This window comes from Marmota flaviventris, chromosome 9 (genome assembly GCF_047511675.1).
Source record: "Marmota flaviventris isolate mMarFla1 chromosome 9, mMarFla1.hap1, whole genome shotgun sequence".
Taxonomy (NCBI): domain Eukaryota; kingdom Metazoa; phylum Chordata; class Mammalia; order Rodentia; family Sciuridae; genus Marmota; species Marmota flaviventris.
Window position 1 is genome coordinate 12,084,737 of NC_092506.1, and position 60,948 is coordinate 12,145,684.

Genomic DNA, 60,948 nt, shown 5'->3' on the forward strand with positions numbered 1-60,948 from the left:
AGTGAAATAAGCCAGACTCAAAAATTCAAGGGTCAACTATTTTCTCTCATATGTGGATGCTAGAAGGAAAAAAAGAAGGGATCTCACAAAAATTGATTGGAGATCAATAGAGTAGAATGAGGGACCATGAGGTAGGAAAGAGGAGAGGAAAAGGGGAAGAATTGGGTAATGAAATTAACCAAATTATACTATATGCATGTATGAATATATCACAATTAATTCCACTTTCATAGATGACTCTAATACAACAATTTAAAACCAAATAAGTAAATAAAAGGAAAGCAGCAGAGCAGAGGAAGGAGGAGGAAAAGGAAGGAGATGTACTGGAGATTGCAATGGAGAAAACTATGCTATAGGCCTTTATGAATATGTCAAAATGAACTCCACTCTTATGTATAACTGTAATGCACTAATATATAAAAAATTATTTGTCTTAGTTTCTCTGCCTTTCCATATACATTTTAAATAATCTTATTTATAATTCTACAAAAGATATTACTGGGATTTTGATAGGAATTTTGCCAAATATATATATGTTCATTTGGGGAGAATAAACATCTTAATATGTTGAATTCTGTAATCTACAATCATGTCTTTCAATTCTTTCATCAGTATTTGGTTTGTTGGATTTTTAAGTATTTTAATTTTTTGAGTATAGTATTGCATCTTAAATTTTGGGTTCCATATGTTCATTGCAATTATACAGACACACAATTTATTGTTATATTGATCTCATATCCTGTGACTTTGCTCAACTCGCTTCATAGTTTGAGGAGGCCCTCCCCCACTTTTAATTTTTTTGATTGTTGGGAATTTTCCTGAATCTTTAACCCTGTTGATTTGACTCCTAATATGAGTGGACAATGCTAAATCTCCCAGAAATAAGGGGATACCTGCTCGAGTGGATAGGGTTGACCAGGCGAACAGTGGCGGGTCTAGGGAAAACAGGGCTCTCATGACCATCATCCAGAGAGTTCAGTGGCCTGCAGTTTATTCTAAATGCAGTTCCCACAATTTGACCATAGCATTTAGGATTCTGCCATCAGTTTAGGGTTGAAATAATTTACAGTTGCAAAAGGAGATCTTCTACCCATTTCCAGACTCAGGGCATATTTTCTGAGGTTAGAGGCAGATTGGAATGGCGTGGGGTCATTTAAACATGGCTAATACGTCCCAAATTTCTGCTCTAACTTTCATCTAACATAGCACTTGTGTGTCAGGCTGCATGTGGAAAACAGAGATAGTACATAACCACCGTAGGGACACTTTCGTGAACTTTCCTACATTTGGGGAATTCATAGAAGTGGTTAAAGCTTCTTCCATTTTATGTTTAGAAATGATAACATCACAGTCACTTTTTCACTCAAGTGGCATTGATATCTTACCCCCAGTATTCTCATTTCCTCTTTTACCAACAGACGACTTCGAGGCATTTTTTCACTATGATACAACAGAGAAACGAAAAGGTAAATGTTTCTTTTCTGAGGAAAATATGGAGACAAGTTAATATTATTTTCTTGGGTAAGATACACAAGAGATTTGAGAGGAAATATAATCCGATAGCTACTCATTTTCACTACTTTGTAGTCATACGAAAGGTATTTTTCATCACATCACCAATATTATTATTTTGACAAAATCCAATACTTATCTTTCAAAGATTCTTGCTCACTTATCAAATTCGACCATGCAGTCTTAGCAAATACTATATTGTGGCTGCCCAGATCACATCGACCCCTCTAGAAATTACCCATATCCCCACATTTACAGGATCAGAAAAACTGGACTTTGGGTCACTCTGGTTTGTTCTATTACTCAGTGTTGTTGCTTTTTAAGTTGAAGTCTAGTTCAGGAATGCCTGGCTGGAAGAATCCATATTGCACGCCTACACCAGCTTCAGAAGAGGCTGGAAAACAAAGTGCCACATACTGTACTTTTGAAAGGTGGGCTTTATAGGTTAGGGACCAATAAAAGAATATAGGGAAGACGTTCAATTGGAAAAATTATGACCCACATATTTCCATCTTTAACCTTTGTCATTCTCTATAACTCACACCAGTCCTTCCTCGCTTCCATACTTACTATGGGCTGGGGATGTAGCTCAGAGGGAGAGGGTTTCCTAGTATACCCAAGAACTTGGGTTTAATCCCCAACACCACCAGGCTAAGGAAGGGAAGGAGTTATGGAGGGAGGAAGGTTGAGAGAGAGGGGGGCAGGCAGGGAGGGAGAAGGAGAGGAATTATTTCTTGATCCTAACTGACTGAGACAAAAGTGACGATCTAATTCAAGATGGGCCAGGATATACTTTTTCCCAGATTTTTGGGTGGCGGGGTTGGTTAAATGTAAGAATTAGAAGCAGTGGTAAGGCCACGCTCTTTTGGGAGTGAGAATAATAAAGAGGAAAAGCAGAGATGGCAAAGGAGCAGAATTCCTTATGTCTCTGTGACTCTCAATTTTTTAGTTCCCATTTATTTTGGAAACCTGACTTCTTGCTCTTATACTAGGTAAACATACCTGTTCACATGTTATAATAAATAAATCTTAATTTTGATAAACTGAGCAATAATTTGATTTTTTTTAACCAGAGGGTTGTTTGTTTGTATGCTTTATTTCTTTTTTGTTTTTTAATGGCCTTCTCCCCTAGCTTCTCTCACATGGGTTTTAGGGTCCACTCGCCTCCATCTCCAACGTCTGGTGGCTATGTGTTTTTTCTTCAGCACTTATTTATAGCCATATCTAAAGACCTGTCTTCAAATTCTTCATTTACAAACTTTCCTTCTACTTATATAATCCATGAAGTCTCAAGGTTAAGTTGTCCTTGGGATGGCCTACTGGCACTTGAAAATGAGAAAACAGAAAAGTGTAGGGGAAAAAGTCAAACTGAGCACAAATCTTACCAGTTTTTAGGTGACCTTGTCTATTCATTTACTCTTTTCAAAGGTTCTTTTCTCAGCAGAAAACAAAGTCACAAACAAAAACACCCATAGGATTGTACTGAGGAGCAAACAACAGAAACCGGTGTACAACTGAAATCCAAGAACTCGTGTAGACAAAGCCTGCCTTCAGTGTGGTTCGAGCTGGATCCCTACTCTGACTTGATCGCAGGGTTACAGGGGCGGGATCCTGCAGGAGCCGCTTTTACTTCCAGATATTCCATCTCAGGCAGTCCTGGAAGCAGCACCTGCGCGGTGGGCGCTGCTTCCTCCCGGGGCTCATGAACCTTCTTGAAGGTTCTGACGCCACGGTTGTGGCCAGGAGCGCAGTTGGGAGGGTCGCTGCGCGAGAGACCCGCGCGCACGCAGCGGCAGGGGTTTGAGACTGGGGGCTCTGTATCTTCACCAGGACGTGTTTCTAACAGCTATTCTAACTGGGGTGACATGGTATCTCATTTGGATTTGGATTCTCCTACTTTAAAAATTGATTTTATTGCTATTGTTAGATTGTGTAGATCCCTTCTATATTCCAGATGTTAATCTTATGTTGGATGAATAGTTTGCAAATACTTTCTCCCGTCTTACAGGTGGTCTCGTCACTCTGCTGGTTGTTTCCTGTGCTGAGTATATTTTTGGTATCGTTGCCTGTATTTTGGGGATCTTATTTAAAAAAAAATATTGCATATACTAATGTCTCAAAGTGTTGCTCCTGTGTTTTCTGCTAGTAGTTTCACGTCTTGTGGTTAGATCTTTGATTCATTTTGAGTTGATTTTTTTTGTACCCGGTGAGAGATGGAGTCACTTTATTTTATGCATATAGATATTCAATTTTCCCAGCACCATTCATGGAAGAGGTTGTCCTTTATCTAATGTAGTTTTGGGTGTTAAAGTTCAGTTGGGTAATGTGTGCATTTATTTCAGGGTTCTCATTCTGTTCCATTGGTGTCAACTGTTATAGTAGCATGGTTTTTTTTTGTACTTACTATAGCTTCATGGTATGTTTTGAGAGCAAGTATTTTGATTCCTCCAATTTTGTTCAAGATGGCTTTGGCTATTTGGAGTCTTTGGTAGTTCCATATAAGTTTTACTATTTTGATTTTTATTTCTATAAAGGATGTAGTTGGAATTTTGATGGAAATTGCATTGAATCTGGAAATCACTTTGGGGAGTATGGACTTGTTAGCAATGACAAGACAACAAGCATTGACAAGACAACAATATTTTGTCCGATTTGTCTGTGTGTCATTATTTTAGTAACTTTAGCTTTGTAGTAACTTTGGAATTCAGGAATTTTTGTGTGTTGATCTTGCAGAATTATTTTATTAGCTTTAGTAGCTAGCTTTCTTGTGGTTTCTTTTGGATTTTCTATTTAGAGAGAGTTTACCCCTTCCTTTCCAATTTAGATACTTTTTTCTTTTTAAGTCTAATAACTCTTGTTAAAACTTGGAGTATGATGTTGAATATCACAGATGAAAGGGCCATCCTTGTTATGTTCTGATATTTATGTCATTAATTTCAGCTCAATCATTATTATTTCTTTCCTTCCACTAGTTTTGGGATGGTTTTGCTCATTTTCCCTGATTTCTTTCATGACCATTCATCATTCAGAATTGCGAGGATGTGGGCAAAAATGTACACTCATATATTGTTGGTAGGACTGCAAATTAGTACAACCATTCTGAAAAGCAGCATGGAGATTCCTCAAAAAACTAGGAAACCATATCCAGCTGTACCTCTTGTTGGTATTTATCCAAAAGAACTAAAATCAGCATAATATAGTGATACAGGCACATCAGTGTTTATAGCAGCACCATTCATAAATACCAAGTTATGGAACCATCCCAGGTACACATTAACAGATGAATGGATTAAGAAAATATGGTATATACACAAAATGGAGTTTTACTCAACAATAAAGAAAAATGAAATTATGACATTTGCTGGTAAATGGATGGAACTGTAGAACATAATGCCATGTGAAATGAGCCCGATTCAGAAAATCAAGAGTCCAGTGTTTTCTCTCATGTGCAGAAGCTAAAGCAAAATAAGGGGAAAAAGTGCAGAGGGGGTTATCACCAAAAATAGAAGGGATATATTGGAGCAAAGGAAGGGGACCAAAGAGGAAGGGAGGAAGAACGGGAAAAGGGAGGAACCATGGAATGAAATTGACCAAATTATGCTACGTACATATGTCAAAATACCACAGTGAATTTCACCTTTATGTATATCTTTATGTGTATAAAGCACTTTTTATAAAATAATAAATATATGGAAGGAAGCAGAGGAAGAGGATGGGGGAGGGAAGAAGGAAGGTAAAGAGAAAATACTAGGGACTGAAATGGAGCAAATTATATTTCATGCATCTGTGGTTATGCCAATATGAATCCCAATATTATGTGTAATTAAATGCACTAATAACATTTTTCTAAAAGCATATTTTTAAACTCCATGTGTTTGTATAGTTTCTGTAGTTTTTTTTTCTGTTTATGTCTAATTTATTCTGTAATGATCTAATAAGACACAAGAAATTATTTCAATTTTTTTTTGTATTTCTATGACTTGTTTGCAGCCTAATGTATGATGTATTTTGGAGGAAGTTCAGTAGGTAGCTGAAAAGTGTATGAAATTGCTATTGGGTTAAATATTCTTCAGATGCCTGTTAAATCCATTTGATCTAAAAATTATTTTAACTCTATAATATCTTTGTTGATTGTTTTTCTTGTTAGTATGACTTATTCATTAGTGAGAATGGTACACTGAAATCACCCACTCCTATGGTATTGGGGTCTATGTGTTCCTGTAAGTCAAGTATTGTTCATTTTATGAAATTGGATGCACTGGCATTTGGAGCATAAATATTTACCATCATGATATTTTCTTTAAAAAATTATTAGTTCTTTGTAGTTATGTCATTATGTAGTTATGTCATTTTGACATAAAAGCATGGAATAGAATTTGCTCTAATTCAGTCCAGAGCACTTCCCCTTTTCCTCTCTTTCTCTCTCTCTCTCACATTCCCTTACCTCTAATCTACTGACCTTTCTGCTATTTATTATTTATCTTTAAATTAGTGCCTTGTGGATATATGTAAAAGTGAGATTTACTGTGGTATATTCACATATGTACATAGGAAAGTTAGGTCAGATTTATTCCATACAATCATTACATATGCTTCTTGGATTGTTCCCTTAACCAATACCTAATGATCTTTGTCTCTTATGATAAATTTTGGCTTGAAGTCAGTTTTGTCATATATTAATATAGATACTCTTGCTCTGGATTTCATTTGCATAGAATATAATTTTCCATTCCTTCACTTTCAGTTTGTGTATGTCTTTGCCAATGAGGTGTTTTTCTTAAAGACAACATATATTTGGAACTTGTTTTATAATATAGTTTGTCAGTCAATGTCTTTTAATTGGAGAATTAGAACCATTTACATTCAGTGTTATTATAGAGAGGTATGTATTAATTCCTGTCATTTTCATTTTATCTTTAATATTTCATTCTTAATTCTCATTTACTTATCTATTCTTCTAATGAGATTTATTATTTCATGTGTGCTCTTGATTGTGTTTATCTTCTGTGTGTAGAATTCCTTTGAGTATCTTCTGTAATGCTGGCTTCTTGGTCTTGAAGTCCTTTTGTTTTATCTTAGAAGGTTTTTATTTCTGCTTCACTGTGTATAGAAATCTAGGGTTGCAATTATTTTCTCTCAGGGGTACACTTTAAGTTGTTTCAAGTCTGCCTGGACTGAGAAATATTCTGTTGTTGCAAATGGTTTGCTTTAAATGAGTATTAAGTTGTTTCTCTTTATGTTGTCCCAGGGTTCTTGTGTATTCTGATTCTTTTTTTTTTCTTTTAATTGTGACCATGTGTTCAGGTTCCACAACCTTGTCTTCAGTCCTGAAATTCTGTCTTCTTCACTTAGTCTATTGGTGAGACTTTCAACTGAGTTCTTTATTTGATTTATTGTGTTTTTCATTTCTGTTTGGTTCTTTTTCAGAATTTCTATAGAATTTTTCATTCATATCCTGTATTGTCTTCCTTTTTAATTCTTATTTTTAAAAAAACTGTTTTTAGATGTAGATGGATACAATACCTTTATTTTATTTATCTTTATGTGGTGCTGAGGATTGAACCCAGTGCCTCACTTGTGCTAGGCAAGCACGCTACCACTGAGCTACAACCCCAATCTCTTGTCTTCCTTAATTCATTCAGTTATTTGTATGAATTCCTTGATCATTTTGTCTCTCAATTTTCTGAATACTTTGTCCAAATTTTTTCTACTTTGTTATCTATGGATTCAGTTATTGGGGAGTTACAAACTTTTGGAGGCATTGCGTTGACCTGTTTTCTCATGTTTCTTGTCATTCTCTGTTGAGGTTTGCATATCTGTTGGGATGGCTTTCTTTTTCACTATTGTGTGTGGGGGGGTCTTTTAGTGAGATATTGTATCTTTACAATATGCATTGGGCTGTGGGTATACCTCAGTGTCAAAGCACCCACTTAGCATAATGTAAGCACTAAGTTCATCTCCCAGCATCACTGTGAAAGGAGAGAATAACCACCACCAGCAATGGTATTTTAAGATTCAACTATATGTCAAAATATAATAAAAACTTATACTTGATCTCTGCAACTCCATAACCAAAGAGAAAAGAGGATGAATAATATAGATTAAGTTGAAAAATTAGGCATTAATGATAATGTACTTAATAATGAAATATATAGATGGAAAGGAAAAGAAAGAAGAGGGAGGGAAGACAGAAGAAATGAGATAGAATGGAATATACATGAGAAAGGCAAAAAGAGATATTGAGAAAAATTCAATTAATTGAAAAAATACATATAATTAGAGGACAGGAAGAAAATGAAGAAAACAAAATAACTTATAAAAGCATAAGCAAAAAGTAATAACAACAACAACAATGAAAATCCTCATCTTGCTGAGATGATAAAAATGGACACACTTCTGGAGCTTCAGATTTAACATACACCAGATATGGTAAATTTGTGGGGTGTAATTGCAGATCAGTTTGTTTCTTCTCAGTTCTAGTCCACGCAGGCCAAACCTGATAGTGAAGTTTACAGGCTCAGCTCTACCCCTTCTTGCCCAAGGAATACTGTGGGAACATCCATTGCAGAGCCAATTTAACCTCAGTATTTCTGAATTTTGTGCCTGGGGATATGGGTGTGGATATGGTAGGGGCCACTGGCTTAGCCCTCTTGCCTACAGGGTCTGGGGACGGATTCAGTTTTTATGATTTCTTGCCCTATACCCCAAGAGTCAATCCATGTGTTGAGCACCTATGTGGCAGGAGACTGGAGTGGGATGGGGAAGTATTCATGTTGCAGTGGTACTGAATCCTCCAAACACCTCTGAGCATGAGTCAGGTAGTCAGGCCCGCTTTGTCCATGGTAGGATGATGTGCTGCAGGAGTTGGGTTTCCACTAAATCCAGGATCAGCACTCTGGTACCCAGGCCACATCCAAATCCTGCTGCTCTCAGACCTTGTTCTAAACCTTAGATTGCCAATTTCCAAGGACCTGTTGTCATGCCTGCTGTAGCCCAGAGCTCCTCACAGGTTCATTCTACAGTCTCACTCCTGAGCCCTGGCTAAATTTTGGTCCAGGCATCTGGCGTCCAGTAAAAAAAGAGAGATTTCTGATCTCCTGCATAGAAAGTGTAGGAAAATGCAGAGTGCTAGTAGTCTCTTCTTTCACACCTTATCACCATGCAATATTAATTCTCTGCTTGGACTACTTATTTGCCTAATAGTAGAGTCTGTTTTTCTTGAATTCAATAGGATTCCCTTTTTTTTGAACATCTAGAGAGGAATTTCCCTTCCCTCTCCAAGTAGTCACATGCCTGGCACTATATAGTCTATTTCTTTTTCTCTTTTATTATTCTAAAAAGCAAACAAAAAATATTTCTGGAGTCAGACTCAATGCTTTCCCAATACTCCCTTATCTCATGTGCAGTCACACAACTGTTGGTGTCAATTCCAATCCCATTATTGTCATCAAAAACTAGAGAACTGACATCTTTCAACACTGATCCTTTTAAATAAAGAAACATAGAATATCTCTTCATTTATTTGGATCTTCTTTGTTTACACTCAGTTCAATATTATGGGTTATTTTTTCCAGAAGTCTTACATATACTTGCCACATTTATTTCTCTCTTGTTAGCAGCATAGGGTTAGCAATCCATTGTGATATATTTGGCTTATATTCTGATGCCATATTATTTATTATTTGTTTCCCATTTTTCTTCATTTGAATTAAACAGATATTTAAAAATTTATAATTATGAATTATAATTCTAGGTATATTTTTGAGCTCATGAAACATTATCACTTTTAAAATTGTTCATAGCTGTTTATCTCTATTCATTGTATTTACTTCCCAGTGAGAAATTCATTGAAAACTGACAGGATCATGAGTGAGCTTAGCTGACAAGAGACAGACTATAAGCCAAGTACCTTCCTTCCCTTCTTCTCTTGGCCAGACAAAAGGGATTCTAACTGACAGTAGTAGATAACAGTTGTGAAACACCTTGAGAGGGCAGAAAACAAACAAAAACAACATCACATTTAAAAGAGAGTTACGTGTACTAAATGGCATGATTAATATTGTTGAACCAAGTTTTCTGAAGTCATGTTCCATAATGGAAAAGAGGATAACTGAGTTCAGAACAGATTCCTGGGAACTTCCTATTAGGTAAAGGCAGTTTGCTTTGAAAAGCAAGTGAACAGATGACCCAAACAATGACAAGCAGATGAAGCGGGAATGAGAGGGGAAGAAAGACAGCAGAAACTTTCAGGGCAGAAAGGAACTTTAATGAGAAGAGGAGAAGTCAAGGAACAATGAAGGATCTCTGAATTGGTGGCATTTTGATTCATACTTGTTAAGTAGAAGCTAGTTCAGGTAGAAGAACTCAAGAATATGAAATGTGCTTTTTACTCTTACAAACATAAATTAGTTTTCCTGTGAATTATACATCATACTTTAAGTGTTTATAGACTGCACTCTGGAAATAAACTTTTCAATGCTCTTTTACAAAATCTGTGTAAGGGAAAATTGAGAGCTATTTTGAGTACCTGGATAACAAACCCTCTCTTGTAATAATCTCATGTTTATATACGGAATTGCTTTCTCCATGGAGCCTAGAAAAATTTATGTAGATAAATTTCTTGAATGCTAAGGTGAAAAGTCCAACTTGTTTTGTATTTTCTTTTGCACAGAAATCTGTGGGCTTTGTACCAGGTTTGTTCTACAGAAACATCATTATTACCCATATCAGATATCAACACCAGTAAAAATCTCACATTTCTAAGGTTTTCAAACAGAGCTCTCTTCTGTTTCAGTTGAAATATCTTCAGGATTCAGAGACTGGAAAAAAAAATTAACCAATTACAAGTCATATCAAGTTTCTTAAAATCGTATAAGAAATAGATAATTCTTCAAAACACAATGCTGCTATTTATGGAATAAGATCTTAAAGTGTCTTTTGTCTTATTTCTGTCTCATTATTCTCTCAATCCACATTCTAAATTCCTATTGAATTGTTTGTAATTTTTGGTATACGTCCTGAGTTTTTCAATTAAAATATTCATGGTCAGTTAGCAGGACCTCCAAATTCACCTGAACTTCTCATGATACTTCCCAATTACTAGCCATTCCTTCCCTCCTAGGTAAATGTCATTTTGACTTTTAGGTAATCAATCCCTCATCCCATTTTTTTTTTCCTTTCTAGTTTCACCAAGAGCTTGTATCCCTACTTAAGCAATATAGCTTTAGTTTTCCTGGTTTCAAATTTCATATAAATGGAATACAAAAAAGATGAATTCTTTTAATTCATCTTTGCCTGATAGTAGAGTCTGTCTTTTAATTGTCACAGAGAATTATAATAGAGTAATTTGCCCCAGTTTATTCAGCACTCACTCGTTTTTGTTGTTTCCATTTTGGAAAAAAAAATACTGTTTTGTCTATTCTTGGAAATGTATCTTAATACATATGTGCAAACTCTGGGTGTATACCAAGGAATTAGATTACTGATCATATGATTAAGCACATATTAACTTTTCATAGGTAATGTCTAAAAGGTTTTTAAAATTTGTTGTGAAAATTTATACTCTAATCAGAAGTATGATATTTCTTTCATCTATAGTCTTTAATATTACTTAGAATTGTCAATATTTGGACACTTAGTTATTCTGTTAGGTGTTTAATAAAGTCTCATTTAGTTTTCTTTTTTTAAAAAATGTATTTGTTCTTTTTAGATATACATGACAACACAGTGTATTTTGACTTATATACTATATATGGAATATAACTTTCCATTCTTGTGATTGTACAGGATGTGGAGTTACACTAGTCATGTATTCATACATGAACATAGGAAACTTATGGCCGATTCACTACTGTTTTTCCTATTCCCATTCCCCATCCCTTGCCTTCATTCCCTTTGCCTAATCCAATGAACTTTTATTCTCCACGCCCCACTGGTTATATGTTAGCATCCACATATCAGAGAGAACATTTAGCCTTTAGTTTTTTTTTTAATTGACTTATTTCACTTAGCATGATAATCTCCAGTTCCATCCATTTACTGGCAATACCATGATTTCATTCTTCTTTGTAGCACAGTAATATTCCCTTTTGTATATATACCACAGTTTCTTTATCCATTCATCTCTTGAAGGACATCTTGGTTGGTTCCATAGCTTAGCTATTGTGAACTGAGCTGCTATAAATATTGATGTGACCATACCACTATAGTATGCTGGCAGTTTGCCAAGGAGTGGGATAATTAGGTCAAATGGTGGTTTCATTCCAAGTATTCTAAGGAATCTCCATACAGATTTCCAGAGTGGTTGCACCAATTTGTAGCCCTGTCAGCTATGTATGAGTGTACCTTTTTCCTTACATCCTCACCAACATTTAATGCTACTTGTATTCTTGACAATTGCCATTCTGTCTGGAGTGAGATGAAATTTCAGTGTAGTTTTATTTTTTTCTGATTGCTAGTAATGTTGAACACTTTTTCTTATATTTTCTTATATGATCATATTTCATTTCTGGGAAATACCAGTACAGTTTCTTTGCCCAATTATTGATTGGGTTATTTTGTTGTTGTTGTTGTTAAGTTTTTTGAGTTCTTTATATAACCTGGAGATTAATGCTCTGAGGTTCAGGTGGCAAAGATTTTTTCCCATTCTGTAAGTTCTTTCCTCATGTTCCGATTATTTACTTTGTTGTGAAGAAGCTTTGTCGTTTGATACCATCCCATTTACTCATTTATTTTACTTCTTGTGCCTTAGGAATCTAGTTGAGGAATTCTTTTGCTAAGCAGACATAATGGAGATTTGGGCCTACTTTTTCTTCTAGTAGGCACAGTTTCTCTGGTCTAATGCCTAGGTCCTTGATCCACTTTGAGGTTTGTGCAGGGTGGGTGATAGGGGTTCAATTTCAATATACTACATGTGGATTTCCAGTTTTCCCTACACCATTTGTTCAAGAGGCTATTTTTTCCTCCAATGTATGTTTCCAGCACCTTGGTAAAGTACGAGATAACTGTACTTATGTGGGTTTGTCTCTGTGTCTTCTATTCTGTACCCATTGGTAATTATGTCTGTTTTGGTGCAAATACCATGCCATTTTTGTTACTATGGCTCTGTAATATAATTTAATATCTATATTGTAATGCCTCCTGCTTCTCCTTTCTCACTAAGGATTGCTTGGCTATTCTGGGCCTTTTATTTTTCCAAATGAATTTAATAACTGCTCTTTCTATTTCTATGAAGAGCATCATTGGAATTTTAATAGGAATTATATTAAATCTGTATAGCACTTTTGGTAGTATGGCCGTTTTGACAATATTAATTTTGGCTACCCAAGAACATGAACGATCTTTTCATTTTCTAAGGTCTTCTTTAATTTCTTTATTTAGTGTTCTGTAGTTTTCATTGTAGAGATCTTTCACTTCTTTTGTTAGATGGATTCCTAAGTATTTTATTTTATTTTTTGAGGTGAATGGGATAGTTTCCTGATTTGTCTTTTAGCTGATTCATCATTGATATATAGGAATGCAATTGATGTGTGGGTGTTGGTTTTATATCCTGCTGCTTTGCTGAACTCATTTATGAGTTCAAGAAGCTTTCTGGTGGAGTTTTTTTAGTTCTAAATATAGAATCCTGTAGTCAGCAAATAGGGGTAGTTTGAGCTCTTTTTTTCCTATTCATATCCCTTTAATTTCTTTCTTTTGTGTAATTGCTAAAACTACACTGAGATCCCATCTCACTCCTGTCAGAATGGCAAGAATACAAGTAACATTCAATGTTGGCTAGGATGTGGGGGACTAGGTACACCCATACATTGCTGGTGAATGGGATAGTTTTCCTAATTTATCTTTTAGTTGATTTATCACTGATGTATAGGAATGCAATTCATTTATAGATGTTAACTTTACATCCTGTTTTCCCCACTGAATTCATTTATGAGATACAGAAGTTTTCTGGTGGAGTTTTTTGGGTCTTCTAAATATAGAAACCATTGCCAGCAAAGAGAGTTTGAGTTCTTCTTTTCCTATTCTTGTACCTTTAATTTCTTTCATCTAATTGCTCTGCTTAGAGTTTCAAGGACTATAATGAATAATAGTGGTGAAAGAAGGAATCCTTGTCTTTGAATGTTTAGAGGGAATGCTTTCAGTTTTTCTCAATTTAGAATGATGTTGGCCTTGGGTTTAACACATTTAGCTTTTACAATGTTGAAGTATATTTCTACCATTCCTAGTTATGCTTGTGTTTTGAAAAAGAATGGATGCTATATTTTGTCAAATGCCTTTTCTGCATCTATTGAGATAACCATGTAATTCTTGTCTTTATATCTGTTTGATGTGATGAATTACATTTATTGATTTACATATGTTGAACCAACCAGTACTTGATCATGGTGCACTATCTTTTTAATATGTTTTTGTAGGCAATTTGCCAGAATTTTATTAAGAATTTTTGCATCTATGTTCATCAGGGATATTGGTCTGAAGTTTCCTTTCTTTGATGGGTCTTTGTCTGGTTTCATAGAATGAGTTTGGAAGGATTCCTTCCTTTTCTATTTCATGAAATAATTTGAGAGGTATTGGTGTAAGCTCTTCTTTGAAGGTCTTGTAGAACTCAGTTGAGAAGCTATCTGGTCCTATGCCTTTCTTTGTTGGTAGGCTTTTGATGACATCTTCAATTTCTTTGCTTAAAATTGATCCATTTAAGTATTCCTCCTGATTCAATTTGGATAGGACACATGTCTCTGGAAATTTGCTGATGCCTTCAAGATTTTCTATTTTATTAGAATATAAATTTTCAAAAGAGTATCTTATTATTGTTGGTATTTCAGTAGTGTCTGTCATAATCTTTTCTTTTTCATCACAAATTTTGCTGGGTATAGTATTCTTGGCTAGCATCCATTTTCTTTTACAGCTTGGTATACATTATTTCAAGACCCCCTAGCTTTGAGGTCTGAGTAGAGAAATCAGCTGAAATCCAGTTTGGTTTCCTTCTAAATGTGACCTATTGTTTCTCTGGCATCCTTTAATATTCTATCCTTATTCTGTATGTTAGGTATTTTAATGTGGATTGGTGTAGGTCTGTTGTAATTTTGTATATTTTGGGTCCTGTAAGCCTCCTGTATTTGATTTTTCATTTGTTTCTTTAGGTATTATTATTATTTTTTAAATTTTTTATTGTTGGTTATTCAAAACATTACATAGTTCTTGATATATCATATTTCACCCTTTGATTCAAGTAGGTTATGAGCTCCCATTTTTACCCCATATACAGATTGCAGAATCACATCAGTTACACATCCATTGATTTACATATTGCCATACTAGTGTCTGTTGTGTTCTGCTGCCTTTCCTATCCTCTATAGGTATTATTTTATTGAAAAATTGTGCATTCCTTTGGTTTGTATCTCCAAGTCTTCATCTATCCAGATAAGATCTTTTCAGGTTATCCCATATTTCTTGGAAATTCTGTTCATGGTGTCTTAACATCTTTTCTCCATGGTCCCCTTTATTTTCAAGATTATATATTTTGTCTTAATTGCCTGAAATTCCATTTTCCAAGTGGTCTAGTCTATAGGGGATGCTACAGAATTTTTATTGTGGTTTATTGATAACTTTATTTCAAGATTTCTGCTTTATGTTTTTTTTTTCACAATCTCTATTGAAGCAATCTTTCACTCCTGTATTTTCTCCCTGATTTCATTCTTTACATCATCCTTTACCTTATGATCTACACTCCTTCTCTGACAGTATGGATCTGAGTCAGTAGAGTTTCTACCCCATGAACTTATAGAGTCCCTGAAGGTTTCCAGTTCTTCACTGTTTAGGAAGGAGAAAAATAATAACAACAACAAATGCAAACATATACAGCATTTAATCAAATAGTTTCTGTTATTATGTATACAATATTAATTATCACAGTAAACAAATGATATGACCAGTTATTGCCTACAATAAAAATAGTAGCTTTACAAAAGGGTTTACACTTTCAAATGGTTGACAGGGAGAGAACAGAAGTGGTATAAGATGAGATGATTTTGAGGGAGGAGGAGCAAAGATAGAAGTAAAAAGTTAAAGGAAAAGTGAAAGGGAGAAAATAGAGATTGGCTGTTAGAAAAGAAAGAGAATGAAGGGAAACATTTTAGTGAGAGAAAAAATATATATTAAGTAATAATTAAAAAATTAAAAATAAAAATAAAAGAATAAAAAGCAAAACTGAAATATACTAATCAAACATACTAATCCTCAAATACTGATCCATGAAAAATAACTGGCTTCAAAAATGATAGAAATGAGAAAAAAAACAAATATGAATATGTATTAATTTCTATGAACCATTAAGTTCACAAATGAATAAAGAAAATAAAAATGTCTGATGAAAAGTTAGAGTTATTTCTATTGGAGTTCAAAAGATTCTCAGCTTCCCTTCCCAGTAGTGTTAGCTGGGGTCATCTGGAATGTGATTCTTGCTCCACCCTCAGGGTGGGCTCACTAGAGTGAGAGAGGTAATCGTGCTTCTCCAGGATCTAGCAATTGCTGGTCCACACTGGAGACTGCTCCTCAAGGATCTCCGCTGGATTCCTCTCGGGTGGTGGAGGAGCCAATTATTAGTTCACTATATCACCTGCAGATTCCACATTTCCTGGTCTCTGGTTCAGTCTCCAATCTCAGTCTCTCTACCTGCCATTTCGAATTCTCAGCCATTTTGTCTTTCCCAGGTGATTTTGCAAGCAGCTGATTGAGATCTAGGTGGGTTTCTACAACCAGTAGATCCCTGTGTAAACCTCTCTTCACATTTTATTTTCTCCTGGTCACTCTACGTAATGCTGTATTGGTTTTTCAGGCCTGTATTTTGGGCCAAACTCAGGTTTTCCAGGAATCAGCTCCCCAGCTGCTGCCACCCCCATCAGGACTGCAAAATGGTTCCTTCCATCTGTCCCAGCTGGGAGAGATGTGGCTTCTTTCCTGCACAAGAATATTGTGCAGCACACCTTTCATGGTAGTCAGACAGTATTTTTGATCTCTAAGCTCTCTGTACCCACACATGCCTCAGGCATCCTAAAAATGTGGGTTCCTTTAATTCTCTTTTCCCTCCACTTTGCTCATGGAAGGACTGTTCTAGCCAGTGCCTCCAGCCACAGGAGTGGCTGTGGCACTTGGGATTTCTTCCTTATTTTATATATCCAACCTCCTGAGTCCCCAATATGCTTTGAATATCCAGTATTAAATTCTAGTAAAGTACTTCCTGCCTTTTTTTCTCCACCCACCTTGCTGAGAAGCTGTCTATATGCTTCCTTAGTTTCATGCCATGGTGAAGCCAGGAAAGTGACCTTCTCTATTCTGACATCTACTCTCATTTAGTTTTCATTATAATGTTATTGTTTAAGTGGTTGGACATATGTCTTACATCTTACTTTTTTCTATAGATCTCATTTTGTTTTCCTCCTTTCCCTATTTTAAAAATACTTTATTAAAGTATTTTAAATACTTTAATACCTTTTATTTTAAACTACTTTTGAGTTTTGTTAGTTGCTAATATGCATCTTAATTTACAACAATCTATTTCGGATGAATGCCAATCCCAGTAAGATATAGCAACATGTTCTCATAGAGTTCTATTATCCTCCTCTTTCATTACGCTATTATCATAATATGTTACATCCACATACATTACATATTTAACAATATTATGGTACAATTATTGTTTTTATAAGGTTATCTTTAAAATTTTATACCTGGGCTGGAGATGTGGCTCAAGCAGTAGTGCTCTTGCCTGGCATGCACAGGGCGCTGGGTTTGATCCTCAGCACCACATAAAATAAAAATGTTGTGTCCACTGAAAACTAAAAAATAAATATTAAATTCTCTCTCTCTCTCTCTCCATAAAAAAATAAAATAAAATTTTATACCTATTGATCATGGGTGGTAAACTATGACATATAAATTAAATCTGGCCCACTGCCTATTTTGGGGAACAAAACTTTATTGAAAAAAATGCATAGCCATTTATTTATTATCCACATATGTATTTTCATGCTAAAAGTTCGAGGTGCTCTTTATTCATTCATGTGCATTTGAATTTCATCTGACATCACTTTCTCTTAATATGAAGAGCTTCCTTCAGTGTTTCTTATAAGGTATTTCGGCTAGCAACACATTCTGCAGTCATTTGTGCATGTCTTTATTTCATCTTCAGTTTTGAAGAATAAGTTTAAAGGATTCAGAATTCCTGCTTAAGTGTTCTTTCCCCCAGCACTTTCATATGCCATCCCACTATTCTGACCTCCATTGTTTTTGATGAGAAGTCAACTGTTAACCATATTGTCATTCCCTTGTTTATGAAGGATAATATTTCAAGATTTTCTGTCTCCCTTTGTTCATAATTATGATTGAGATGTCTAGGAATGGATCTTTGTGTTTATTGTAGTTGCAAATTCATGAATGTATAGGATAATATTTGCCATCAAATTAGTGAAATATTTGGCCATTATTTCTTCATTTACCCCCTTTCTCTTCAATTTCTAAGGGACCACCATTATACACTTACTAGTGTCCCAGTGGTTTCTGAGGCTTTCTTTTTCCCCTCTGTTTTTAGTACTGAATGATTTTCATTGTACTCTCTTCATGTTTGCTGATTTTATGTTATCCATTCTAATATACTCTTGAGGCTCTGTAGTGAATTTTTCTTTTCAGTAACTGTGTTCTTAAAATCCAGAATGTCCATTTTTATTATGTCTTTTGTTGATAGTCTTATTTGCTGAGTCAATGCTGTCATCTTTTAACTCAAACATATTTTATTTAGTTTTTTTGTTTTTGTTTTTATATAATTCTTCATTAATTCTACCATTTCCCGTTCCCTTCTAGGATGAGAATATATCTTGAGTGGTCTTTTCAGGGTACAAATCATTATACTTTGCTTCTCAGGTATTTCTTGTTGCAGAAAATAGGACATTTTAGATAACATGGTAAAGCAACTTTGGATTCCAATGGCTTAATTTTCTTATAGGGCAGTGGTTATTGCTTTAGGAACTTGTTTGCACTAATTGTATGGATTCTATTTCCCTTGCAGTGTGTGGCCTGTAATACATCTATTCACTTTTTCATTTTATTTTATTCTTGGTTTTTATATTTAAGACTAGCTTCCTAGGCTTCTCTCTGGGTCAGCCTAAGTACTCAGACAATGACTAGTCAGAGGGTATACTTAAACACCTTGTTATGATCTGCACTTGTCCACAAAGCTCTAATACATTACAGTCCTAACTCCTGGTATCTTGGAATATGACAATACTTGGATATTAGGTCTCTGAAGTGTAATGAAGTTACAATATGTCCTTAGTTGGACCCTAATCCAGTAAGGAATTAGGACACAGACATAAACAGAGTGAAGACCATGTGAATACACAGGGAGAAGACAGTCATCCAAAGCTATGCAAGAGGCCTTAAACTAAGAAACTAACATTATAAACACTTTCATTTTGAACTTCTAGCCTCTAGAGTTGTGAGAAAAATAAATTTCTGTTGTTCAAGCCACATAGTCTGTGGTATTTTGCTATGTCAGCAATAGCAAAGCATTATACTCCTTAAGATAGAAAGACTTCTATCTTTTTCTGAGGAACTAGTTCAGCTTGAAAAATAGTTTTTATTATTTCTTAAAAATTTAATTGATACATTATAATTATGCATAACAGTGGGATTCACTGTGATATATTTGTACATGTACATAATTTGTTCAATTTAACTCCCAAGTATGTGCCCTTTCCTTCCCCTTCTCCCTCCTCCTGAACTTCATCCTCTATTCTACTGGTGTCCCTTCTATTTTTATGAGATTCCCTGTCCCCATTTTTTCTCAATAGCTTCCAAATATGCAGAAAACATCACTTGTGATTTTGGTCTGGCATATTTCACTTAACAATATGTTCTCCATTTCCATCCATTTTTTTTTCTGCAAATGACTGACTAAATTCATTATGTGTGTGTGTGTGTGTGTGTGTGTGTTTGCATGCTCATTTAAAAATTTATTTACCTGTTGATGAACATCTAGGCTGATTCTATAACTTGCTATAGTATGCTGACTTTCTTTTGGACTAATACCAACAAGTGGTGTAGCTGGGTCATATGTTCGTTCCATTCCTACTCTTTTAAATAATTGCCATACTGATTTCCATAGTAGTTGTACCCATTTACAATGCCAACAGGGGTGTGTAAATGTTCCTTTTCCCCTGCATGTTTGCCAGCATTTATTATTATTTGTATTCTTGATGACTGTAATTTGAATTGGAGTGAGAAGAAATTACATTACAGTTTTGATTTGCATTTTCCTGATTGCTAATGGTGTTTGAATATTTTTTCCATGCATGTGTTGGCCATTTGTCTCATCTTGTTTAATGGATTATTATTGTTGTTGTTGTTGTTATTTAGTTCATTTATTTAAGCAGTCAATGATACATGAATTGGGCAGCTCCAATACAAAAGTGCTTTGGCTTTGCTAAAGGAGCCCCAAAGGAAGGCTTTTATAGGGTGAATGCCAAATAGAACAAAGAAATGATTTGATTGGTTAAAGTTTGAACTGTTGCCTTTGGAGTATCTCAGTGAGTAGTTGAAGATAATAAAACTAAAGTCCTATTGACCACTGTGATTGGTGGAGCATAAGTTTCATTTTTTCCCCACATTTTAAATTGTTGCATTATATATGTACATGATGGTGGGATTTGTTGTTACATATTTGTACATGCACACAATATAACAATATAATTTGGACAATATCACTCCCCAGCACTCTCCACCTCCCTCCACAGTTCTCACCTATTGTTCCCTTTTCTCTACTGATCTCCTTTTGATTTTCATGAGATCTAACCACATGTCCCCAAGCCCCAACCCTTTTTCCTCTCTAGCTTCCACATATGATAAAAAGCATACATCTGAATGGGTTATTTTTTAGGTGATGTTTTTTGAGTTTTAAAAAAATTTCTGGATATTAATTCTCTGAGTAGTTGGAAAAGATTTTCTCCCATTCTGTAGGCTCTCCATATTCTTATTGTTTCCTTTGCTGTGCTATTCCATTTATTGATTCTTGTTTTTATTTCTTGAGCTTTAACAAGTCTTATTAAGGAAGTTAATGCCTACACCAAGGTGTTGGAGTGTTGACCCTAAGTTTTTATCTAGCAGCTACAGTGCTTCTGTACTAATCCCTGGTTCTTGATCCATTTTGAATAGACTTTTTTTCAAGGTGATAAATAAGAATTTAGTTTCATTCTTCTACACATGGATATCCAGTTTTACAGCATTGTTGGTTAAAAAGGCTGCCTGTTTTCCAACGAGTGTTTTTGGCATTTTTGTCAAGAATCAGATGACTGTATCTGTGTGGGTTTGTCTCTGTGTTTTCTATCCTATTTCATTGGTCTACACACATATTTTTATGCCAATTCCATGCTGTTATTATAACTAAAGCTCTGTAGCATAATTTGAAATTGGGTATAGTGATGCTTCTGTGGTTGTTCTTTTTGATCAGAATTGTCTTGACTATTCTGGGTATTTTTATTCTTCCATATGAATTTAAGAAAGTTCATTTCTAGTTAGTTCTGTGAAACATGTTATTGGTATTTTGATTGGGATTACATTGTATCTGTGTTTTGCTTTTGGTAGCATGGCCATTTTAACAATATTAATTCTGCCTAAAAAGAATTTTGAGATCTTTCCATCTTCTGTGTCTTCTTCAGTTTCTTTCATTAATATTCTATAATTCTAATTGTAGAGGGTTTCCATCTCCTTGGTTAGATTTATTCCTAGATACTTTATTTTTTGAGGCTATTGGGAATGAAATTGATTCCTAGTTTCTTTTTCAGCATATTCACTATTTGTACATAGAAAAGCTATTGATTTTCATATGTTGATTATATATCCTGCTACACTGCTGGATTTGTTCAACAGATCTAGAAGCTTTCTGATTGAGTAATGTAAATATTCTAAGTGCAGGATCATATAATCTGCAAACAGTGATAATTTAACTACCTTTCCTATTGGTACCCCATTTTTAAGCTTCTCTTGCTTTGACTGATCTGGCTAACATTTCATATACCGTCTTAAATAGGAGAGGTAAAGGTATATATACATGCTTATCTTAGATAAAATGCTTTGTTTCCCCCCATTTAATATTATAGTGGCTCCCATGTAGTCTTTAAGATGTTTAGGTAAGATCTTTGTCTTCCTAGTTTCTTTAATGTTTTTATCAAGAATGGGTGCTGAATTTTGCCAAAGATTTTTAAAAAATATCTACTGAGATGATCATGTGATTTTTGTTCTTTTTTAAAAAAAATATTTATTTTTTTAGTTGTACACAGTACCTTTATTTTGTTTATTTATTTTTATGTGGTGGTGAGGATCGAACCCAGGGCGTTGCATGTGCTAGGTAAGCACTCCACCGCTGAGCCACAACCCAGCCCACTTTTGTGCTTAATTTTATTATGTGGTGAATTAAATTTATTGATTTGTTTTGTTGAACCATTTTTGTATCCCTGGAATGAAACCAACATGATTATACAGTCATGTATAAACTTCTCAGTGTGTTTTTGAATATGATTTTCTAGTATTTTATTAAGGATTAGGGACCTGTAGTTTTTCTTTCTTTAAGGTGTAGTTATCTGGTTTTGCTTTCAAGATCTCACTGGCTTCATACAATGAACTAGGTGTTATCCCCTGTTATATTTCCTGGAGTAATTTGAGAAGCATTGGCAATAGTTCTTTAAAGGTCTGGTAGAATACAGATGTGAATCCATCCAATCCTGAGCATTTGTTGAAAGGCTTTTTATTTTTTCTTCAATCTCACTGATTGTCACCAGTCTGGGTTTTCTGTCCCCTTTTGTTTCAATTTTGGTAGATTATACATGTCTAGAAATTTGTCTATTTCTTCTAGACTTTCCAATTTATTGGAATATAAGCTTTCAAAATAGACCCTAGTTATATTGATATTTTTGTATTTCTTATGACTTGCTTTGTGACCTAAAATGTGGTCTTTTTTTGGAGAAGTTCCATGAGCAGCTGAGAAGAAAGTAAACCCAGTTGTTGTTGGAAGAAATAGTCTACAGATGTGTTGGGTACATTTAATTTATAATATATATTTTTTTAATTTCTGAAGTGTCTTCACTGAACTTATACCTGGCTGACCAATCTGTTGGTAAGAAAAGCGTTTAAAATCACCCAGTATCATTCTGTTGGGGTCTATGAGAGCCATTTTCTCAAGTAGTGTTTGATTTACTTTATTCGTTTCCGGCGTATTTGTTATTGTTATATCATCTTGTTGACTTGAATCCCTTCACCAGTATGAAGTGACCTTCTTTATCCCTTCTAATTTGAAGTCGTCTTTGTTAGATATGAGAGTCACTACTCTTGCTTGCTTATGGGCTGCATTTGCGTGGAATGTCAATTTTCAAATTTTCACTTTCAGCTATGGATGTCTTTGCTTGAGAGAGGTATGTCTTTTCCCAACAACATACAGTTTGACCTTGTTTTTAAAAACCCAATATGCCAGTCTGTTATTTGGCTGGAGAATTAAGACTATTTACATTCAGTGTTATTATAAATATGTTTAATTTGAACCTATTACTCATTTACTTAACTACTCTTCCAATGAGATTCACCCTTTCCTGAGTTCTGGTATTTGATTTTAACTTTCTCTGTCAGGGTTTCTTTATGTATTTTCCATAATGATGGCTTAGTAGTCATGGATTCTTTATGCTTATCTTGTAAGGTTTTCATTCTCTTTTGATTCTGAAGGTAGCTGTGCATGATATGGCACTTTTGGTTTAAAGGAATTTTCTTTCAGGGTTTGAAACACATTTTTCCAAGCCCTCCTGATTTTTAGGGTTTTTGTTGAGTTATATCAGATGTTGTTTTGATTGGATTACCTCTGTATATAATCTGATATGTTTCTCTTGAGCCTTTTAAAATTCTATTATTATCCTATATATTTGGTATTTTAAGAATAATGTATCATGGAGACCTTCTTTTTTAATCTTTTCTGTGTGGGGTTTTAAATGCCCTGTATGTGGATCCCCATCTAATTCCCAATGTTTAGAAATTTTTCTATTATTTCACTGAAAATGTTTTAATTATTATTTGTCTATATCTACATTCCTTCCTTAAATCCAATGATTCTTATGTTTGGTCTCTTAATGTTATCCCAGAGTTGTTATGTATTCTGATCATGATTATTTTTTTTCTTTCTGAGTGTTCAAGTTAACATATTTTGTCTTCAAGGTCTGAAATTCTGTTTTACACATGATCTAATCTGTTATTGAGAGTTTCAATTAAATTTTTCATTTGATTTTTAGTCTTATATTTCCAGGATTTCTGTTTCTTTATATTTTTATTGAAATGCTCTTTCACATCCTGTATATTCTGTATTTCCTAAGTTCATTACTTAAGATTTTCTTATAGTTCCTTGATCATTTAAACATTTTTAAAAAATGTCTTCAGAATTTCATCTACTTCAGTATCTTTTGATTTAATTATTGGAAGGTTATAAACTATTAGAGGTGACTATGTTTTCTGAGGTCATATGTTTGTACATCCATTGAGTTGAATTCCTCTTCTCCTTTTGTGTGGGGGTCCTTTAGTGAGTAGTTATCTCATAATCATCCCTGGGCTGGGGATATCTTAGCTTCAGCATAATCAAAGTGTTAAGTTCAACCACCAGTATAACTTTGAGAGAATAACTGCTAGTAACAGAGGCAATTTAAAAGTAAACTTTATATCAACATATCCTATGTTATTCTAAATGATCTCTACAATGTATTGACCAAAGAGTGAGAAATAATATAGAATGTTCTGGAAATATTAAGCATTAATGATAGTGTACTAAATTTAAGTGGAAGAAAGAATAAAAAAATAGAAAAAAGAAAAAAAGAGAAAAGTATATTGGGGCAACAAAAGATAAATAAAGGATGAAGGAGAGAAGAGAATGAGATAAGAGCAAAATAAAGAAGTATTGAGAGAGGACCCAATTAATTGACTAAAAATTTCTTTTTCTTTTCGTTGAGATTTTAAAGTTGGAGACCTGACTTTTCAGAGTTTTGAATTTAGACTCTCCCAGCTATGAGGAAGGTTGATAGACTTATTGTTCTGTTTTTGTCAGCTCTGAGTCAAAATGGCCAAACTTGTTAAGAGGAGTATTACGTACTCAAGTCTACTCCCTCCTTGCCTATAACTTCGATTAGTGAAGTACCGTAAGATTCAGAGCAGATCTCATTCTCAAAATGGTTGCTATTGTGACCAGGGATGGAAATGTAAATCTGGCAGCTCTGTTGGCTAACCCTTTCAACCATGTACCTGTAGACCAATCTGCATTGTTTTGTACCCTTTTGTCTGAGAACATCAGTCTGTGGGAAGGGGGTGGGGGTGGATGGGGGTGTAGGCAGTTGTGGAATGTACCAGTTTATTCTCTATATCCTTCTGGACATGGGGGAGGTGGTGCAGGGCCCAAAGTAGGATGTCGTGGAATTGCTGCTTTTTACCTAACCATGATCAGTCCCAGTTCCACCTTGTCAGCCATGTTCATTATCCAGAGTTCAGAGTGTCAATTTCATTAAGCAGTCATGGCTCCTTCAATCACTGTTTCTCCCAGATATTAGTCTCCTTCCTGTGCCCAGACTGACTCACAGCACGGTGCATGGGTACCCAATGATCCAGTGAAAAATAAAACTTAAGTGACTGATTGGTCTTGAATATTCATAAAGAAAATATGCCTAGAACAAGGCAATAAAGGGAAAAATAGAGAAATATGGAAAATAAAGGTAAAATGCAGGGATTTCCAGTCTCTGGTTCCAAAGTTGTTGCCACTTCCCTGTTTTCACTAACTTTGTTCTGCAGAGTGCTGAGGGTTCTCCCATGCCAGCTCAGCCTCTCTGTCTAAAACTGATGGGAGAATGTCTTTCAGCTTATTGGAGGGGAGCTCCCTCCACCACCAAGCCACCATGCCCACCAGTACTGCCTCCTTTTATTAACTTTTTACAGTCTAGAAACCAGTACTTCAGGTTTTCATCTGGTTGCTAGTTTTGAATTGTCTACCAGTGTTTCCCCAGTCTTTCTATCTTAATTTACCATTGCAGAACTGGTTTTTAGATCACTTTCCGGGAGCTCTTATGAGTTTTTAGTGTCCTCTGATCCTCATTTTGTTCTGAATCAAAAAGTATTTCCAAAGCTTAGGCTACTTAATTGTCTGTCTCAGCTTTTACTTTACTTGGCATGGCTTCTTTTTTAGCTAGAGGTGAGTGGCTCACTAGAGCTTTCTCCAGTTCCTTTGTGTATATACCCTTGCACATATTTATTTTCTTCCAGACCATAAGAGATGTTATTCTATAGTCTTCCTACCTGGACTTGCCCTTGTAGAACTAGTTTATTTGTTCAGTTTCAGGGAGCTGCTATGAGAATGTGTTTTCCTCAGACCCTCTGTTTGTTGTGAATTGAAGAATATTTCCAAAGTTTAGGCCTCTTATAAGTCTATTGCAGCTTTTACTTTACTTTGCATGGCTTCTGTTTTTAGCTAGAGGTAACTCACTAGAGCTTTCTCCAGTTTCTATAGTGTGCATATCCAGGCACATATTTATATTCTTCCAGACCATAAGGGTTAGATGTTATTCTATAGCCTTCCTACCTTGACTTGCCCTTGTAGAACTGGATTTTTTGCTCAGACTCAGGAAGCTGCTACGAGAATGTGGTTTCCTCAGATCCTCTGTTTGTTCTGAATTGAAGAATATTTCCAAAGTTTAGGCCTCTTATAAGTCTATTGCAGCTTTTACTTTACTTTGCATGGCTTTTTTTTTTTTTTTTAGCTAGAGGTGAGTAGCTCACTAGAGCTCTCTCCAGATTCCATAGTGTGCACACCCTTGCACATACTTATATTCTTCCAGACCATAAGGGGTAAATGTTATTCTATAGCCTTCCTACCTTTACTTGCCCTTGCAGAACTGGTTTTTTTGTTCAGTTTCAGGGAACTGCTACGATGTGGGGTCCTCTGATCTTCTGTTTCGTTCTGAATTGAAGAATATTTCCAAAGTTTAGGCTACTTATAAGTCTATCTCAGCTTTTACTTTACTTTGCATGGCTTCTTTTTTTTTTTTTTTTAAGCTAGAGGTGAGTAGCTCATTAGAGCTCTTTCCAGTTTCCTTAGTGTGAGCACACTCTTGCACATATTTGCATTCTTCCAGATCATAAGGGATAAACATAATGTTATCAAGGTAAATATCCCATGTTGGCTGTCTTGTTCTCTGAATCTCTGTGTTGAGTTTCTGGCTGGTTGCTAATCAATTTATTGACCAACAATATTGTAATCTCAGTCAGTCTAGGAGTGACTGTTATCTCTATTGGTTTAATTACGCTAGTCATGGAAATTTCTGTGTTGTGCCTCAAATAAAATTAACTCTCAAGCAGCAAACTGTTGGTCCTCACAGTGTGAATCACCAAGGTAAATTTCTGCATAACAAAACCAAGGAGGTTGAAGGAATCAAAGTGAGCCCCAAGCTAACATATCAGAGACGAGTTTTTATTTAGATCCAGTATATATTCACAAACACTTCATAATTTGTTGTATACATTGGTCAACTTCCAGAATATTTTTAGGAATATTTGCTATGTGCTTACTTAGTCATTCTGTAAGTCCTATTCATTCTGTATTTTTTTAAAACTAGATCTCATGAAAGTAGGGAGGCCATTAGAATAGAGAAAGAGGATCCTGGGGAGAAGAGGGCAAGGGGACATACTGAGGAGTGAAACTGACCAAATTATGTCACATATATGTATGGATATGCCACGATGAAACCCACTGTTCTATATAATACACACCAATTAAACATATCTATGTGGATTATATACATATGGTTTTACATTAATTATATTATTCCTTAACATTTTCCTCTCAAAAATGTTAGTCCTCTTTTTTTATCTCTATAAATGTGGACACATATCAACACACATGTGCACACGTGTGCACGCACACACACGGCCCAAAACCTTTTTCTGGTCTCAGTTTGTGTACTTCAGTCAGTCCCTAAGTCTTACCTGACCATCGTATGTAAAATACCTTTGCCTTATCTCCTTATTCTGCCTTTACTTCATAACATTTTACTATCATGATTATATAGAGTATATATGCACATATATGACCATTTTATATATAAATATCTTTCTTCTCCACTTGAATGCAAATTCCCTGATGAAGAGACAGTGTCTTGTTAGTCATCCTTAGTGCCTATTAAAAAACCTAGCAAATAGTAGATTCTTCATGAATATTTGCAAAAACCATGAATGAATGTTAGGTATCTAGTTATTTTAAGCTTGTGAGAAAACAGACATTCTCATATATATTTCTATAGTATTATTAATTATTCCAGCATTTTGGAATATTAAACTTGACCCTACACCCACATTTTTAGGAATCTACCACTTCCAGAAATAGTCTCTTGTTTGCAAAAATATTTGTATTGAAATATTTATTGAATCATTGTTTATAATTTAAGAAAACTGGGAACAAAGTTAAATATACAGAAATAAGGGAATGCAAAATATATAAAAAATAAGTTATAAGAAGGCTTTCTTTAGATGTGTTTTTTAATGAAAAGATGCTTATGATAGTTGCAAAAAAAGACATGTAACAAGATGAGAAAATGATCATACAATTAGTAAAAAAATTTTTTATGTAGATTTGGATGTGTGGATGTAATGCACATTATATTAAGTGAAAAAATCACTTTATACATTTTGATATGTAGTTTCATGTATTGCTTTTGTCATTTTATGTTTTCTATTTATTAAATGAAGGGGGAAAAGTAAATAATATATTCCATTTTATTAATTCTAAACACTGGATAGTGTGCTTTATCACCTTACAGAGTATGCTTTCTAGAAACTTATATCTCTTGATTTGCCTGAGTAAACACTTACCAACTGTGCACAGCAGCAGATTGAATGTGCAAGTGCAATACCAATTTCCAAGAGGTACGAAGCCAATAAAATACGTGAAACTTCCCTCCCTAGTTTCTGTAATCAGGAAATAGGGAGAAATCTTACATTATTATTTTTAGTAAGCACAAACAAGCTCATGGAAGGAGCCTGTAGTATAAGAACCAAGGAAAAGAAGGAAAACAATAAATGGACCTTTTCCCAATGTGATTTCCCTAGACATTTTTATTATTTTGCTTTCTTCTTAATTTTTCATGCTACACTTCTTCCCTATTCATTGTATGTGGCTTTCGTCCTTGATCTTCATCACTTAGCATTCTTGTTACACTTCTTATAACTTTTTAATTAATGTTTATGTCCTCACTACAGAGTCCCTGGCACAACTTGCTATGTAAGGTCTCCAGTTAGTAAGATTTGGCCCTTCTATTTCTAAGGATTAGATGGCAACCCAGAGGTTTTTTAACAAGCTATTTTTGTTTATTAAGACAGCTATTAGTAACTACAAATTTACTTAAACTTACATTTGTGGTGATAAAAATTTCTCAGAGATACTGCTGTAATAGCATAGAATGATGAACAAATTAAAAAAGAATTCAACAAACATTTTACTTGAAAGCACAAGTGATTGTGACTTCCAGGATAAATAAAACAGATCTCTTCTGATGTTACTGGAAATATTTTCAACTACATACATTATGGGTGAGCTATGCAAATCATAACAGAGCTCTTCCTGAATAAGCAGTCTTTGTACTGGCTATGTAAATAAGGATATTCAGACCTAAAAGAAATAGCAACATAATTCACTTTCCCTTCAATTTCTTCTCCTCCTCCTCTTCTTCTTTCTCCTTTTTCTTTGTTGGTTCTATTTAATATCTTTTATATGTGAAAAAATGTTAAGTGTTAGGGATTAAATAATGAGAATACAGTGACAAAAACTTTCTGCTTTCTCAGAGTTTATAATCAAGTAGAAAAGACGGAGAATAAGTCACATATGGTAAGGTTAATGTCAAAATGGATAAAAATATGCTTAATAATTATAGGCAGTAGGAGGTTCACTCAAAGCCACTAGTATCTAGAAAGGCTTCATGAAGAGACAGGATCTTTGAAATAAGGGTAGTGCTGAGGAAAAAAGGAAGGAGAAAGCAGAATTTTAGGCAGCTTCAATTTTTATTTACTTGTTTCATTGCAACCTTTTTTCAGAAAGAATTTACACCAAAAAAATCAAATAACCCAATTAATAAATGGGCTAATGATTTAAACAAACACTTCTCAAAAGAAAAAATACAAATAGCCAACAAGTATATGAAAAAAAGTTCAATATCATAGCAATTAGGGAAATGTAAATAAAAACTACACTGAGATTTCATTTTACACTGCTCAGAATGGCAGTCATCAAGAATACAAATAATAAATGCTGAAGAGGATGTGGGGAAAAAGGAACACTTTTACACTGTTGGTGAGACTGTAAATTAGTACAACCAATATGGATATCAGTATGGAAGCTCCTCAAAAGACTAGGTATGGAGCCACCATATGACCCAGTTCTTCTACTACTCTTCAGTATTCATCCTGAACAATTAGTGTCATCGTACCACAGTGATACATGCATACTCATGTTTAGCAGCACAATTCATAATAGTCAAACCATGGAATCAGCCTAGGTGTTCATCAACAGATGAATGGATAAAGAAAATGTTGGCATTTATACACAATGGAGTGTTATTCAGTCGGAAAGAAAAATGAAATTATGGCATTTGTAGAAAAATGGATGGAAATAGACACAATTATGTTAAGCAAAATAAGTCAAACTCAGAAGATTAAGGGTCATCATGTTTTCTCTCATGAGGAATCTATGGAAGAGAAAAGAAAAGAAGGATGTAGTGGATCTTATGAAAATCTAAGGGAAATCAGTAGAGGAAAGAGGCCAAGAGGTGGGAGATGCAGGTGGGGAGCACAGAGGAGTGATACTGGCTAAATTATATTGTTATATTGTGTATTGTGTGCATGTATGTATATGTAACAACAGATTTCATCAGTGTGTACAACCATAATGCACCAATTTTAAAAAAGTGGGAAAAAAGAGAAATAGCCTCCCCCAAATAAGTTAAAAGTGTGACAAAATAATTAACAGAGAAATAAAATAAAATGAATAATGGAGTTGTATCACAATGACCTAGTGTATTTACACAAGCAAACAACACAAGAAACTAACATGTTTGAGGAATGATAAAGAAGTTTTAAATGAAACAGTGTTTGATCATGTATGACATGAACAGGAAGATTAGGAAGATTGAAGGATTTAATTCTAATTTATGTTTGTTGGCAGCAATACAAAATCATAAAATTTCAGGTGGAAATTATTTGTGGCCTCTTCACTGGCAAGACTGTTAAAAAATCACTCTGCCTACATCCCTTTATTTGTAAGTTAGTGTTGTTGTCAATTTCTTCCCTTAAAGCAGCAAGATGTCTGATGGAGCAGCTCAAATAGCAAAGTAAGAGAGAGAATATGAGTTCTTGAAATATAATCTATGCTTATGAACCAGGCTTAAATCAGCAAGGGCTCTTTTTTGCTAAGGTCAATTTGCATTATATTTCCTAGACTTAAACATAAGAGAAATCTAATTTTAAAATGTTAAATAAAGAATAAATGATATTTGGTAATTTGGAAAGCCAGTACAAAGAGAGCAGCCAAGGTTAAGATTTTGGGTCTAGAAAATTTCAACAAGGGGGTCTTACAGTACTGTACTTTCAAGTAAGTAAGCAATTTCTATTTTATATCTTTTGAGTTTGAGATGATGATAGAAGTATAGCCAAGTAAAGAAGTCAAGCTAGCCACCAGATTAATAGGCTTGGAGTTTGAGAGAAAGAACAAAACAATTAGCTACCAGGCATGAATTAGAACATTTTCCTGTTTACACATAAGAATACTAAGGAACAGGAAGCTAAACTTCACCAAAGCATTACACATAGCTAGCAGGTATAAGGATAGTATTTGAACAATGCAATCTGGTTCTGGAGTCTATACCATTAACCATGTTGTTATATGGGAGACATATTTCAGAGGTATGCACTTTGGGGGACAGATGATAGTGTTCCTCGGAACACTGATTACTTGGATGACTTTCTTATGTAGCCAAACACCTTTCTTATGCTATAAAAGGGGCATGTGAAAATATTGTAAAATGTTGGCTATCTTAATAAATGTAGACATAACTCAACAACGCCACTGGGAAAAGCCAGTGGGTAAGAAATGTATGTCTAATGTACAAGTTCATTTTGTATAACTAATCACAGAAAAAAAAGATAAAACTTGTGGTTTTGGGGAAAATCATTAGTACTGAGTTCAGATAAGTACAGTCAACAGTGGTTCTTAATATTTATTGCAAAAGACAGGTGCTGTGATTTGGATAAGGTTTCAGTGCACCCCCCAAGGGTTCATGTGTTGGAAACTTGGTTCTCATTTGTTAACTTTAAGAAGTGGCAGGGAACTTTCAGAAATGGACATGGGAGGAGGGATTGTTAGGTCACTGGAGGTGCTGTTCTTAAAAGGAATTAATGTAGTTCTCATGAGACTCTAGCTAAATCTTGTGAAAGCGTTGTTATAAAGGAGCAAGACTGAGCCTTTCCCAATCTTTGTTTTCATGTCTTACCTGTAGACCCTGTCAGGTACTTTCTCCCTTGATATTATCTGCCATTAGGCCCTTACTAGAGGTCAAACAGGGCTACCTATCTTGGGACTTTCAGCCTTTCTTTCTTGTAAGTATACAGTCTCAGTTATTTTGTTATAGCTTTGAAAAAACAGACTAATATAGAAGGTCTTGACAATTATGCAATATTATCTTAAATTGATGATTATAATTTAGGAAAAAGAATGGTGACCTAAGTACCCTGAAACAATCATACACTTAATAACTTAAGTACACCCTTCTTATTCTCTGCAAACAAAATCACAATTGAAGTTATCTATATATTGAATCACCAGATATTGGAGATTTTTCTTAGAATTTATAGGGGAAATCTGGGTATGTTTATTTAAGTCATTTATTACACACCATCTATTTTGGGGTATTACTGTACTTTCAATTATTTGCTTATTATTCTACGGTCTTTCTTTCTTTCTTCTTTCTTCTCTTTGAAGAGGGGTACTGAGGATTGCACTCAGGAGCACTTGACCACTGAGCCGCATCCACAGCCCCATTTTGTATTTTATTTAGAGACAGGGTCTCACTGAGTTGCTCAGCACCTTGCTTTTGCTGAGGCTGGCTTTGAAATCACGATCTTCTCGCATCAGCCTCCTGAGCCACCGGGATTCCAGGCATGCGTCACTGCACCCGGCCATACAGTCTTGTTTTCTATTCTCTGAATTATTTCCACTGATGATCCTCTACATACTATATTGCAGGTAAAGAGAGGAAGTGTATAGGAAGGAGAGAAAGTCATATCCCTCTCCTACAGTAACTCTTCTAGTCATTATTTTATAATAATTGTTTTTTCTTTTGTTCTGTTGGCCAGCCCTTCCTGCAACCTTTCCTCATTTTAAATGGGAGATTTTTTTTATAAGCATTACTAAAGTCTTTTGTAGCACTAATTTTGTGATTTGAAATTTAAAGCCAGAACAGCTGGAATAAATGTAGTTAATATCTTAGGAAGAAATATAGTGATTTCATATAATCAAAATTCATATAAGATGCAAAGATAGGTTGCTATGAAAAGTTCTGTGAAATGAGAAATCACTAGGCATTTAAAATTTGAACTATGCATACATAGCAGAATTCTTTTGTTGATTTGGGGAATGGTTTTATGGTCCAGGATTATGCTTTTCTTACATGAAAAGAATCATCAGAGACCTTGTGCCTAACGCAAAGACACTTATCATTGAAGTCTTTATATTTTTTACTTGCTTTATTTTAATTGGGAAAATCAAGAATTCAAATGGCTTGTTAATATGAACTAAAAATATTACCTTAGAATCATTTTTTAAAATTAAGCTCTTTCAATCAAGACCTCACTGCCACATAAAGGAACAATACAAGCCTCGTTTTATATCCTAAGTCTTCAAAATCACTGAAAATAATAATTTTTAAATTAAGGTTTTCCTATACAACAGGCCACTTACCGCTTGTCCATAATTCCTATATGACACAGTATGAAAAGTAGACAACTCAAGTACTGTTAGACATAGTGCAATAAATGCAGTAATTACAGAGAAGATGTTCATGATCAAAGCCCATATCGTCTGAAAAGGAGACATAAGGTAAATTTATTATATTCAGAATAAATACTTTGGTTAAACAGTTTGTCTTGCTAAAACAAAGTCATCTAATTAAAAACTTTGATCTAGTTTGTGAGGCTTTAGAAGTATTTGTACACTTGCTGCTCATGCAAGATATATTTCTGGTTTACACAAAACCCAGTTAATGTAGACAAAACATTAAATTATCAACAAACTAAAAAGCATTAATCTGGGCTGGGGATGTGGCTCAAGCGGTAGCACACTCGCCTGGCATGTGTGTGGCCCGGGTTCGATCCTCAGTACCATATACAAACAAAGATGTTGTGTCTGCCGAGAACTAAAAAATAAATATTAAAATTCTTTCTCTCTCTTTAAAAAAAAAAAATAAAAAGCATTAATCTTCCAAATCCATTGGGGATCAAAAATATTGTATTTTACAATCTTGTGAATCAGTTGTAAGAAGATTGTAAAACATGATTTGAACCAAAGGGTTTCAACAGAAAGGAAAATTTAAAAAGGAGAAGAAAAAAAAAGTAATGGAAAATGAAAACTGCTTGTGGAAATACAATCAAACGGAATTAAGTTTTAATCATAGATTTTAATTATCTGGGAACATTTACCAATAACTTTAAACAGATATCAAATTTATTTATCCTATATCACAGATCTTTTTCCTGGACAAATGCCCAACTTTGATACAATCCTATTTACAATCTGACTTTCAGAAAATGAGATTTTAGAGCAGTATAATATCTATATATAAAGGCATTAGGTTCTGTTAAATGCTTTCTAATCATGATATTCATATAATGTTAAAAGGTAGAATACCAAACAAAAAACCCTAAAAACTATAATTTATAAGCTTTTACATAAGGTAATCATGACTTTAACTACTGCAACATATTTGTCTCCATTAACTTATGTAATCCTAGATTTTCACTTAATTTCTTAATTTGTTTTATAGGGTGTGTAGACTACTTCATTATTCTGAATCATCTTTTCATTAAGACCTATTGTTAAGCATAGTGATAGTCAATTCTAGAGATATCCCAACATTTCAACTTACCAGGTATTGACTCGATTTCTGTGTTGATCTTATTGTGGAAGCTCCTGACACAATATACTGAACATAAAAACATAAGTATTTATTGATAATGATTGCCAACTTAAAATGTATTTTTAAAATTTTCTAAGTCAAGTATTTTTAGAATACTAAACAGTAATAAAAAAAATAACTTAAAGGGATCAGGATAAGTATCCATCATGAAGTAATGATGCTATCCAAAGGTTATAAAAAATAACCACAGGGTCACTAGTAATAGAAATATATAAGGGAATGTGGACAGAATGTGGACTGTGGCAGTTCTGAATCTGGGATCAAGTCTGATTATGTGTGCATAAAATATTTCACACATAACTCAGTTATTTCTTCTAGTGCTGTTGCTTCTAATGAGATGATGCATTGGCTGAGTACATGTCCAGATATGGAAAACATGGCTTGTGAGTTGATCTCACACTGTGATTTACAAAATACAACTCTTATAGTAATTAGTAAGGTAAGAGCTGCTATTTATGCTTTTGTTTGATTTTTCAAAAAGAGATTCCATTATTTCATGAGAGAATATTTATTTCCAAGAACAGGAAAACAATACCATATTGTTCGAAAGTGATCTGTACAACCCCCTGAAATATTCCTTGCCTTATCTGTTTTAGTGGTTTTATTAGCAAAGGCTAATTTTAGGAAAAAAACAGCATTCATGCAACACCCTTTATTTAAGAAGGTCAAAATTTGAAACTTATAAATTCCACAAGAGTAAATTTAAATCACACATTCTACACTTGCTTCTGTAAACAAAAGCTGAGATTTCTAAGGAGGTAGATGGTGAAGAGAAAAACTAACATGATATCAAAGTGAAAATACCTTGTGAATTTTAAACGAGAGTGCTCTCCAACTAGATTATTAAGTCATTTGCTTAATAAAATGCCTTTCAAAATTTGCAACCTGAAAATTTTTTTACTGAATTACATTTAATTGAAATTCTAGAAAATGTATTGTTTAATATGCTATTTTTAAAAGTTTTTTTTTAGGCAATATGTCCCTCTCACATAATCACATATGCATGGAACTTAATTTGCTCCATTTCAGTTCTTAGTACTTCCTCTTTCCTTATCCTCCTCTCTCTATCTTTTGCCCTTCCTTTACTCTACTGATCTTCCATTTATTTGTTTTTTAAATTGGTACTTTACAGATAGACATAAAGGTGAAATGTACTTGGAGTCTCCTTCCTCTTCCTGCCTTTCCTCAATTCCCTTCCTCTACTCTAATGATTTCCCTTTTATTTTCATGGGATTCCCCCTTACACCACCTTTTCCCCTTATTTTATCCTCGCTTCCTCAGATGAGAGAAAACATTACACCCTTGACTTTTTGTGTCTGGTTTATTTTCACTTAGACGAGGTTCTATATTTCCATCCATTTACCAGCAAATGCCATAATTTCATTCTTCTTTATGGTTGAGTAAAACTCCCTTGTATGTGTTTTATTACCTTTTCTTGATCCATTCATGTGTTGATGAGCACCTAGGCTGGTTCCTAACCTGGCTATTGTGAATTTCAATTGCATTGTTATAAACACTGATGTGGCTTTCTCACTACAGTATGCTGATTTTAGTTCTTTTGGATAAATATCAAATAGTGGGATAGCTGGGTCATATAGTGGTTCCATTCTTAGTCTTTTGAGGAATCTCCCTCCATAAGCTCTGCCAAAGTGGTTGTACTAATTTGCAGTCCCACCAACAAAGAATGAGTGTACCATTTTCCACACATTCTCACCAACATTTATTATTTGTATTCTTGATGACTGCCATTTCTGACTGGAGTATGATAAAATCTTAATGTAGTTTTGATTTGCATTTCCCTAATTGCTAAGGATGTTGAACATATTTTTACATTATTAGTTGGTCATCTGTACTTCTTTTGAAAAATGTCTGCTTTGTTCATTTGCCCATTTATTAATTGTATGTATGTGTGCATGTGTGTTAAGCTTTTTGAATGCTTTATGTATTCTAGATATTAATCCCCTGTCAGAGAGTAGCTTGCAAAGATATTCTCCCATTTTGCAGGCTCTCTCCATATGCCCTAGTTTTCTTTGCTGTGCAGAAGCTTTTTAATTTGAAAATTTAATTTGAAAATTCATTATTTTTCTCTTATTCTTTTTCCAAGGCAATGCTTTGGTATATATAAGTAGTGCATCATTTATTAATGAGTCAGTACATCACTTATCAACCATGCATCATTATCTGGATTTTATATGAAAATTAAATATTTTTATCATTATTTTTCTATCTTCTACTACTGAAATGAATATTATAATGAAATCAATATAAATGTATTGTACTCACAAAAATTCCCCAAAAAGCACATCCTGTTTTGTAAGTTATAGGTTCATATGTCCCAAAGACTCCTTTAATTTGTCCCATATACAAAACCAATAGGAAATACCACATGAAAATATGAAAAATGCCAATCATAATCTGGATAGCCTGTAAAAAGAGAATGTTGTTAGTACTGAAACAATGTAATTTAACACACAATTCCAATGAATTTTAACTATAAGAAATATTCAACACCTTTACAAAAGATGATGGTAAAACAGCAATACACCTACCCATGTATTTCCTGAATTGGTTAGTACAGAAAGAAGGCCCTAATCAGGAAGGACTGAGGTTTCTCAATTAGGAATCAGCCATACTAGACCAAAAGATTGTTTAAAAATAGTAGCTCTGACCACTTCTCCCATAAGAAAGTTAACAATTCAATTATACCACCTGTCAAGTTATGGTATAAGGAAAGAATACTGACAGTATGTAGGAAAATGTGGTTCCTAATCTACTTGGATGCAGGAAGCCATATATTTGACATTTTCTTGTTCTTTTGAATCTTAGAAAGGTTTACCTTTTCCTTCAAGGAATACTTGGTATGTATGGATTTTTTTCACAAGCATGCTAGAGTAAACCGTAATCCATACAATAACATAAAGCATATTTCAGGCAGATCTGCTTGCACTAGATCCTTCCATTAGATAAATGACAAGTTAGAACAGGAGAGAATTATTATTCAACTTTAGCTTGTAAAAATATATTATCCCAGAAAACTTATTTTCAAATTTATGTGAGCTGATAATTCATATACTATACATTTTTATAATTAATCTTTAAAAATGATGGAGTGTTATTTTCATTTTCATATAAACTTTAATAGGAAGCTATTTAATGTTTTAAGAGTTTCTGTACTTTGTAAAGCAAGTAGTCTATGGAACACAATGCACTTAGCTAGTAGAGAATGTATTTTTCTTTTTTTAGATACCTCCTTTTTGATAACAATCCTATCTATTCTTTATGTTTAGAATTTAAGCTTTCTCACTGCATCATATTTACAAGAATGATATCATTTCAGAGTTTTTTGGACTTAATGAGAAACATTACCTACTAAGATTGCAAAATTCCTCTTAATGAGAAACATTACCTACTAAGATTGCAAAATTCCTGAGGGCCTGGACTTTGTTTTTTTCCTTATTGCATCATCAGTCTCTAAGTGCCCAGCACAGAGTGGGCACCCAGTAAATACCGCCTGTATAAGCATACTGGTATCAAGAATACTAATTCCATGTGACTTTGCCAGGGATAAAAGGAGTAGGCTTGAAAAATAATGTCTCTTTGTATATGACTGGATGCTTTTCTATAGAAAACTATGAAATATCTACATAGTCAAAGCTTATAAAGAACTCTGCCAACAGGCAGGTTTTCTTATTTAAAAATGGCTTTTAATGCTTGGGATAGAGCTTAGTGGTACAGCACTTGTCTAGTATGTGTGGAAGCCCCGGGTTTCATCCCCAGAACTGAGAAAATAAAAACTAAGTTCTTAATTCAGTGCCAAAAAGTGGGTTCCATGAGGTCAAACTCCCTCTCTCCCACTTAAAAAAAAAAAAAGTACAAAAACAGCCATATATCCATGGTTCTGGGGGAGAAGATTCAGGCTTTCATTCTATCTCAAAGTGGTCTATGACCCCAGAGAGGTTAAAATTATCTGCTAACAATCTGATAGAAGACTTAAAACAATTGGCATACACAGTATTCAAATTCAGAGGAAGAATCAGTCAATGGAAAAGTTTTCTTCCTTTTAGATGTAAAAGTGCATGATCCTCATAATTCTTTAGTATTTATTAAGAGTAAACTGTTTTTAACCTCACAGGTTTATAACTTAATAAGACAAAATTACCATATCCTACTGTATAATAATTAAAAAAATCAATGATAGTCTCTCTTAAAGTTAAAACACACACATACCCTCTCTTTTTAAAACTTTATTCCTTGGGTTTCTCTAATACTGTGTGTTGGTTTAGTCAATGTTTAAGAATGTAACATTAGTCGAAATTTGTAGAAGACAATCAACATTTTTTTAAATATTAAATTCTTATCCTTTGATTTAACCAAAGCTATCCCTTTCCAGATACAAGAATACTCTTCTCAAAACTGAAATATTTACGACCGTGAATTCAGTCAAAGTGAAATACTACTTACCCCTAACACAAGACTATCTGCTGCAGAGGTGTTCCCACATGCCATACTATAAGCATTTCTTCTACTTGATTTTGTTTCTAACCTTTGGTGATAGCTTTATTAGCAAACTTCTACAAAACAATACAAAACACACACACATGATTTCCTCAGAAAAAAAATACATAAGTTTGATTCTTTTTTATAGTTTTAATCATCTTCCTAAAGTTAGAAGCAACAGTTGTTCTTTCTATGCTTCAATTCTTAGAGGTATCAGCATTATCCACCTCTTCTGAATGACAGCCTCCATGACTGAAAAGCCTCTTTGTGACTAAAAAATACTAGTATATTACAGATATCACCTTTTAGTGGCAAGCAGTGTCTATAGGTGACCTAATAGAAGGGACATGTAAGGAACAGTATTAGAGAATTTACAGTAAAGCATTCAACAATTCATTTGCAATTCATAATCAATTTAATATCATTCATAATGCCACGTTTGCATTTAAAAAAAAAACTTCATATACTTGAATTGGCCAACTGTGCTTTTTTTTTTGGACACATACTTCCTACTTAGTTCTTCTCTCTTTATAAAAATAATCTTTTCTTCTATCACACAACTTACTTAAGTTGCTCTGCAATCCTAACAGTAGCTCCTGTTCTTTTTTTTCCCCTTTAGTCTTCCTAGTGTTTAGATCATCTTTGTATTAAGATAAAAACTTGGCTAATAATTCCATTCCCTTGTAGGACTGTATCCTTTTGTAGAAGTGAAATTCTGCATCTGCTAGTATGTCACATAGGAGTCATGACACCTGACTGATGATTTTAAAATTTCAGTCTTGATCTTTTCAGAAAGAAGGGAGTTTTGACTAAATGATCCCATACCCTTAAAATTTAATGGCTTGATTGTTTTCATTAATCCTTGTTTCTGAAATTTATTTTCTCAATGTCTCTTAATGCTTATAAGAGCTACTGATAACAAAAGATAAAAAACAATATGTTAGTAATTGAAGCAAACTTTATACATTCAATTTGAGAGAAGTAAAAAAGGCGGCTTTGGATGTATAGGCAACCACGTTAAATCTCTGTGTCACAATTAAATAAAATTCACAGAATTATAGAATTCACGTAGAATAATGATGAAAAATCATTATTTGCCACTTTTCAGATAAGAGGAAAATAAAAATAAATCCTTTTTTGTATTTAGAGGAATTCTTTTTTCACTCACTGCTAAACAGTGGAAGAGACATGAAGCGACTCTGGGTGTAAAATATTTTGCAACACTATAATCTCTATCAGGCCCCCACTTAAGCCACCCCAAGTGAAATAGTCAAATAAATATTAATGAGAAAAAAGAATGTGTGTATGTGTGTTTGTGTTTAAAATCCTCAGCTTATTTGATGGAAGAAAGAAACACTCCAACATTCATGGAACAATTGATTGGAATTCTTTCTAAAAAAATTTCTACATTTGGCTACTCTACAATCCACTTATGTATCATGTTTTTGTAAATGGAAATAATCATTTATTTGTCTTTATTATCTGGTGGTTCCATCATGAACCCAAAAGGAGACAAAGAACAAGTCTGCTAGTCCATATTCCAAACCCTAATCTCTTACTCCAGGATTGCTTTATACAGAAATTCTACAACAATTCTCTTCTAGTACAGAGCTTGTACTAGAATCCACTTCTAGCATCTTCAGTAAAACATCTTCGGTAGAGATGCAAACCCGCATTGTCTTTAGGAAAAAAACCAAATAAACAAATAGAAAAATTGAGGGCGGAAGGGTGGGGAAACACCACTTATGTCCAAAATTTTCAAAAACCCTTCACCAGCCAGCTCACCTTTACCTCCCGGGGGGCCACTACCCGGTTTCAGTCTAAAGGCTGCAGCAGGAATCTTTGGGAAGCCTGCGGTGATTGACAGGTCTGTTAGATATTCTTGTTTTCCTAATATTTTGCCCATAATTCCTACTTTTGATTTTCAGGGCTGGCTCCTACGTCAGCAAGAGCTCCCAGAAGCCAGGGAATTCATTTTTGCATGTCCTGGGCTAGGACCCAGAGACTGTAGCTGGAGGAAGTGACAAACAAGGGGCGACGAGGCCCAACCTGCAGCGGGGAGGCATAGTGGGGCGCGGGCCTCAGACTCCTTGCCCCGTTATGGCTACCGACACGTTGGGAAAGCAAAGCAAGCGACATCATTACCTCGCATTTTACTTGTTCAAAGTCCCAAAGATCGAGTTTCCCCCTCTCCGGTCCAGGCCCAGGATAAGGTTTCCCCCGCCTGGGCCGTCACCCTGGTCCGGGGCCTCACTCCAGCGCCCGGGTCCGCTGAAGAGGCAGATCCCGGCCCAGGGCGGCCTCAGCGCCAGGTTCCCAGATGCCACTGCGTGGCCATCAAGAGGTAGCCCGGAGTCCAGCCCTGAGCCGGTCCTCAGGCTCCTCTGGTGGCTAGGGTATCCAACGGCACTGGCGCTGTCCTCGTGCGCCTGCGCGGACACTTGAGTACGGGCGGGGCGGAGGGAGTACGCGTGTGCAGACCCACTAGGGGCCCGGAGCCACGTGATCGGTCCACCTGCCAACCTTTGCTGGGAATCTCCAGCAATGGCTGCTCCAAGGTATTGCTTCCTGGTGTCACTTATAAACGTGTCCGCGGCAAAGTGGCCCGGTAGTTGATGAAAAGTCAGCCCTTCATCCATTCTGTCCTCAAAAATTTTGATCACAAATGTACTTTATGAGATGTAAAACTTGAAAAAGGCAAATCACTGAGTTTACATTTCACCTCCCATTCAGGCAAACATGAGTAACGAAAGAAATAGCATTCAGAGTTCTTCCATTTTTCCCATGCCCCCACCCCCACTCCCACTCCATACCTTATTTTAAAAAAAGAAATAGCAAGAGGCCAGAATAACTTTTTTACCAACCTACTGGGGAAGGGGCTGGGTGCATTTTAGCTCATCTACAAAGTGTCAGTTTTCTATTTGATGTAGGCAGTAGTTAAAACAATGTTTATGAAGACAAGTAGAAGCCGCAGCTAGAAGAGAAAAGAGTCAGATCTAAAGCGTGGATGAGGAAGTTGGAGTGGGGTTGGGGTTCAAGCAAACAATGTACTCTAGTGAGTACAGATATTTTTTTTTTAGTTGTAGTTGGACACAATACCTTTATTTTATTTATTTATATGTGGTGCTGAGGACTGAACCCAAGGCCCCGCACATGCTAGGCGAGTGCTCTACCACTGAGCGACAACCCCAGCCCCAGCAAGTACAGATCTTGTTAAGCAATTACAGGTGACTTAATGAGGTGTATCTGGAGATCAGACATTCTATAGGCTAGTAAATATTTTGAACTTTGATTTGTGTTCCTGGAAACTTTAAATTGACATTTTGGCTTGCAATGTAAATATTCAGTGAAAGCTAGAGAGTCAAACATTCAGAAAGAAATATTTTATAAAGAAATTTTCTAAGTATCTCCAACATCCGTAGTACTTAAATCTACCAAATGAAATGAGTAGTATTTAAAGCTGCCAAGATATTTTGTGAGCTTTTTTATAGCTTGAAAAGTCAACTCAAAAGTGGATTTTTTTTTTTTGTACAGTTAACTTCCTTACATTGGGACTCCAAAGTCCTTTCAAATTAAAGAAAACAACAACAACAACAAGAGAAACGCCCAGACATTTTATAGTCTTTACATTTTAAACTGGTCAGTGTATCATTGCAGTTATTAACTTTATTCTTAAGTCACATTACACTTTGTTTTCTATGTTTGTATTGTTTATTTGTCTATGAGCAGAGAAGTTTAGGAGGATATTAGCCATTCTGTGTGCTATAGAAAGAACAACAACCTTGAATGCCTGTTCAAGATTAATCCAAGATTATGGATATATTAGAATTTGTAGTGGAAACAGCCAATTCTAATGGGATAACCCTTTGTAGTAACTGGCCACTATGACTGATATCTTTTTCTTTCAGTTAAGGTTCAGCCAATAGTCTCTGGAAATTAACATGGATTTGATCATTTTCTTTACAGAGGCCAAAATGTGGATTCCATATGAGCACAGACAGGAAAAAAATAGTGAGTCAAACTGCAACAAGCACAGTTCCTTGGTACTTCTTCATTCCTCTGATAAAGCCAACTCTGATTTTTCTCTATACCTATAAACTGGATTGGAAAAATTTAGAATTCCCTTCTTTTTAACTTTTTTTTTCCATTTGATTTTTCTATGGTGTCCATCCCTTAGTAATGATGAAGCAACCAGTCAGAGTTTGGCATCCAGTATGACTCACTTTTTATTCTTTTTTCTTTTTCAATAATCCTCCATGTGGATCATGTTTTTTATTTGAATGGATTTTCTTTGAATTGGTTAGCAGAATATAAGAGACAGTAAGAGGAAATGTACTGAAAATACCATGCCTTTTATAATGTTGTTAAAAACCATTGTTGTAGATGATTAAGGCAATACTGTAATCAGCATTGGCTTTGAGCCTGATAAATACCATGTCCCAATCCCTCTGAGGAATTTCATTTTATTTATATATAAAAACAGATACTTACTTCATGTAAGCACCAGTGTGTTCTAGTAAGAAAAAAGGAAATTAATCTGTGTAGACTAGGGTTATTGTAGAAATACAATTGTTAAAATGTATGTGTATACATGTGTATACAGAGTATAATGTATAAGTGTATATGTATACATATCAAGACATATATGCATATACAGTGATTTTAGTTTTCATATAGTTACCATTATCACTTGAATACTGTTCTTAATAAAATGTTACTTAATAGTTTAAAAATATTTTCCTCTTTTTTAAATTTACTATCTTGAAGCAACATTTGAGTGCCTTAAATTGTTTATTTCCACTTTACAACATATCTGCTGTTGAAAAAGTCAAAAGGTCTAGGGATGATTCCCAACTCCTGTTCTGGCTGCATACACTCCACTGTACAACTCTTTGACTTCATTTTCTCAATTGTAAAGTGATGTCTAAGACCCTGCACCCCACTCCCTACCATCCAAACTCAAGGTAAGTTTGGTCAGCATCCGCTCTTTGGGAAAAGTGGAAAGTTGTGAATAATTGATTATTAGAGAAGTGTGACAAACGCAAAACATACTTTTGGAAAGAGAGTGTTCATAAATGTTGTACTGGCCAAGCATGAATCAAAGATATGCGTGTATCTGAGATATATTTATGATTTCCAGAAAGATATCTCTTGAACTCATGCACTCTATACTGAATTATTCACCTTCACTAAAGTCTTACAATTTAGAATTGGAAGACACCCTAGAATTCTGATAATAATCCATACTTTTCTGAGGCAGGAAGAGACTAAATACAGGATACTTGAATTTTGAATGTATGTGAGTACATGTGTATGTAGCCTAAGTCATAATTTTTGGGTGAATCCAGCTGTAGTTACGTGTGTGGGGAAAAAAGTACATTAACATTTACTCCATTCTGTTTTATATTACTCCAAACAGAAAATATTCAAAGTCTAAATTTTATGTAATAGTCTAATAATGTTTGGTCACCAAAGAGTAGTATACTATACTTTTTGGAGAAATTAATGAATAGATAAACACTTTTTTAAAATGTGTCAGAACGCAAACAATAGTGGGCACATGACCTCTATGTTGAGCTAGTGTTTCTATGTCAGTCACCTTCTCAGGTGTCAGATCATAGGCACATTTTCAGGAAACTTATAAGTTTTAAACTTTGAAGTCAAACATTTGATTTTATATTTTAATAGGAGGTGTAATACATAAATAATATAAGCTTCCAGGAAATAGAATCTTTATCTGTTTTTCTCAAGAACATAGAACACTGCCCTGTCCAGAGTAGACAACAAATATTTACAGAATAATGCATGAATATTGTTCTTATCTGGATAAAAATCCAGTTGATTCCATTGCTTAACATGAGTTCACTATTTTAAAATGTTATGCTTATAGTGTTGTTTAAACTACTAAAGTAGGTGATTTTAGTTTTTGCATTCCAAAGAGCCTCAAATAAAAATTTTGGATGCTTGAGCCCAACTCAGCAACTTTTGACTATCTAGTCACAGGAGAAGTTGGCGGGGGTCCTTGGCAGGAAGTACTTGACACTCTGGAAGTGCAGTTAGGGGATTCCCAGGAGTGATTCAAAGGTAATGGTAACCTTCAGGAAGCAAGTGTTGAAAGCAGTTATTGTTATATTACTAACCCTTTTACCACCTATCATGGAGTGAGGCAGTTCTTTCCAAACAGACTGAAAGTTTACTATAGATAAATATGTTTTTGTTTGGAAGCTGAAAAATCTCTGATGATATCTGAGACAGTAGGAAATGCCTGGACTTAGTCATCAGATTTTGGGGGTTCAAATCCTTGCTGTACTCTTTGACAGCTTCCTGTCAAGTTTTTTAACTTCTCTGTCAAAATTCCCTCATCTGAGAATGAAGCTAATAATAGCATTTACCACACAGGGTTGCTGTATTAAATTTGTTAATGTAGGTAAGTGTTTGGAATGTGACTGGCACCTAGAGCGAGCTAAATAGTTGACTATTATAATTACTATTACTTAAACAAATTGAAAAATAGGATATATTTGTTAGAAATTTATCTTAAAAATAACTTTGCTGGGAATAGCCACAGTCCCTAAAGGAAGTGTTCCTTTTATAGTTGTTTGCTTTATGTGCTTGGATATACAACATACCATGCCCCCAGATATTTGGGAGGGCAACTGTTTAGTTTCTAGACCCTAAGACCATAATACATGTCTTCCCTTTTGCTGAGCTGCTGGTGACCTAGGCAGGGCTAGAACCTCAAAATGGTGTGACTCTCCCCTGACATAATATATTTGCTTCCTCAGATGCAAAAAGTCTGTTTTCTTCTGCTTCTCCAGTGATTCTTATTTCATGGCCTATTCATTCATTGTATATTTTTTCCTCATCTGACTTCTTGAATAATTTCAGAATTTCAAAAATGGATAATACTTGGCTGTTGTCAAACCATTTTCTCCTCACGCCTAATTTGTCCTTCATAACAACTCTACAGGATAAAGGCAGATATCTCATTTTTTAAAAAAATCAGTTCATCTGTTCTTTTCCATTTTTCTCACTTCTATGAAGTTTAGATTTCACAAGGAATTATTTTAATAATATTTAAAATGATGTCTTTGGGTTTCTTGTCTCTTTGCTATTTTATTATCCTCTCTAGAAAAATCCTAATGCTAGGTAGGTGCTTTTTCTGGATCTGTGTCTGGGCACCCAAGCTCTGGGGGGCAGTTTGTTTGAACTCTAAGTTTGTGATCATCCCCTCAAACATGCCCTCAGCACAGCCCGGCAAGCCTCCTGTTTCTCTTGCCATTTTAGTCTTCACTTCCATGACTTTTTGTCATTACCCATTTTGTTAGATATTCTGATTCTATTCATGCTGTCCACTTGGACATGAGCTCACTTCTACTTTGACAGAGATGACAAGAGCCATGATATTGGAAGCTCCTCATATACTCACTACCCTCATGCAGACCTGTGGCTTTCTGCAACAATCACATCTTCCCTTCCTCCTTCTACAGCTTAGGTCATGTCCTCCACCTGTGATTTTGATGTCTTAAAACTGTCATTTATCCCTTCTCTCTTACCTTAATTGTTCCCACTGTTTTTTTTTTTTTTTTTTTTTTTTTAGTACCAAGGGTTGAACCCAGGGGTACTTAACCACTGAGCCACATCCCCAGCCCTTTTTTATTTTTATTTAGACACAGGGCCTCACTGAGTTCCCAAGTGCCTTGCTAAGTTGCTGAGGCTGGCTTTGAACTCTCTATCCTCCTGCCTCAGCCTCCTGAGCTGCTGGGATTACAGGTGTGCGCCACTGTGCCTGTCTCCCACTGGCTTTTAAATGTGTGAATGTTTCTTCTACTTCAGAACCAAAAGGCAAAAATGGAAACAACACCAACAGCACCAACCCCACGTGTCAGCCTTGCCCGGCTGTTGGTCCATTCTGAACAGAAAAGGGGAGGCAGGGAGGAGTGAAGAATCTCCAGTGACTTGGACACGCTGCAGAGCATCATCAGAAAAGCTCTGCCAGTCTGCACTGCAGGGTTTTTCAGAGTGACTATACAACCAGTATGAGATCAGACAATTAAAAAAAAAAAAAAAAAGAAACAAGGGATTATGTTCATAATAGCATTTTATTGCAGAAAAGGTAACATCAACAGGAAAATATCTGGCTTTCAGAGTTGAAGGGTTGTTTTTTCAGTTCTCTGGTCCTTCACCCTTGCCAGTGTGGGGTACTGGTAAATACAAGACAGTGACGGGGAGATATGGTTGTCATTAGTGATGCACAAATCTCAAATGCAATCTCTGAAGATTCACAATCATCGTAGACAGTAAAGACCAGCTTCACAAGCAGTTTTTGCAGAGTAGTTTTACCCCCATGATATCGGCCCAGTGCCCCCATTTTCTTTAATATTTAGGAGCATAAGCTGGTTACCCATCATTTCTCGGAGGAGCTGAGGAAGACTCTTGTGTCACGGGTTGTTTGCATACACAGCTGGAATGACCAGGACAGACTAGAAAGAAAGAGTATAAACCAAGCAGTGCGGTTAGTACAGCCTATTCGGCCTTCTCCAGCCCCGTCCAACACAGGGACAAAAAGTGCCCTTGTAAGTAAGTCTGTGTCTCTCCAGCATGTCTACAGGCTATTTTACAAAGAAGAGACCCCCCACTCACCCCACTGGTGTTGGTGACCATTTGCTTGTTAAAATGGGCCGTGGCACAAGTTATGCAGAACTCCAAGAGGGAGAAAATCATCAGCATGGCTGAAATTCCTTTCCCAGAAATCTGAAACCACAAATAAATACTAATCAGGAGGGCCTCACACGGGCTTTGACAAGTTATTGCTCATTAAATGCAATATTACTCATGCTTAACTGAAAATGATTTTCCCATTACCAGCAAGCGCTTATTTCAGGGGAATATGGATTTATTTTGATTTTTTTTTTTTTTACAATACCAAAAGACTTCTTTTGGCCAGTAGACTGCTTTACTTAGAAATATTAGAAAAGAGATAATTTTTTTTCCTTCAATGGTTTCCTCATTTCTTCTTCTTCTTTTTTTTAATAAGAAAGTCATTCACAAAAAGCCAGAAATATAGCCACTAATCCATTATCTCAAATGCTACTGTTTAGAAGTGACCAAAGTTAGCACGGGCGGCTATTATTCTGGCTCTGTATGAACAGGCACAAGGCAAAGAGAAGAATGGATACATGGAGAGACAGAAAGAAAGGAAAAATAGTGAGTAAGAGAGGGAAGGAGAGTCAGAGAGAGGCTCTATGTTTAGTTGAAAAACCTAACACAGATGCCTGGAAACCAAGATGTTGGGTCTGAGTCCTGTGATAGTCACCGAGTACTTTCGCTGTTCCTTGGGAGTGGCAATTGGATTAGAAATGGTGGATATAGCTTTCCCGGATTTAGACCACAAGAATGAGGAAGCTCAGTGGTTTTTTTTTTTCCCTATGGTTTATGTGACCCACACCCTCATCAAACCAAGGTACATCTTATGAGGAAGAAGGAAGACATATGAATTCACATCCACTCTTATCATCTGATGTGTTTAGTGTCCTAATGAGCTGGATTATGCCTTTACTAAAAATGGATAATGTGTGTCTGTGGGTTTCTGCTGACTCACCAACCAGATCGAATTTTTGGTCTTCTTTCCTCCCTCTTTCCCTTCCTTCCTTCCTTCTTTCAATCACGCTATTGGGCTTGGTTCATTTCCTGTCATTTTCTCAACCTTTCATTCTTAAAGTGAACAGATCCATATGGGCCTTGTATTTGTTCAGAGGGAGGGTGGGTGAATTTTCCTTGATTTGTATTTCTACTCTTTGAATCCAATTTGTTTTGCTTGTTGTTGCCTTTGACTTGAAGGCTACAATTGTTTTAGGCACAATTGTTTTTTTTTTTTTTTCCCCTGAATGCCTACCAGGCAGCTGTTTCCGGGAGATAGAGAGCTGAGCCGGTACTGAGACATGAACTTCACTTTCTCTCCTCTGAGACTCTGCTAAATGACTGGTTCCAGTGCCTGCCCCATGGCCAGAGGTGGACTCTACCCCGTGGATCACTGAGCGCTGTAGGAGGGCTTCTCCCATAAATCATTTGCTTTCTTCCTTCTCAGAACTCACGGCTGTCCACCCCAGTCTTTCCAACTCCAGATGGGAGCACATTGGTAAGGCTGCTTTGTATTTCTTGGCTTCTGTTCTTTCTTCAGTTTGGCTTCTTGGGGAGTGGATAAGAACCAGGACTAGGAGCTGTGCTTTCTCCACCATCTCGAGTCACATTGGATTTATTTCTGTACATGGATTCCAGGTTTGAAACTGAATTTTCAGTAACATTTTGTTCTTTTCATTCGACATTGTAAAATATGAAATTCATTTCCTTGCTGAAGCCCACCTTATTTACCAAGAGGTCCCCTCCTGTGGTTTGGATATGGCTTGTACCCCAAGGGTTCACATGCTGGAGGCATGGGCCAATCTTACGTGGCAGGCGTAAACACTGGAAGGTGGTGGGACATGAAGAGGTAGGGCCTGGTGGGAGGTGATTGGCTCAGGACTGCGTTTGTGAGGGTGTTAATGCTCATCTCCTGAGTGGATTAGGTCTTCTAGGAGAAGGTTGATTTTCACAAGAGCAAGTTGTTATAGAAGAGTGAGCCTGGCCCTTTTGTCTGTCTGTCTCTTGTGCATTCTTTCCATGGGATGCATGCTCCCATGCTGTCTTCCAATAGGCCTTCACCAGAAGCCAATACTGACACCATGCTCTTGGTCTTCCAGAATTAGCAACTAAAGAAACATCTTTTCTTTATAAGGTACCCAGCCTCATTTATTCAGTTATAGCAACAGAAAACAGACTAAGATATCACCTTACCTATTCTTGCCTTATATGCCTTTCTCTATACTGCAAAAGACAATAATGCATTCAAAACACAAATATATTGTGTTACTGTGTTGCTGCATTCCTTATCTGTGGTAACCATTCTAGCCCTCAGACCACCTGTTTCCTCCTAGGGTCAGAGTCCTTGCTTGGCCTGTATAAAGATCATGAATGAATGATTGCATTTGAACACATTCGGAGACCATATGCTTCATTTCAAAATGGCTTCACTTTCTGGGCTTCTTTAGTAAAAATTGGATGTCCTTGTCACTATTATTTTCCTGTCCCTCATTTTAACCTAAAATAAAGAAGCACTCAATAGCTTCACATTCTTGTTGATACAGAATTTCAAATTGTTGGAAAATAATTTTGGGGTATTCTGAGGAGTGGGCCTATCCAAGTCCTTCCCTTGAGTTCCTGGAATTAACAGTGGGATGGACCAATAATGCTCTTTCTGCTTTAGTCTGTCTGCGGAGGCTTACCTCTCCCACTCTATCATCCCAGCCATGCCATTTCTAGGAATGGGGCTGGGATAGAAGAAGAGATTTACACTGGTGTTCCTACAGCACAAGGAGATTAAAGACATAGACTCATTCTGTGGGAATAGAAAGCATAAATGTGGAGACTAGGGGACACTCACCACTGCCCAGTAGGCCTGAGAAACGAGGCCATTGATGCACAGGTCCACTAACAACAGAATCGCCCCAATTAGGGAAAAGATAGAACTCACAATGTTCATTCCCAGGCTGCTTTTTATCTAACGGAGACAACAGAAAAAATAAATTAGAGGATAATTAAAATTAAACAAAATAATAATCTCAGTTATATAGTTCTTGATCTTTGACATCTGTGGCAATTTTTGAAGTTGAATTGTTTCTTTTTACTGCATTTACGGGTGATTAACACCAAAATCACTCTGCAACCTCATTGTCAGTTCCTTCTGAAAAGCTGTAAAAAAATGTCAATGATGTATTTTATTTGTATAAAAACCTCATGCTTAATAACAACTTTATTTCCCTTTAAAAAAACAGAAGAACAAATAAAATTTTTTGGGTACTGGGGATTGAACTCAGGGGCATTGGTCACTGAGCCATCTCCCCAGCCCCATTTTGTATTTTATTGAGAGACAGGGTCTCACTGAGTTGCTTAGCTCTTCGCTTTTGCTGAGGCTGGCTTTGAACCCGAAATCCTCCTGCCTCAGCCTCCCAAGCCGCTGGGATTACAGGCGTGCACCATTGCAAATAAATAAACTTTAAATGGGCATTGTTCTGTGACAGGTGCTGTGTTAAATTTTTAAAATCATATTGTCACATTGAGATCTTACAGCCATGTCATGAGGTAGTACGATGGCATCTTGTTCTGTAGAAGGGAAAGTATATACCTCCAAAGTTGTTGCTGATAGATTTAAGGATTAATGAAAGCCTCAACAGTTCTCTAGTGACTAGATGATGAACTCCAAGTTTTTAAGGAGAAACCCTTTAGGTTTTTGTGAGTACTGGCATATGGACAGAGTGAAAACTTGCCCTAGCTTTAACGATAGCATGGTGACACGTGACACAATAATTGTGAAACCAGTGCTCAGCTGACTTGCTAAGGAGGCACATAAAAGATGCTTTATTTTGTTTCTGGATTACAAAAAGAGTGTTTTATCAGTTTGAGGCTAGCTTCAATTGTATTATAGTGTTTTGGTTTTGTCTAGAGGAACATGAACAATGGATTTTATGTTCCCACTTTCCCACTCTTTCTCTTTGTGCCTAATTACATAATTAAGGTGATCTTGAAACTACCTCTGCTTTAGTTTTTGGTAAGTCAGTTTCCTTCTCCTGGTTGGAAATTCAATCAGGAAATTGGTATGCTGTGACCAAGGGAATTGAAAGCCCTGTCTCATTGATCTTTTTATAAGTTTTTCTTATGTTCTGAGCTAGATTACTTTAATCCTGATTTAAAGAATTCTACAATAAAAACCCAATCTCAAGAAGAAATATGTGTGTGTACACACACACACACACACACACACACATGCACATACACACATCTGCACACACACACACACAACCATAAGGCAGAGTTGAGAATAGAGTAGTGAACATCCAAGACCTTTTTACTGAGGGGCAAGTAGGTATTTCCTGGTTCCTGGGGTTTTGTGTGTGGGGGGGTGGCCTTCTGCTGGTGAAGTTTGACTCAACTGAAGCAAAAAGTCTTTAGGTTAAAACTTAAGCCACCCTTATCTTTCCCATTTCCCATCCTTGTGAGTTCAAGAGTCAGGAAGTGGAGCTCTCACATTCCAATTTGCCTAAATTGGCAAATGGCGTGGACCACTCTTCCACATATTTTGAGAAAATGCATCTGTTCACACTTTCTGAATCTGCCTCCTCAATGTTCCTCTCCACTCATCTTTAGAGGGGTTTAAAAAGTAGAAACATTCTAACTTACCAGGCAAGGGGAAAATTCATTGAATGTTGTTATAGAGAGTGATCCAGAAATAATGAACTGTAGAAATAGAAAAATTTATTTGTCAAATGGTGGATTCTCTGATTGTGCCTGGGAACTTCTCCTTACGTGGAAGGTTGGTCCATCTACATTCACCTAATTTTGTTCTCGAAATTGCCTGTTATTTTTCTCAGTTTTCTTGAGTAACTATGAGTGATATGATTTGACTCTTCCCCACCCCTAAGATTCTTGCACATAAAGAACTCATTTTCCTGAAAGCTTTCCTTATTCAAAGATTCCTGAGATTATTGCCTAATGTTGTTTCCTGAAATGTTGCTTTTTTAAAAAAAAAATTATATTTCCAATTATCTCCTTTTGCCACTCTCCACCCAACACACCCTTTTCTGTCTAAAATGTCATAGGGACCTAAAACTTTGGTTAGATTACTTGAGCTAAGTAAACTTTAAGATTCAAATCAAAAATGGGGAACAATGTTCCCCTTCTTTTTTAAGCCCAGAGATGTTATTTCTCTAAATCCTCCCACCCTCAGATACCTGGATTATTAAAAACTTAATAATATTAATATCACATGTAGGCTGAAGATGCCCAGGTAGGGACAGGTGTCCTAGCCATCTACTCACACAGATTCCACCCCAGAATGGATATCCACTAATAAAAGTGAAGGAGCCAAAACCCAAATATTGTGTAGTAGTGTAGCTCAAAAGGCCCAAAATAATTCCAAAGCCAATGTGCATTGATCCAATCACAATCTGGATTCCCTGAAAGAGAAAATAGGAATTTTACAATTACTTCTTCATTTTCAGCCTTTGAGACCTTATGGTCATTGCTGCTCCTGTTCATTTACCCACCACTTTGCCAGGTTCCATAGGCATCACTTGGGCATGTAGGTAAAGCAGGGGTTGGACGTGAACGTTTTGATAGACTCTAGAATAATGGGAGCAAAAGTATCAGTGTAAAGCCTTGCTTGAGGTTTTGGAGGTGGCTTGCAGGGTGGCTGTAGGAGAGTACTTCAGAGAGCGCAACTACTGATGCATCCATTAGCATCTTCTGGAAGCCAAAGACACTCAGAAAAAAAACAATACCATTACATGTGACTTTAGTGGCTCTCTTTTGCAAATAGAACAGTTCTCTGCTTGGATAATATCAGTTATGAGTAATTAATTTTCTACTTGATAATGTTATAATCACTTTATACTTATTGTTCCTTGTAATCCCACCAACAGCTGAAAGAGACACAGAAATATAAATAAATTAGGTGTTCAAGGTCAGGCAGTTAGTGAGGGACATATTTGGGAATTTCCTGCAGCCATTTGACTCCAGAGCTCACATTTGAACTCTTTGGCACTGACTCCTCCCACCCCCGAGGCTCAATGCAGGTCCATCTCTTCCACTAAGCCTTCTTGGTTACACCTGTCAAATTGACTTACTGTCTTTTCTTTCTCAATTTCTATTGCATTTCTCTAATTGCTAAAGATATTGAACATTTTTTTCATATATTTTTTGACCATATATATTTTTTTCATATATTTCTTCTTCTGTGAAGTGCCTGTTCAGTTCCTTTGCCCATTTAGTGATTGAGTATTTGTTCTGTTGGTGTTTTTTTGAGTTCTTTGTATGACCTGGAGATGAATGCTCACCTGAGCAGGTGGTAAAGATTTTCTCCCATTCTGTAGGCTCTCTGTTTATGTCATTGGTTGTTTCCTTTGTTTTGAAGAAGCTTTTTAGTTTGATGCCATACCTTTTATTGATTCTTGATTTTACTTTTTGTGCTCTAGGAGTCTGTTCCTGAGCTGACATAATGGAGAGTTGGGCTTACATTTTCTTCTAGTAGGTGCAGTGTCTCTAGTCTAATGCCTGGGTCCTTGATCCAATTTGAGTTGAGTTTTTTGCAGGGTTGGGTGGGTGATAGGGGTTCAATTTCAATATACTACATATGGATTTCCAGTTTTCCCAGCACCATTTGTTGAAGAGGCTATCTTTTCTCTACCTTTGCCCAGTATGAGTTGTCTGTATTTATGTGGTTTGTCTCTGTGTCTTCTATTCTGTACCCATTGGTCTACAAGTCTGCTTTGGTGCCCATGCCATTGCAATTTTTGTTACTATAGCTCTATAGTACAATTTAATGTCTGATATTGTGATGCTTCCTGCTTCAATTTTCTCACTGAGGATTACTTTGGCTATTCTGGGTCTCTTATTTTTCAAAATGAATTTCATAACTGCTTTTTCTATTTCTATGAAGAGCATCATTGGAATTTTAATAGGAATTGCATTAGATCCGTATAGCCCTTTTGATAGTATGGCATTTTGACAATATTAATTCTGCCTATCTAAGAACATAGGAAATATTTTCATTTCCTAAGGTCTTCTTCAATTTCTTTTTTTTAGTGTTCTGTAGTTTTCATTGTAGAGATCTTTCACCTCTTTTGTTAGATGGATTCCTAAGTATTTTATTTTATTTTTTGAGGTGAGTGGGATAGTTTCCTAATTTGTCTTTCAGCTGATTCATCATTGGTATATAGGAATGCAATTGATGTGTGGGTGTTGGTTTTATATCCTGCTGCTTTGCTGAACTCATTTATGAGTTCAAGAAGCTTTCTGGTGAAGTTTTTTTTTTTTTGATTCTAAGTATAGAATCCTATAGTCAGCAAATAGGGATAGTTTGAGCTCTTCTTTTCCTATTCGTATCCCTTTACTTTCTTTTGTCTAATTGCTAAAACTACACTGAGATTCCATCTCACCCCAGTTAGAATGGCAATTATGAAGAATGCAAGTAACATTCAATGTTGGCTAGGATGTGAGGGGAAAGGTACACCCATACATTGCTGGTGGGACTGCAAATTGGTGCAACCATTCTGGAAAACAGTATGGAGATTCCTTAGCAAACTTAAAATGAAACCACTATTTGACCTAGTTATCCCACTTCTTGGCATATACCTGAAGGACTTAAAATCAGCACAGCCACATCATTGTTTATAGCAGTTCAATTCACAATACTTAAGCTATGGAACCAATATAGGTATCCTTCAACAGATTAATGGATAAAGAAAATGTGGCAAGTATACACAATGGAATATTACTCATCCATAAAGAAGAATGAAGTTCTGACATATGCAGTAAATGGATGGAACTGGAGACTATCATGCTAAGTCAAATATGCTAATCTCATAAAACTGAAGACCGAATGTTCCCTCTAATGTCTGGATGCTAACCCATAACAAGGAGGGTAGGGAGGAAGTACAGAAAGACACTCATTGGACTAGACAAAGGGGAATGAAGGGAAGGGAGGGGAGATGAGACTAAGAAAGACAATAGAATGAATTGGGTGGAGCTTTCCTATGCTCATAGAAGAATACATGATCAGTGTAACTCCACATCATGTACAACCACAAGAATGGTATCTAAATTGGAATGGGTTGCACTCCATGTATGTATGATATGTCAGAATACACCCTACTGTTATGTGAATCTAAAGCAATAAATAAATTCAACTCCCCCAAACATTTTTGTTGCATGTTAAGATATAAACACACCTTTTCACTTGGCTTTCTAGTCATTTATATCTTTTTTTTTTTTTTTTTAATTTCAGGTGTGCATCCATTTTCTTATCAGTCAAGAGACATATATCCAAAGACAAGGGACACCTCTTGTACTTTTTTGTACCTCTTGTCACACCTTTCTTTGTCCTGAGTAAGCATATACTTCTGAGAAATGACAATTGCTAGATTGGTGCAAAAGTCAATGGAATACTATGATTCATTTCTTCCCAATGTGCATGTCTTATCTAACCAGGAAGACTGCAAACACAGACACTTCTGTGTTTATGTCTTCAATAAATAGTTAGTGCATATAATTAAGTTAAATTAAAATTGGAACGTTTCATAAGCAAAGCTAAGAGATTGATATACTTTTGAATAATGAATTTCTTTGAGATTCTCATAAAAACTATGAACCTTTCAGTCTTGCCCATCTATGTACGTATGCCACACTTTTACCCATAGCTCAGGGAGATGATGAGCCTCTTTTAGTGAATGATATATCTCAGTTGAAGAACTCCTGCATGAGATTTTATCTTTGATTTCCACAAGTTCTTCTCATCAGTCCATTAGTCTACAAACTTCCCATCTTCATCCTAATTGTACCACGTACTGATCAAAATCGCCTTAAACTTAACCACCTTTGTGCTTTCAATTCACTTTGCATTTTTGGCCACAGGACCACCTAAAGTTCTGAGCTGATTGGTGTGGATGCTGTTCACCCCACCAGCCATGGCCCCTGCATAGTTGTCATGAATGGAGCTGCGAGTGGCACAGATGTGTAATCTTCATGGAGATGTAGCTTCTGCCAAGTGCAGTCGCTTTTAAAAAGTACTTTTATTTCACACCTCTTTGGTACCAGGCAGTGGTACTTCATTCCATTCAGTAAAAGCCCAAGCCTCTGCCCTCCAGGTCCCACCAGGTCTGGCCCCTACCATGTCTCTGCCTCTCCTTCTGACCGCTCCCTCCCTTGCATTCTCTTCTACTTTATTGGCCTCCTCCCTGTCCATCAAATTCATCACACACATTTTCCTCTAAAGACCCTTACACTGGTTTCCCTCTTGCCCTGATATCTGCACGGCTCACCCCTAACTTCACGTCTGTGCTCAGATGTCATGTTCTAGGGAGAGCCCAGGCTGGCCAGCTTGAAATAGCTCCTCCCTCATTTCCTGGTACTTCTGACCCCTTTTGCACTTTATTCTCTGTGTTTCCTTTATCTCTTTCCAGCACACTCCATGCTCCACTTCCTTATTATGTGTGCAGCTGATTTCCCCCACTAGGTGGTAGGTTCCATGAGGATGATAATCCCAACTCCTCTGTGGGGTGCTGGTTTGTCCCAGTGTTCAGCAGGAAAAGGGAATTTCCTCCATCTGGCAGGAGGAGGAGCTGAGGGGCCACCTCCTCAGCTTAGATTGGCTGCCGGAGGGAGACTGAGGCTCATTATTAATTTCTTAAAATGGCTGAGACTTAAACTAGGTAGTAAGATGGCTAGAGGAGTTCTGGCACGCAATGGTGATTTAATTTTATTTATGGACAACTCTAGCTGTAGAGGTTGGAGCTGCACACAGCGGGAGATTCCATGCGGTTTGGTGGGGTTTTGTTAGGGTCTGAAAGAGGTCTCTGGAATGCTTGGCAAAAAGACTAACAATTCTACCTAAGCAGGTGGAATCTTCACCTCCAAGTAGGGCGGCACGTTTTCTGAAGTCTATGGAAATAAGACTGTGGCTGTTCAGCTCAAAGTAACCTTTGTAGAAATAAGGCATCAGTTAAGCCACAGCATTTTCAAGGGTACTGTGAGGGAAGCACTGCAGGTGATACGCCTCCTAATTCTTTCACCCTGAGCTTTCCCCAGACTTCCTGTTAGTAACTCCACTCATTTTGGGGCAGCTACCACCAGTAAATTCACCTGTAGGCAAACACCAGGCTTGTAATCATTCCAGAAGTCAGAGTGAGATTGTCTAAAAAGTTTTTTAACAAAGTGAGATCGAGTTAGAAGTAGTGATGCTCCAGTTGTATCAATATTACCGAGTGCCCCTGCTAGGGAGGGAGGGTCCTTTGTCAACCATTAGATTCTTGCTTGAATCTGAAATAAAGTGGACTTGGGGTAAAGTCTGTTTGCAGATTGATTATTTCTACCTGAATGGGACACAGTTTCCAGAATACTGTTTAGAGCTCCTTAATAATTGAATGGTAAATCATCTAGAGCTTACAGGTATAAAAACAAACCAACCCTTGCAAATGCAAAATTAGAATTCTGGTAGCAAGTAGACTCACCCCCAGTGTCTTTGCTTCTTTGAAGTTTGTTGGTACTGTTCCTGTAGCTGGACTTATTTGTACGTTTCCTTGACCCAGCTGATTGCTAGGAATGATTCCCGGAGATGCAACGAAGTAAGGCTGCCCACCTTGAGCTTGGTTTCCTGGGTTTATTGGACTCAGATGTTGCTGAGACCCGGGAGCCCCGTAGCTGCTTGATGGGTAAGGATTGGGGGTGGTTTCATGTGCTCCAGGGTACATTGTTACCTGGAATGACATCGTTATGTCCTAAGTATTACAAAACACACATAAGTAATACATTAATGCAGAAAAGAAATTGAAGGACACCTTGTCAAATGTCAGTTGTCTATCCAAATGGAAGAGGGCAAGTTAGCAGCAGAAAACAAGCAACGAGGCTCACATAAATGAGATTCTCATTTGATTTGGAATCTTGTATGTCCTGTGGTTTGGAGGAAGTGAAGAAGAGAGGAATATATTTTGTAGTTCTTTCTATTTAGTTGTCGTGCACGCGTGTGCATTTACTGAGTTCCTTGCTCATCGAGAATAGCAGGAGGGAAGGGACTGGGGTCCATAGAGTAATGTCCCTTCTCCCCTCTAGAGATGTCCACATCCTAATGTGGGAATCTGGGAATATGTTAGCCTGCTTGGCACAGGAGAATTAAGATGGCAAATAGAAGTAAGGCTGTTCAGTTGACCATGCAATAGGAAGATTGGGTGGGCCCAGTCTTAAGGACCCTTAAAATTGAGAGAGGCAGAAGAAAATAAAAAAATAAAAGACAGAGCAATGATGCAGGTAGGGTCGGCAGGATGTGATAGGCTGACTCTGAAGACGGTGAAGAGATCATGAGACAAGGAAGATGGATCCCTCCAGAAGGTGGATAACAAGGAAGCAGATGGTTCCTGAGAGCCCCCAGAACAAACCTTAGATCTGCAGACGCTTTGCTGATAACCCAGTGACTTACAGAAAGGCCAGATAAATTTTACGTTGTTTTAGGCCACCAACTTTGTGATAATTTGTTAGACTAACAATTGTATGTATGCAGCTGTATGGTAAGGAAGGCAGTCTAGGGTTAAAATTATCCATAACTGGAAAAGCAGATAACTCATTTATGACGCTCATGTTGATTTTCCTTTTCTTTAAGGAAAATATTCTTGAGATTCTTTCTTCATTTCGGTTCTTCAAGAAATAAAGCCTAGAGCATCTCAGTCCCTATGTAGCTGAGGGAAATTTTGTTGAAAATAAGTCAACATAATTAGACAGGGACAAAAATCATGGTTAATTCTTGAAAACAATCACGACACCCCAAAACTCCTCTTCAGTAGCCTTAGATTCCTTTTCAGAGACCTTCTCTGCAAACTTTTTTCTTGTACTTCATGGATTCAAGAAAACAGGAGTAAGGAATGTCTTTGTCCTTGGCATGAGGTAGGAATTGAAGGAATCCCTATTATGCCCTATTCGAGCACTGCACCACTGGCATTTGAACAGGGTCACTTACTCAGATGATGTACTCATAGAATCACAGCTACATGGGTTGCTGCATTATTGTTGCTATGTAATGTGCATACAGTTTATTGTCTCTTTCTTTATGAAATCCCATAAGGTAGATAATAATATTATTCCTATTTCACAATGAGAGAATATAATGGACTTATTCATTCCCTTGGCATCTCCATGTCTGTCTGTCTTCCTTCCTCCCTCCCTCTCTCCTACCCCCCTCCCTTTCTTTCTTTCCTCTGCTCCAAGCTCTGTTCCCATTTCAGTTGAAAATGGGAACAAATCTAATTCACAAAAAAATGTATTAAACAAGGGAAAAAAAAAAAAGAGTTCCACGCCTGTGATTCTTGGAGTCTCTCTAACTCTCACATAACAGCTGAGAAATACGAGTGTATTTCTGGAGTCTGTGGATAAATGTTGCTCCAACTCTTTCTTTTCTTATCTGCAATCTGCTGCTTCACTAACTCTGGGGCTGTGAGAGATTTTCTTAACTAAATCCTTGTTAGTTCCCCGTGTCTCTGTTGTATAAAGACAGATGATGCTATTTGAAAAGACGGGTGCAAAGATCAAATAATCACACTTTTCATAAAACCATTGCAGCAGTGCAGACATAGAATAAGCGTTTGATTAAGGGTAGCTATTATTTTATTATTAGAATCTACAATCTTCTCTCTTGTTTGAAGGAGAGGATTGTGCATATGAAAAGTTTTCCAAAGCGATTGAACTTCAATGCTAGGAGGAAAGAGATTGGAGATGGTGTGGGGGGTACAGTAGTTAACCAGAATCAGAATGAGCTTGAGATTTTAATAAATGTATGATTAAGTGGTTGTCCTGTGTTTCTCTGTGTATGGGATCTTATTACCTTCCTGTTTGCTGTTGACCATTTTTATTTTGTTTCTTTCTGAAAATTGAAATTAACAAACCTGCAGACGATTTGCTGATAACCCAGTGACTTACAGAAAGGCTTTTTAAGAAAAATTTAAGATTTTCATTTATCAGCCATTTCTCATTTTTTATCTGCTATTTAGTTTCTGGACAAAGACCTATACATTTTGTTTAG

The 60,948-nt window shown here is 36.0% G+C and overlaps 3 protein-coding genes across 3 annotated transcripts in view; all 3 read right to left on the bottom strand.

Annotated features, from left to right (window-relative positions):
* LOC139706863 (membrane-spanning 4-domains subfamily A member 12-like) overlaps window positions 1-1,435 on the bottom strand; it is a 16,169-nt gene extending 14,734 nt beyond the window's left edge. Inside the window, exon 1 of the mRNA XM_071616128.1 lies at window positions 1,386-1,435. Coding sequence (XP_071472229.1) covers window positions 1,386-1,433 — 48 coding nt within the window. The 5' untranslated portion in view covers window positions 1,434-1,435. The remainder of the gene's footprint in view (window positions 1-1,385) is intronic.
* A 24,249-nt stretch (window positions 1,436-25,684) lies between these two features.
* Ms4a13 (membrane spanning 4-domains A13) lies at window positions 25,685-41,715 on the bottom strand. Its single transcript, XM_071616127.1, has 7 exons — window positions 41,442-41,715; window positions 39,261-39,370; window positions 37,083-37,223; window positions 34,749-34,805; window positions 33,566-33,685; window positions 28,432-28,527; window positions 25,685-26,524 (listed from the first exon to the last, which is right to left on the bottom strand). Exons 2-7 carry the CDS (start codon window positions 39,303-39,305, stop codon window positions 26,420-26,422), a joined length of 564 nt encoding a protein of 187 aa, XP_071472228.1. The 5' UTR covers window positions 39,306-39,370; window positions 41,442-41,715; the 3' UTR covers window positions 25,685-26,419.
* A 5,981-nt stretch (window positions 41,716-47,696) lies between these two features.
* Window positions 47,697-58,633, bottom strand: LOC114099836 (membrane-spanning 4-domains subfamily A member 12). The gene is given in 7 exon segments (XM_027944348.2): window positions 47,697-47,740; window positions 47,743-47,779; window positions 47,940-48,050; window positions 50,776-50,892; window positions 52,569-52,625; window positions 53,207-53,344; window positions 58,394-58,633. Coding segments are annotated over 7 exon segments (744 nt in total).
* Window positions 58,634-60,948: the final 2,315 nt, after the last annotated feature.

Bases quoted from the DNA above. Each gene is read 5' to 3' on its own strand.
- Ms4a13 (XM_071616127.1), bottom strand. From the start codon at position 39,305: ATGGCATGTGGGAACACCTCTGCAGCAGATAGTCTTGTGTTAGGG. The intron at 34,806-37,082 runs GTGAGTACAATA...TTTTATGTTCAG, and splicing joins GTGCTTTTTGGGGAATTTTT to TATATTGTGTCAGGAGCTTC. The intron at 26,525-28,431 runs GTAAGTGTTTAC...TCTTCAATTCAG, and splicing joins TCTGCTGCTGTGCACAGTTG to AACGAAACAGAAGATCAGAG.